This window comes from Lycium ferocissimum, chromosome 11, assembly GCF_029784015.1.
Source record: "Lycium ferocissimum isolate CSIRO_LF1 chromosome 11, AGI_CSIRO_Lferr_CH_V1, whole genome shotgun sequence".
Taxonomy (NCBI): domain Eukaryota; kingdom Viridiplantae; phylum Streptophyta; class Magnoliopsida; order Solanales; family Solanaceae; genus Lycium; species Lycium ferocissimum.
In genome coordinates, this window is record NC_081352.1 from 3473780 (window position 1) to 3545868 (window position 72089).

The following is a 72089-nucleotide window of genomic DNA, read 5'->3' on the forward strand; positions in this document are numbered from 1 at the left end:
ACAGTGTCCTGTGATAGGGCGTCGAGAAGTCGACAGTTGTGTAAAGCAACCATATAGGTCGATGTGTTTTTATGCTTTATTTTTTTTTAAAGATTTTATTGTGACTAGTTTTTCTTTGAATTAATGATAAGGGAGAAGTCCCTGATTTGACGAAAGAGTTTTCTTGAAAAGTTTTTTTACCTACGGAAATGTCATTTCGTAGATCAAAGGTTCATGAAAAGTTGTGACTCTTGGATGGAATATTAGTATGGCACTCAGCCGAGTAGGGTCTTGGGTGCCAGTCGTGACCCTCCGGTTTGGGTCGTGACAAAAGTGGTATCAGAGTAGTTCGTCCTAGGGGTTGTCTGCAAAGTCGTGTCCAGTAGAGTCTTGTTTATGGTGTGTTGCACGCCACATTTTTAAACAGGAGGCTACAGGGAATTTAGGATGGCTACCCTTCTTTCACATCTAAGATCGTGCGATGAGAGCCAAGTCATAGGAAATGAAATTCCTTGCACTAACTCTTGATTTCAACAGAGGAATGGTATTGACAAAGGAAGTGAATGATGACATTGGGATTGCAGGGACAATAGAAGTTGAGGGAATCAGCACAGAGGTAAGTATTGGTAAAAAGGATTATGAGTCAGATATGGTAAGGATGTCGCAAGAATGATTGAAATGTATAGCTAATGAATGGAAGAGGAAGTGACTAGGAAAGTACAAAAGGACGATCGATAAAGGTTCAGGTATATTCCGAGTCGTGACGCAAGAGGTAAGCTGGTTTGCATTTGTGATTGTTTTCTGGATTGCTTATACAACTTCTAGATGTGATGTTGCTTAGCCGATGAAGAAAGTAGAGATTGTATCAACCTTTGGAATATGTGGTGTATTTCTGGCTAATCCTTATATGAAGGCTTTTTCTCAATTTTCTTTTTCGGACGGGTGTTGTGAAGATTATTGACGATAGAGAAATTAGGTGTGATGTCAGTTTATGTGTAAGGAGAGAAGAGAGCAGGTGTATAAGTGAAGATAAAGTATTGCAAGGATCGATTCGGTTGCTAAAGTAAAGGATGTGAGGTTGATTATTTTCGACAAAGAGATAGGGTACAAGTACGAGTAAAGATTTTTAAGTAAAGTTATATTGCCGGGATTCACAGTTAGGACATAGAAAGATATGTTAGGAGGACCTACGATTTAGACATTCGGAAAAAAAAAAATATGAGACACGAGAATAGCAGGGAAAATTAGAGGCATATGAGCTTTACAATTGGAATTCTCTGGCTAGCTGGGGAAAAGAGAAGGGAGATGTATTAAAGCCACAGCTTCAGGACAAAATCCAATGGCAACGGGATATCTTGCAAGGAAAAGGGTGTTGAAACGCGATAAAAAGATAATTCACGAGTGACTACATCGAGTATTATGTATACCTTTATGATTGATCTTACGACATGTCAAAAGTATTGATTGTGTTGTATGTCAAAATTGATGTAGCAAGCACTATAGAGGGAATCAGGATTGGGTTTTCTCGAGAATTAAAGTCAGATAGCGGTAACTCGACTAACAATATAAAAAGGAGCATTAGGAAAAAAAAAGGTTATGATATCAAGAAGGAGGGAGAAACTTGGACAAGGAAAAACGTATACCCATTGAGGGTCAGATAATACATAATTGAGGAAGAGGTTAGGATGAAAACAGGAAAGCAGACGATAGGATCAAGTTTAAATAAATCAACAGGAGATAGAGTAAGGTTGTACGTGGCAAAGGGAGAATGTGGGGACTCCGGAACCAACCTATACGTCCTTATAACTAGAACTAAGAAGGTTGTAAGTAATGGGCACTCTGCCAAAATTCTCCAAAAAAAAAATTTTAAGGACAAGGACCAAAGAAGGGCAAGGACAAAAGATTTAAGAGATCACGAAGATTATACGTCTATGATGGTTACAGATTGATTAATGGGAAAGTATGGGACAATACGAGATGGAATGATAAGATGAAGATGACACTACAAGTGGGCATTGGGCATTAATTATTGGAATAAAAAGTACTATTCTGGCTGGACAGATAGTTGGGTACATCATTATTTCGAGTATCCCTACGGATTATTATAGGCAAGATTTGAGATTTAAAGTAGTATTTTTGGGTAATGACAAGTAGGGAACTTGAAGGAGTCGTAAGTGAAAGAACAAAAGCGATGACGAAAGGATTATTATGGGATGAAATTTCGATCGAGAATGGCAATGGAATACAACACCATAAGGTAAAGCCTTTAACGGGGGAAGCAAGTAAGCGAGTACGAGCACAAGAGCCGACGAAGGTATTGGAGGAATTATGACACCCGACAATGGGAAAAATCGAGAAGTAATAGGGAGTTATGAAGCAAGATGAGCTAAGGAATGCAAGGAGAAGCCATGAAAGTAGACGGAGACAAGATGGCAAGAAAAGGATTCAAGGATATTGCGATTGGTCGAAACAAGCTGGTGACAATGAACCTTTGTGAAAATTCGAGTCGCTAGTTATATCAACTGTAAGAGTATATGACATAAAACCATATAAACAATCGTTGTGATGAGATGGCTAACATAATAGTGCAAGGATGATGAGGAGGATACCATTGATAGTTAACAAATGGAAGTTTTAAAGGGATCGATAACCAAAGTACTTATAGATAACTGCGGCTAAGAAGTTTTACCGCTATAAGGAATCTTAAAAATTTAGGAATGGAAAGCAGTTGTATGTGTTAATTGATGGCTTGTCATCGAGAGTTCCAAAGGCTTCCAAAGGCTAAAACAGCATTTGCTTGGTCAGTAAAGTGAGGGACTTTTCCAATTCGGAGGGAGATACACGATCGGAAATTTTCTTGGGATCCGTTAGAACTTCAACTTGTTTTAGGTCACGCGATAAAGGCCACGCAGTAGGATGGATGCAATCATACCAGCACTAATGCACCTGATTCCATCAGAACTTCGAGGTTAAGCGTGCTTGGGCCGGAGTAGTACTAGGATGGGTGACCCCCCTGGGAAGTGTGCTAAGAAGTCCTATAGGTTTAGACATAAGAGGAGGATGAGGAACTAGAACAGCTTGAGGAAAATTAGAAGCGTGTGAACCTCACGGTTGGAAATTCTCAATGATTGCGAAAGATGAGGCGGATCGGCTTAATAGAGAGAGAAGACGTAACAGTTTCTGTAGAATTAGGATAATTGCGAATAGTATTTGGGGATACTTGGTAAGTAAGGTGTTGGTAATATATATATATATATATGTGGTTATGTTAGGCCGCTTAGATAAAGATAATCAATGAGGTTATATGTTAAAGGTATTAATCAAACACGGTATTGAAGTTAAAGTGGCAAGTGCGATAGGACAAATTGACATTATTTTCTCTGAAAGTTAGAGTTGGGTAAGCCTGATGCAATAACATTAGAGTATACAGAAAGAATGGAGTATGTAGTATAGAACGCAAGATGAAGGTAAAAGGAAAAAGTGATTCGATAAGTGGGCGGGAGCTTCCAAGATAACAATGAATAAGGATGTGAATTGGGAGAAAATAAGCAGGTTTGCAAGAGTGCAAAAGGATTTCTGGTTCTTGAGGGGCATTCGAAGGGAAGTGTGCAGTCACATTGACACGATTACCTCGAAAACGGAAAAGCTTCTAGAAATAGAATAGATTTGTACTTCTGAGAGGACATTCTACGAACTTCCTGGCTAATACTATAAAGTGGCAAGTGGGGAAGAGCACTTCGAAGAAAAAGAGACTCAAGAAAGGTTCCATAGCCAAGCAAGGGAGTTGTCCACTAGTAGGTGGTCAAAAGAGAAGTAAGAGGAGGTACTTGCAAGTCGGCGAGTAGCGTAGCCATGGCGAATCAAGACCACCTTGACGGGGAATAAAGTAGTTAAAGGATCGCTAAGGTCGGCGGATAATAACTGAATAAAACGCTTAACACTGGAAGTTACAATATATGAAAACATCCTTTAAAAGGGGGGGAAGAACAAATTCAGTTATAAGATAAACTAAAATATTCCGAAGGAAAAGGGAAATCTTAGCACTAGAAGAGATGAAAGTTTTAGCAAGAGGAATAAGTGTATGGAGTTCAATGATCTTCAAAGGAAAGGGAGATAGTGTGCCTATGAATAGCAACACAACAGTGCTACCTAAGATTAGAAAGTACCTCGCAAGTCGTGGAGAAAAAAAAAGTCAAGACATATCAAATGTGAGAGTATACGTTATAGAACCGGATAGACAATTGTCTTGACGCAATGACAAAAATGGTGTAAGGACAACGATAGGGGGAGTCAAAGAAGAACATCGGCTAATTTAAGTCTCAAATGATCCGATACAAGAGAATCAAGGACTTAAGTAAGAAAGCATACTCGTATCAAAAGGAAGTTATGATTAAGTAGGATTTTATCTTAGTCCCATGTTTATGAGTTTATATTGCAATTATGCTAAAGGCGAGGAGAGTTATAAATTGTAGGAAAAGTTCGGGTATGAATAGGATGATATTGTAAGGAATTAAAGAGTTCGACCAAGGAATTAAAAAAAGGAGAGATGGTGTGGTATGTATATAAGGTCGACGAGTACAAAAGGGATAATCTAAAATAGCACCAAGAAGCAAGCAAGGAAGAGTGCCATATACGAACAAGGGAATTTGTCTATTAGTAGAGAAATAAGGAGCGAGGCAAAGAGTACAACAATTAAGGTGCTCATGGGCGGCGAGGGCCGCGCAATCATGAGTTAAGACCATCATAATGCAATAGGTCCCGGGACGGTAAGTAGAACTATCGGTTGACCACGAGTACATACATAAGAACATGAGGATATGGAACTAATGAATGAGTTCGATAGAGAATTGGGAGGATATGAAGAAGACTAATGAGCCCATAGTATAAGAGCATGGAGATCGGGAACTAAAGGAGGACAACCATTTCAAGAAACTAATAAAAGCGCCATAAGCTCGCAAGCTATAACATTCGAGGACGAATGTTCCTAAGGGGGAAAGGATGTTACACCTCGCATTCTAAGAGCATGAGCATGCCATGTACTTCACCATATTAATGGAGTATCGGAGACATTCCATGAAGTTTTGGAAGGTACAAGCCATGCGAAGTTCGTAACAATGAAGTAAATGATGAATTACGATCTCGTAAGTCGTAACCGGGAAGGACAATCTTGAAACCAAAGGACATGACCATTATCAAGTATGATTAATGATAAATATCATGTATGGAGAGTTTTAGAAGATTTCGGGACCAAGCAAAGCGAAGAAAATAAGTTTGTCGAAAATTTTAAAAAAAGTTGACAGAATTCTGGACAGAATTGTCACGACCCGACTAGGGGCCATAACGGGTACCCGGGGCTAACCCCCGAGCACTACTCATTCTACTACTCATTATACACATCAAGCATTCATTCATTGATCTTATACTCAAATCGTAGGAAAACCTTTTTTTTCACTTGAAACATATTTACTTTATATACGTAAGCCCTTCGGCTATCAAAATAATATATATATACATACGATGAGAAACTGTGAGACCATACTACCCCCACATACGTATCTACGAGCCTCTACTAGAGTACTAGACATATGGACGGGACAGGATCCCGTCATGCCCAAAACATATATATACACAAAAGAATAAATCAATGGCACCTCCGGGATAATGGGGTGCTCTCAAAGTCTGCTAGTAGCTCCTACGAGTCTGGATCACCTCCCTGCCTACCTGTGGGCATGAACACAGCGCCCAAAGAAAACGGACGTCAGTACGAACATTGTACTGAGTATGTAAGGCATAAACAATAATAATAATACGTCAATGAAGTAGGGAAACATCAAATAAGGAGCAACCTGTAACTGACTGTCACTTATAAAAGAAATAATGCATGCTGGCTTACTTCATAATCATCATCATATTATGTATGCATATATGTATAAGCTGCCCGACCTTATAGGTACGATGTGCTAATCATTAGCCGCGTCCGGAGCCTCCCGTCCGGTAAAGGTACCATCTCATGCCGCCCGTTAGTGGTGCCGCCCATACCGTCTAGACTATGGTGTATACGCCGCCCGCCTTAGCGGTGTAAAGGCCATATAGGCGCGGTGTAATATCATCATCATGTACTCATCATAATGCATGCATAGAAACTCAAAGACAACTATACTTTATCGGGGTGACATAAAGTCATAAACCACCGATTACATTATAGAGCGTTCATAAGCATTCTGCCTCACCTTGAAGGAATTAGTATATAAGGTGAGTGTATACAGTAAGCAATATTAATGGATTGTAGTTAACATCATTAGCTTTGTAGAAACATCATATCATGAACTCTAGAATCTTTAGACTTAAGCTCATCATCATCATGTTCATAATGTCTCTTATCTCTAACTCATATGGCTATTCATGAATATAGACTCTTAGTTTTCCGGAATATAGGAAATTCATGGAGAAGGAGGAAAAATCATGCCATAAGATTCATGCCTTAGAAAGAAGGGACTATCCTCACATACCTTTTCCTTTAGCTATTCTATCGCTTGATCGTTCTCCTTCAATGCTCACGTCTTTACCTTCAAGGAAGTTCGTATTAACATTCGCTAAACGATTATAAGAACATGCTTACTAAAGTTAGAGAAAATTGGGCAGCATTTCCTTTGTTTATACAACTTTCCTCGTATCACATATCAACTCCCAAACATCCATAACAACATTCACAATATTATAGGCAACAATCATCATTCATCTACATTATCCACATTTCACAATTTCACTTCAATTCCTCCATAATCATGGTCATAGTTCACTATTACGTTCTCTCATGTATAATTCTTATCCCATGTTCTAAGTGTCATTCATAACATACTTACAGTTACAACATATCAATATTCATGACTCAATCCAAGCTTTTACTCAAAATGACACTATTCCCATATTCATGACCCATTTTTTATATCCTTCTACAATCCAAGTGTTTCAACTTCTCAATACCTTAAACAACATGAAAATACCATAAAACTTACCTTAGATAGTGTAGGAATAAGCCTTGAGTGGAAATACTTCTCTTGCACCTCAACCCTAGTTCACCTTCTCAAGCAAATCTTTCAACTGCGCCTTTAGCTCTTTCAATTCTGCCGGAGCCATTCGGTAAGGAGGAATAGAAATAGGCTTGGTATCCGGCAACACATCAATAGTGAAATCAATCTCTCTTTTTGGAGGAAGGCCTGGAAGTTCATCTGGAAATACATCCGAGAATTCATTCATTATCGAAACGGATTGGAAAGTTGGCGACTTTGCTTCGGTATCATGAACTCGGACTAAGTGACAAATATAACCCTTAGCTATCATCTTTCTTGACTTAAGGTAGGAAATAAACCTACCTCTTGGAGATGCTGTATTACCCTTCCATTCAAGCACGGGCTCTCCCGGAAATTAAAATCGAACTACTTTCATTCGGCAATCAACATTAGCATAACATGAGGCCAACCAATCCATACCCATAATCACATCGAAATCTAACATTTCCAGCTCAACTAAATCAGCTTTAGTCTGGTGGTCGCATATCACAATTACACAATCTTTGTACACTTGTCTAGCTATCACGGGATCACCAACCGGAGTAGATACCTAGAAAAGGTTTAATTGGCTCGGGTTTCACCCCAATACGATCGCAACATATGGAGTAATATAAGATAGGGTAGAACCCGGATCTATCAATGCATACACATCATGGGAAAATACGGATAGTGTAAATTAACCACATCGGGGAGGACTCAAGATAATCATCCGGCTAAAGCATACATACGGGGATGAGTTGCACTGAATTAGATGCTCCCATCGGCCTCTACCTATGGATTGCTAAAATGCGGAGAGTACTTGTTCGGGCGCAAGCAAGAAGAACCCGCATTAATCTGTGGGACCCCAACTCTTCCACTCACCGACGGGCAATCTCGCATCATGTGCCCAACCTGGCCATAGGCATAGCAAGCATCTGAACCTTGGCGACACTATCCGGAATTCAATCTACCGCACTGGCTGCATCGCGGTACTGGGGTTCTCCTCTGACTATGATCACCCCCAAACTGAGAACCCGAAGCTCTCGAACTCTGACCCTGTCCTGAATGAATGGAGCGATCAAATCTCCTACCCGTAAATCGTGGAGGTGCACTAGTCATAGGATTGTCACGAGTGTCTAGAATGTGATGAACCCCTTGATCCCCCTACTATAATTACTACCTACCCCCATAGATGCGGCCTCTTGCTTTGCCCTCTATCAATATCACGATCACCCCTTTGCGGATGCTGTTGTCCTTCTAAATTCTGGGCATGGGCTTGAATGCGGGAGATATCCATCCCATCTTGCAACGAAGCCGTCAAACAATCCTTAAATAAATGTGGCCCTAAGCCACTCACAAATCTGTGTACCCTATCCCCCATGTCGGCCACCATAGTCGGGGCATATCTAGCCAATGAATTAAATTGAAGGCTATACTCCCGGGCGCTCATATTTCCTTGCTTTAGATTTAAGAACCTATCCGCTCTAGCTCGGCGGACCTCGAGTGGCAAATAGTGACAGATAAAGGCATCTACGAATTCTTGCCAAACGGAAGGAGGCGCATTCTCTTTTCTCGATGATATCCAATTATTGTACCATAATACCGCCACATCTCGGAGTCTATAAGATGCCAACTCCACAGATTCAGTTTCGGAGGCATGAATAATCTTCAACGTCCTCAACATTTCATCAATAAAACTTTGCGGGTCTTCATCCAGCTTTGACCCGAAAAACTCCGGAGGATTCAAACTCATGAAATCACGGGCTGGTACTATGGCCCGATCACTTGGACCCGTGCCGCATTCCCGGGGGCGGCAACTAAGCGCATCAATAGATGGATAGCCTCGGTCACTTGTTGACCGAAGTAGCCGGTAGAGAGAACTGAGGCATAGGAGATATGCCGAAGCCCCTTCTTATTCTTCTATAATAGGCGGAGTAGAAGAGGCATTAGATGGAGCCTCATTATGTGATTCACCCTCTTCTACGTTCATTGATGGCTCTCTTTCTACCCGTCTTTTCATCGTAATCTTGCCCTTCTGGGCGGCTGTAGCTTTTCCCTTTGGCGGCATTTCTGAAATCAAAGCACACTATTAGGGAGGAGAAAATCTTATACACGGCTCTATTGCACGATCTCATAAGAAGAAAGATGGTCATTTTTCCTAAATGCCCTATAGCCTCCTATTTATTAATGTGGCGCGCAACACACCATAAACAAGACTCTACTAGACACGGCTCGTAGACACTTCCTAGGACTGAACTGCTCTGATACCACTTTTGTCACGACCCGACTAGGAGCCATGACGGGTACCCGAGGCTAACCACCGAGCACCACTCATTCTATTACTCATTATACACATCAAGCATTCATTCATTGATATTATACTCAAATCGTAGGAAAATCATTTTTTTTCACTTGAAACATATTTACTTTATATACGTAAGCCCTTCGGTTATTAAAATAATATATATATACATACGATGAGAAACTGTGAGACCATACTACCCCCACATACGTATCTACGAGCCTCTACTAGAGTACTAGACATATGGACGGGACAGGACCCCGTCATGCCCAAAACATATATATACACAAAAGAATAAATCAATGGCACCTCCGGGATAATGGGGTGCTCTCAAAGTCTTCTAGTAGCTCCTACGAGTCTGGATCACCTCCCTGCCTACCTGTGGGCATGAACACAGCGTCCAAAGAAAACGGACGTCAGTACGAACATTGTACTGAATATGTAAGGCATAAACAATAATAATACGTCAATGAAGTAGGGAAACATCAAATAAGGAGCAACCTGTAACTGACTGTCACTTATAAAAGAAATAATGCATGCTGGCTTACTTCATAATCATCATCATATCATGTATGCATATATGTATAAGTTGCCCGACCTTATAGGTACGGTGTGATAATCATTAGCCCGCGTCCGGGGTACCATCTCATGCCGCCCACTAGTGGTGTCTGCCCATGCCGTCTAGACATGGTGTATTTTCGCCCGCCTTAGTGGTGTATGTCACCATATAGGCGCGGTGTAATATCATCATCATGTACTCATCATAATGCATGCATAGAAACTCGAAGACAACTATATTTTATCGGGGCGACATAAGGTCGTAAACCCCCGATTCCATTATGGAGCGTTCATAAGCATTCTGCCTCACCTTGAAGGAATTGGTATATAAGGTGAGTGTATACAATAAACAACATCAATGGATCGTAGTTAACATCATTAGCTTTGTAGAAACATCATATCATGAACTCTAGAATCTTTAGACTTAAGCTCATCATCATCATGTTCATAATGTCTCTTATCTCTAACTCATATGGCTATTCATGAACATAGACTCTTAGTTTTCCGGAATATAGGAAATTCATGGAGAAGGAGGAAAGATCATGCCATAAGATTCATGCTTTAGAAAGAAGGGACTAGCCTCACATACCTTTTTCTTTAGCTATTCTATCGCTTGATCGTTCTCCTTCAATGCTCACGTTTTTACCTTCAAGGGAGTTCGTATTAACATTAGCTAAACGATTATAAGAACGTGCTTACTAAAGTTAGAGAAAATTGGGCAGCATTTCCTTTGTTTATACAACTTTCCTCATATCACATATCAACTCCCAAACATCCATAACAACATTCACAATATTATAGGCAACAATCATCATTCATCTACATTATCCACATTTCACAATTTCACTTCAATTCCTCCATAATCATGGTCATAGTTCACTATTACGTTCTCTCACGTATAATGCTTATCCCATGTTCTAAGTGTCATTTATAACATACTTACAATTACAACATATCAATATTCATGACTCAATCCAAGCTTTTACTCAAAATGACACTATTCTCATATTCATGACCCATTTTCTATATCCTTCTACAATACAAGTGTTTCAACTTCTCAATACCTTAAACAACATGAAAATACCATAAAACTTACCTTAGATAGTGTAGGAATAAGCCTTGAGTGGAAATACTTCTCTTGCACCTCAACCCTGGTTCACTTCCATTGGAATTCCTTGGCTTGGATGAACTTCAATGTGTTTTATACACTTGATTTTGTTGGTTTGATGAGGTTGATCATCAATTTCTCTTGGGTTCTTATGGATGAAGAGTGGAGAGGGTTCTAGAGGATTCTTGAGGTGTGAAGTGAAAATGAAATAAAATAAATGAAGTTGGGAGGTCCTTATATCAACTTAAAATTGGACCCGACTTGGACATACGGACCAACATACGGTCTGTATCTTTTATACTGACCGTATATCTGGACCATATGTTTGGTCCAGTGAAGGTCCTCATTCTGGGCAGAACATACGGCCAGTATGTTTTATACGGCCAGTATGTTGGACCGTATGTTGCCCAGTTTTTCGGAATTCGTTCTCGTTGACTCGTTTGATCTCCAATCCTTATGGAACCTTCTTAACACTTGTTTAACACCTCATTACCGATCTAAGGGACGTTATAACTCTTCTCCAAAACATCATTAAGCTCTCATTAATTCGATACTCGTAAATCCTGCCCGACACACAACATATACCTTGCTTTCCTTAACAACTTTCTTCTCTTACCTCAAATGCCTTTGAAATCTCGATTAGGATCATCAAATTCTATTTCTTACTTATCAAAACATCGTATAAGTCGTGCCCTTCGTTAGTCTATTCACTGTACGTTAACGGGAAATTTCTAAGGTGTAACAAGAATTTTGGGTCAACTTTGGAGGGGTATATCTCCGAGTATATGAGGAGTTTTAAGGTGTTTCAAAAGCCTAAAATGAATTTCATCGAGTCTAGTTTTCAACGCAACAAACCATTCATCAATCCGACATCGGAGCAGGGAGTTATGGGCATTTTAAAACGGACAGTCAGAGGAACCCGAACCTGGGCGGGAATCCGGAAAATCCACTTAAAAGCCCACTTATGTTTTGACCCATTCCAATCCGAATTTGGCACCTATAAAAGGGCCTCTACACTTCATTTTAGTCATTTTTTTTCAACTCCATAACCCTCTAGAACTCCCCTAACTAGGGCTGGGCATAAATATCGAAAATCGAAAAATCGAAATGAACTGAACCGAAACTTCAACAAACCGAATCGAACCGAACTAGTTTGGTTCGGTGTTTGGTGTCCACCTTTAAAAAACCGAAACCGAAATAGCCGAACCGAAGTTTGATAAAACTGAACCGAAAAATCGAACACACACCGAAATTTAATACATTACCCAAAAAATTAAAATAGTCCAGGCCCATTAAGTTTAAAGCCAAAAAAACCCAATTTTAACAAGCCCTCTTTTGCATTTGTATCCCTAATTTTCTACTTCAGTTGAGAAAATCAAATATGTTAAAGAAGGCAACTAGGATGTGTCTTTAGGATTAATGTATGTCCTTTATGTGTGTTCTTAATTATTCTTACGGTATGTATATAACACCTAGTAATCCTATATCATGGTTATAGTTTTCTATTCTTGTATATCCTGTTTGTTTGATTTTGATTTCAATTTATCAGTTTTATGTTTTATTGCTTTTGAGAATATGAATTAGTGTCAAGGGAATCGCTTCTAATATCATATCAAAAAAACCGAATTGAAAAAACCGAAATCGAACCGAACCGAACTTTAAAAAATCGAAACCGAACCGAACTAGTTTGGTTCGGTGTTCGGTGTCCACCTTCAAAAAACCGAACCCGAAATAGCCAAACCGAAGTTTGATAAAACCTAACCGAAAAACCGAACGCCCACCCCTACCCCTAACCTCTCCACACCTCTCTAGAATTTTCCACACTTCCCTCTTCACTACAAGATTATTCTTGAAGGCTTCCCACCATTCCAAAACATTCTATACTATCACAAAAGGGGATTAAACTCCAAAGCCCCAAGCTAAGTCATGGAAAAGGATTGTTCTTGTCTCCACTTAATGTTGTGATAAATTTGGTCTTGGAAGAAGTTGAGTGGGGTGAAGTTCTTCTAGTGTAAGGTATGTTCTCCATCCTATTTCTCATGATTAAGTTGATTTGAAGGTTTAACAAGTCCTATAAAAGAAGAGAATCATAGTATAGAAGTTGCAAATTATTAAAGTGAAGATGATGACTATGGAATGAATTTGGAAGGATATTTTGGATTAATTTGAGATTAAATTGAATATAATTCGTTGATTATGGTATTGTGGATATTGTTATGGTTAGTTGAGAAATTTGGAAAACATCGTGTGGGATGTTTTATAGAGCCTATTGGTGTTGATAATATTGTTGTGATATTGGTATTGTTGTTGGTTGTTGGATTGTGATTTAGGGCTAGGCATATAAACGGGGGGAGATCTTGTCGATTTTCGGCGATTCTAAGAGATGTAATTAAATTGAAGGCTTAAGATGAGCTTATGACATTGAGCCTAATAATAGTATGAATGGTTTATATGTAGATTTACGAGCTTGGAAGGATAAACGTTGAATGACTAAGGGGACCGAAAGGTATATTAAGGCTCGTCCCTTTTCTTTCAAAGGCATGATTCGTATGGTTTGATTCCATAAGTGTTTCCATAACCTCCTTGATTTCAAAAGCTAGAAGTTTATGACTCTTAAAGTTTCTTATGATGTTAAAAATGAGAAGGTTTTTATGAGAATTACGTTGAGGATGATTTTATGCTTAAGGCCTCAAGTTATGATTTCAACGATGACATGAAAATGTTAAGCTATTTCATGATTTTCTCGATTTATTTCATTGTTATTGATCTTACCTTATAAATTGTTCCTTCAAGGTGAGATAGAGCGATAGCTTCTATTTGAACTCTTATGCATGCCATGAGTATAATATATGTATATGGCTATTTTGTGACATTACAAAGTTCTATTATTTCATTTTGGATATGCACTGCACTCTTTTTCATTCTTCATGCATATATAAGGCACAGTTGATAGGGGGTGACGCTGTGACCTTTGTTGTGTATATATAAGGCACAGTTGACAGAGGGTGACGTTGTGACCTTTGTTGTGTATATATATATATGACGGGGGGTGGCGCGTGACCTTTGTTGTGTATATATATAAGGCACTTGTTGTGATGTGTATGACATTTGTTGTGTATATATAAGGCATAGTTGACAGAGGGTGACGCTGTGACCTTTGTTGTGTATATATATGTGACGGGGGGATACTGTGGTTTTGTTGTGATCTGTATATATATGGCACAATTGACAGGGGGTGACGCTGTGGCCTTTGTTGTGATGTGTGTATATATGGAACAGTTGACAGGGGGTGACGTTGTGGCCTTTGTTGGGATGTATATATAGATATATACAGTACAGTTGACAGGGGGTGTCGCTGTGGCCTAAGTGGTGATGTTTTAATTTATCTTTGCACATTCATTAAAATGTTTCAGTTGTCTTCCATGATTTTATGTACATATTGATTTAAAAAGGTTAAAGTTGCATGTATGATATCCGCCTTAAGAGGCAATCAAATATACGGGCCATCTTTGTCCCCTGTTATGTTCTATACTTCTTATTACGATGCTATTCATGCCTTTCATACTCAGTACACCATTCGTATCGACCCCTTTCGGGGGGGGTCGCATTTCATGCCACTTGTGTGTATACGGTATGAGTAAAAGACGTTGCAAGATAGGATGTTCCTGGTGCTATTAGCCGGATTGGTGAGCTCCATCTCAGTTCGGAGTATTGCCGAGTCAGAGTACTTATGTTATGGTATCTCGTGTATGTTAGAGACTTTTGCAGACAGTGTCCTGTGGATAGGGCGTCAAGGAGTCGACAGTTGTGTAAAGCAACCATATAGTTCGATGTGTTTTTATGCTTTATTTTTATAAAAGATTTTATTGTGACTAGGTTTTCTTTGAATTAACGATAAGGGAGAAGTCCCTGATTTGACGAAAGAGTTTTCTTGAAAAGTTTTTTTACCTGACAGAAACGTCATTTCGTAGATCAAAGGTTCACGAAAAGTTGTGACTCCTGGATGGAATAGTAGTATGGCACTCAGCCGAGTAGGGTCTTGGGTGCCAGTCGCGGCCCTCCGGTTTGGGTCGTGACAGTGCCGATTAGGTTCAGATGTTTGCTATGCCTGCGGTCAGCCAGGCCATATGATGTGTGACTGCCCATCGAGAGGTAGTAGTGGTACGGTTCAGCTCACAGGGTCAGCAGTTGGTTCCTCATCATCTATATGCCCTCCGGGGCAAGGCTCACAGACACCAATAGGTCGTAGTAGGGGTAGAGGAGAAGTGCCCAGTTCGAGTGGTCCTCAGCACCGTATTTATACACTAGCTGGGCGACAAGATTTAGAGTCCTCCCCCGATGTTGTCACAGGTCTATTTCGGTATCTTCTCATGATGTGTATGCATTGATTGATCCAGGTTCTACATTGTCATATATTACCCCTTATATTGTTGGTCGTATTGGGGTGAAACCTGAGCCAATTAAGCCTTTTGAAGTGTCCACACCCATCGGTGACCCAGTGATAGCTAGTCGGGTATATAGAAATTGTGTGGTTGTGATTTGTGACCGTCGTACTATGGCTGATCTAAATGAGCTGAAAATGGTAGATTTTGATGTCATTATGGGTATGGATTGGTTGGCTTCTTGTTATGCCAATGTTGATTGTAGAACAAAAATGGTTCGTTTCCGATTTCCGGTTTCCGGGGGAACCAGTTTTCGAATGGAAGGGAAATACAGCGTCTCCAAGAGGTAGGTTTATTTCCTATCTCAAGGCAAGGAAGATGATTGCTAAAGGTTACATTTATCATTTAGTTCGGGTTCAGGATATAGAGGCAAAGTCGCCAACTCTTAAATCTGTCCCCGTAGTGAATGAGTTTCCAGACGTGTTTCCGGATGAGCTTCCAGGCCTTCCACCAGAGCGAGAGATTGATTTTGCTATTGATGTGCTACCGGATACTAAGCCCATATCTATTCCCCCTTATAGAATGGCTCCTGCAGAGTTGAAAGAGCAATTGAAGGACTTGCTTGAGAAAGGCTTTATTAGGCCTAGTTCGTCGCCGTGGGGAGCACCTGTATTGTTTGTGAGAAAGAAAGATGGCTCCCCGCGAATGTGTATTGATTACAGGCAGCTGAATAAGGTGACGATAAAGAATAAATATCCGCCTCCAAGGATTGATAATTTATTTGATCAATTGCAGGGTGCTAAATGGTTCTCAAAAATAGATTTAAGATCCGGGTATCATCAGGTGAGAGTTAGGGAAAAGGATATTCCAAAGACGGCCTTCAGAACTAGATATGGTCATTTCGAGTTTCGGGTAATGTCTTTTGGACTAACTAATGCACCGGCGACATTCATGGATTTGATGAATAGTGTGTTCATGCCTTTTCTAGATTCATTTGTGATTGTGTTTATCGACGATATTATGGTATACTCTCGATCCGAGGCAGAACATGCAGATCACTTACGTGCTGTCCTTAGAGTTCTTAAGGCTCGGGAGCTTTCAAAGTTTTCGAAATGTGAGTCTGGTTGAATTCTGTGACTTTTCTGAGGCACATTATTTCAGCTGACTGTATTCGGGTGGATACCCAAAAGATTGAAGCTGTAAAGACTTGGCCAAGGCCTACAACACCTACGGAGGTTCGTAGTTTTCTGGGTTTGGCTGGTTATTACCGAAGATTTGTAGAAGGTTTTTCTTCCATCTCCGCACCACTAACAAAGCTGACTCAGAAAGCAGCTAAATTTCAATGGACGGATGTTTGTGAACGCAGTTTTCAAGAGTTGAAGAATAGATTGACTTCGGCCCCGGTTCTGACACTTCCAGAAGGATCGGAAGGCTATGTCGTCTATTGTGACGCATCAGGCGTTGGGTTACGTTGTGTGTTGATGCAGCATAGTAAGGTGATTGCTTATGCTTCAAGGCAGTTGCGAAAACATGAGAAAAACTACCCGACCCATGATCTAGAGTTGGCTGCAGTGATTCATGCATTTAAGATGTGGAGGCATTATTTGTATGGTGTTCATGTTGACATTTATACAGATCACAAGAGTCTTCAGTATATTTTCAAATAGAAAGAGTTGAATTTACGGCAAAGGCGATAGTTGGAGATGTTGAAAGATTATGATGTTAGCATCCTATATCACCCAGGGAAGGCGAACGTCGTAGCTGATGCCCTTAGTCGTAAATCTATGGGTAGCTTATGTAATGTTCAGCCAAAGAAGAGACAGTTAACTCGTGAGCTTCAATAGTTAGCTAGCCTAGGAGTTCGAGTAATGGACTTGGGCAATATGAGAGTTACTGTTCAGAATTCAGCTGTTTCGTCATTGGTGGTTGAAGTGAAAGAACGCTAGCATGAGGATCCCATATTAGTTCATTACAGAAATACACTCCCTCAAAAGAAAAAGTCATCCTTTGAGGTTTCTGCAGATGGAGTTCTCAGATGTCGAGGCAGATTGTGTGTTCCTGATGTTGCAGGATTACGTCACTAGATTTTGGAGGAAGCCCATTGTTCCCGTTATTCCGTTCATCCGGGAGCGACGAAAATGTATCATGATCTTAAATCCATATATTGGTGGGACGGAATGAAGAAAGGCATAGCAGAAATTCATAATGTCTTCCATGATGACTCCATTCCTAGAAGTGCTAAAGCTCATAGTTCTTGATACTCTCATGATATCATGGATCTCATTCTACGATAGTTGATCCTCTAAGGAAAGATATAGTGATAATGATAATGATGACGTTCCTTTTACTTATGTATTCTTATGTGTAAATATATATATGATTGTGACACCGAGCCTATATGGTCGGGTATGATATCTATTGCGCGCGCACTACTGCAGTTGGGTACGGACAACACCGAGCCTCGTTATGGCCGGGTATGGATAACACCGAACCTACATGGTCGGGTATGGTATCATTATATGTATATGTATATGTATGGAAAGCTTTCTTTAGAAAAAGGTTAAGTAAGCATGACGAACGCCTCAAGAGGTATAAATGGCCCTCCTATCCCATGTTATCCTTTATACTCTTATCATGTTATTACTCATGCTTTACATACTCAGTACATTATCCGTACTGACGTTATTTTATTTGTGGACGCCTTTGCGTTCGTGTGTAGACAGAGGGAGACGATTGGACTCGATCCCAGGCCTTCATCGAGATTGCATAGCGGTGCTCCTTTTGATCCCAGGCCGCATTAGTTGGTACTATTTTTTTGTGTACATATATGGGCATGGCGGGGTCCTGTCCCGTCTTTATGATGTTACATACTGTTCGTAGAGGCTCGTAGACAGATGTGTATAGCTAGATATCCCTCAGCCTTGTTGGCTCATATTTTGTTTATCATTTTGATATCCTTGCCGGCTTGTGTATATATGGGCACTGTTAGTGATGTTTATATAAAGGCGCCTACTTCCGATGAAAATTCATGTTATTTGGCACATGGTGAATATGAGTTAGCTATGTGGCTCACCTAGATGTGATTATGAGGATATGTTAAGAGGTGCTCAGTAGGTTAGCTCCGGGTGTCCGTCATGGCCCTCTGATTGGGTCATGACACCCACGTAGTACATTCCTATATTTTAAACCAACTTTTAAAGGCTAAAACATCAATTATAAATACTTTGCAAATTTTACAACATATAAGCGTAATACATAAATTGGTCTCTAAACTTGTCTAGGAATTCCACTTGGATACCCCAGTAGAATTGTTCCCGTTAGACACTCCAGCCTTCACAAATGTGAACTAATTTAACACCTGACGCTATGATGGCACAAAAAGTAATATTCACCTGATAATGAGCGCGTGAAACATTGTTGCGACATTTTTTCCCCTTTTTTTCAATTTTTTGTTTATTCTTCTTTCTCATTTACTTTTCTTTTCAAATAATGTTATTCCTCTTTCTTCTTCTTTCTACAAGTCTGGCACCGAACCACCATCCCATAATATTGTTGGAGATAATATTTTCTGGCGAGTGAGAATTTTTGCCTTGTTTTTATGTTTTTTGATCTGAAAAAATGAAACTTTTTGAAAGGCATTAAAAGAAAAAGAAAAAAAAGAGGGAGAAAGCAAAGTCGCCGGAGAATATTTTAGCATTCTTTCTCACCTCGAGGTACCATTTTCTTCAGTGGTGGAGCCACACTATGTCGAGGGTGTTCATCCGAACCCCCTCGGCGGAAAAAAAATACTGTTTTTACAAGGTTAAAATTATTTTTTATGTATATATAGTAGATGTTGAACCCCCTTAGGGCTTTTCGTTTGTTTATTTTTTTATATTTTGAGCTAAACGGCGAAATCACGCATTTCCGCCACTGGTTTTCTTGGCTAATTGGATCTCCCATTAGAACAACTTTGGACTTATCCGAGTTGCGTTTCTGGACCAGCACTCCACTGGGCCTCAGCTCCCACTCATTCTCATCGGCAACAGAACTATCATTCATCATCGGCGGCATTCCGGTGGTTTCTGTCTTCATTCGCATCATATTTTTGAGTTTCTAGGCTAAAGAACATATTTAGAAATTATTCAAATTGCTAGAGTTGAATTCAGGAGAAGCAGATTAATCCATTGACTTTAGATTGCCAGTGACATGCGAATAGGGAGAAATATGTGAGAAAAATGGGGGAGGACAATGGTTGGCCATCACTAAATAGAACCCATGTAATATATCTGCTATTTTGGATTATTTAAAAAAAAAAAAAAAAAACTACTCCGTTATTATGTTGATACTCCCTCCATTTTAAAGTATTTATCATAATTTCTAATTATATTTATCTCAAATTATTTGTCATTTTAGAAGTTCAAGTCAAATTAGGTACTTTTTTCCATTTTACCCTTAGTAGTAATTATTCTTGGAGATTACAAACATTTCAATCATAAAGATTACACATAAATAGAGTAAACTTTCAATAAATAAAGATTATATGTTAAGACATATATAAGAGTAAAATAATAATAAAAACTCTTCTAATTAATATTTTCTTAAAGGGCGCGTAAAAGAGAAACATTACCGATAATTTGAGACGGAGGAGTAACATTTTAAAAAAGATATGTAATATAACCCAACTTTGCTTTAAAATTCAAATTTCCCCTCAACTTTGAACAATAGACAATCTCCCATAGGGGTGGGCATGGTACGGTATATACCGAATACCATACCGAAATCGAATTTTTTAATACCGCGGTTTTGATATTAGGGTATTTGGTATGCATTTTAATATTATTTGGTATTTGGTACGGTATTCGGTATTTATAAAAAGAACACCGAGATACCGTATACCGTACCGAAGTTTACACTACATATACAATCCATACATATTATATTTAATACTATTAAATAGATAGACTATTTTTTGTACAAAAAAATACATCTCTTTCAAGTTAGATTTTGGATGTCACTACATGAAATTTTTGGTGTAAAATTGTACAGGACTAAGGAGTATGCTTAATTTTGGTTAATGTTGTTTAGACTTTGTAACTTGACCACTCTATCGTGATTCAAATGTCATTTTTGTGTAATTGAATAACGAAGAAAATTGCTTGTACTTTCTTTTGAATATGTCTACATGTGTAAGGTATTAGTTTAATATAATTGAGACGTTCCCTGAAAAGTCGATGTCATAATCCTTTATTATATGAGTATATATGTAAGTTGAAGTCAAACAAACTATGGTTACCGAATTACCGTACCGAAAAATACCGAAACCGAACTTAGAAATACCGAACCATACCGAATTATTTTGGTATCGTAATGGTATAGTATTTTTAGAAATCGAAAACCGAAGTTACCGAACTGACGTTTCAAATACCGTACCATACCGTGCCATGCCCACCCCTAATCTCCCCTATGCAATGTCTATTTCACTATTGTTATTATTGCATGCTATTTTCACTTATATAAATAGAATTTTTTTTTCTTATTTTGCTAATTCATTTTATTATAGAACATCATTAACTTGTATACTCGATTAGTGTTTCTTACTTTTTTCTTCGCTCAGAAGATAATATTTATTATTTATAGAATAATTGCTACATAGATTAAAAAAAATTATGATTTTAAAGAAGTAAAAAGACAAGATAAAAGTTGATAATGTAAGGATAACGTAGACATTTAAAATAATCAATTAGGATATAGGAGAGAGAATGTCTATTGTTCAAAGTTGAGTTAGGAGTTTGATTTTTTAAAATAAAGTTTGGGGCATAAATGATTTTCACCCAAAAATGAATGTAGAACGCGTCCAGGTTCATTACTTGGAATCCAAGAATAGAAGCCTTTTAGTAGGTGTTTGGACATGCGATTTCATCTCATGAAATGAAATCATGAGATGAAATCAGCATTTGGATATGCGATTTCATCTTTGATTTCATCTAAAAAGACATGATTTGGAATTTGAAATTATAATTTCAAAAAATATAAATGTAAAATTTGACCCATATGTTTATATTTTGTAAAAAAGACCCATAAATTGGTAGATATATTTACCATGTGGGAAGAGATTGTTTGTAGCATGTGAGAGGATTATATTAAAGAGTAGTTACATTACAATTCATGTTAAATTTTCCTTTTTATTGAACTAAAGTTTAATCAATTGATGTCGTATTTTTTAGAAAGGCTTTTTATTGAACTAAAGTTTGATCAATTGATGTTGTATTTTTTTAGAAAGGCCTTCTACTAGCGTATTAATTTTATTATGAACTATGATTTACTCGTTTGGTAAGATTGTCTAAGAATTAAATTATTTTTGATAGTTTTCACAATTTATAGGATTTTCATGTTTATAAAAAAAATTACAACTTAAAAAATCTAAATTACATGTCTAAACATTATTTCATTTCGTGATTTCATCTCATGATTCATGTCCAAACGCTCCTTAAAGTCGCCAGTTTTTTTTTTCCCCATTAAAAAACTAAAAAAAAAAAAAGTATGTATGGACACCTTGTCTTGGCGTCTTCCACATTGTAACAGGCAGCCATTTATGAATTAAAACCCTAATTTACTGCCCATGGCAGTTTTAGCCTAAGAAAGTTAGTTTCTTGTCTACTTTCTACCTTACAACCATGGCCTTCTTCTTCTTCTTCTTCTTCTTCTTCTTCTTCGTAGCAGTGCTACCAATCTCCCAAACTCCCATCAGTAAAGCAGATAATAAAAGAGCTTTTGAAATAAGTTTCTCTAATATTCTAAGGTGATATTTGGTTCTTTTTCCCGTCAATATCTCGCTCTTTATCTTCTTTTTTCTTTCACGTCTTTTTAATGTTTAGTGCTTTGTTTGTATTTATTTGATGAGGTGCAATGTCAAGAAATCGTCAGTTTCTTGCTTCATATTGTGTAAATATAGTGGTCTATTGTGGGTCAAATAGTGATTTCGTTATTGATTTTCAATTAGTTATTTGTAACAAGAATTGTTTTAATTTGGGGAAGATTGATGTCTGTGTGTTCTCTTTGATACACACACAAACGTGTGTATGTATGTATAGTACATGTATATTTGTGTATGTAAATATATGTAGAACAGGTAGACTCTATGCTGCAACAGCATAAAAGTGTTCAAGTATGTGAGCCCTGTGGTACCAATAGTACTTGTTCTTTTCCATTCAACAATTAATTTCTTTTCATCCTAGTGATTTATAATTTATGCAATACCGTTTGGCCGTGAGAATTATTCACTTTTTTCTGGAATTTAAATTTAGTGTTTGGCCATGAAATTTCAAATACAACTGGAACTTAGAAAACACTTAAAACCCTGTTTTAACTTTTTTTTTTTTTTTTTTTTTTTTTTTTCACTTTCAATACATTCAAACAGCCTAATATTCTTTGCAAAAACTATAACCAAACACAACTCCATCTTCATCTCCAATTTCGAAAAGTCCAAATAAAGTGAAAATTATTTTGTTTCTATAACTAAATTGTGGAGGTACATTCCAATTCTCCAAGAGATTTGCCCTACTAATTTTGCCGTGCTTAATTGGTTAAACTTACCCACAGTATAGGATCCAAGATTAATCAATTAAAAGTGTTACTTTATGGACAGTTAATTTAGTACAATGAGCTAATATAAACAATCAAAATATTACAGAATATACTTGTCAGTTATGGTAACATTCATTGTTCTTTCTGTAACTGTGGTGTCCATGCCAACACTCAATAGTATTTCTACTTATATCATGAATGTTGCTGTGAATTTAAATACTTTTTGCTAGTAATTGGAGTTTTCAATATTTTTATTTAACACAAGTAAAAACACATTATTTAACTATATACTGCTAATGAAAGTTCATGTGAAATAAGGACATGTGAGCATCTGTGGGTTGTAAGTTCTTTATGATAGCAACAAAGTCCTCTTCATCTCTGTGTTCGCGTTAAACGTTTCTTAAATTGTAGTGATCCCAATTGTGTCTGGATTGAATTACTGTTAAGTACAAATATACATATAATACACATATGATATACATGATAAGTGTATAGGATTTGTATATTTGGCTAGCGCCCGTATTTTTTTTTGCCAACATAAATTGATCTTTGTTCCTTTTTGTGAAGTAGCTCCTTTACACTATCTTTGGTTGAAAGGAAGGGGAATCATCTTTCTTTGTAGGAACAACCGGTCCCTAGACTGAATTAAAAGATACTAAATCCTGGTTCTTGCATACAGGATTGAGCAATATATTCTGAATGTTCAAGATGGCTCAGAAAGAATTAATGGAGCAGGATTTAAGGAAGCTGGATGTGACGAAACTACATGCACTTTCACCTGAAGTTATATCCAGGCAGCCTACAATCAATATTGGTAAACTTTCAAGATTTTATAACCCATTCCTTGTTTCCTTAATCATCAGTGGACTAAAATAGTTTGAACATTTGTTAGGCCTCATTGGCCATGTAGCACATGGCAAAACAACTCTTGTGAGGGCAATCTCTGGTATCCAGGTAGCTATACCTTACTCTTATGTCTTTAAACCTTTGAACACTTTTGGTTAGTTAGCAATTTTTCAACATTGTTTCAATTTTTTTTTTTTTTTTACATTTGATTATTGATCATCTTGCAGATACATTGTTCATGAAGGAGAAACGCATGGTTGAAAAATGACAACTGCGTTTTCTATGCCTTGTTGATTGATTTCAGTAAATTAACCAAATTATAATATTTACCAATATCTGTTCTTTGGTATAACTTCCTTTATGGAACTCTTAGGTTGTTTTATGCCATCTAATTTTCAGACTACTCGATTCAAATGTGAACTGGAGTGTAACATAACTGTGAAACTCAGATATGCAAATGCAAAAATTTACAAATGTGAGGATGAAAGTTGCCCGCGACCTTTATGCTACAAGTACGTGTGTTAAGGGTGAATTGTTTTTCCTCTTCTTTTTTGAAGAATATATCATTTATGCTTTACCTAATCTTGTAGGTCATATGGAAGTGGTAAAGAAGATAATCCTCCATGTGATATTCCTGGATTCAAGAACTGCAAGATGAAACTGCTTAGACACGTTTCTTTTGTAGATTGCCCGGTATGGCTACTTCCTTCGTGGAAACCTTAAAATAAGTCAACAATTTTGCACTTGGTGCCAAGGCAGCAGAATTTGTTCTTTGCATTTATATTTTTCTAGAAGTGTCTTATAAAATGGCGGAGGGGCTTGCTTGTGAATTGGCAACAAAATTAGAATTTGATTCTTCAATATGAAAATTCGTCATTAATTTTTGTGCTTTTGGGAGGAGCAAAAAGAGGCTACAGAGATTTGCTTATTAAGCTATATTTTAGCTCACTTAGGATTGCATTAAGCTACTCATTGATTTTGTTGTGGTCTAAGACATCAGGAGCTACCCAGAGCACAGTTGATCAACAGGCCTTATTTCCATAAAGCAAATGAAAATCAAAAGCTGTTGCTAATTATCTTCCTCTTTTTTCTTTTTCGAAAATTGAATTGCATTTTTATCCTTGGGAAACATCTGTTGATCAACTGTGCTCAATATTTACTTTGACAAAAATATTGTTGTCTTTAAATCTTTCTCAGACTGTTAACGTTTTAAGTTCCCACCATGGTAACACATCGTAATGATCCTTGCCTTGAAGTTGTCTTCTTTTTATTTTTATGTACATAAGGACAGTAGGAGGAGACTCAGAGCACTTCCCAGTTGTGATGGGGTTGCATCAAGGATCAGCTCTTAGTCCATTTTTATTTGCCTTGGCGATGGATGAATTGACGCGGCATATTCAAGGCGAGGTGCCTTGGTGTATGCTTTTCGCGGATGACATAGTCTTGATCGATGAGACTCGTAGCGGAGTCAACGCTAAGGCGGAGGTTTGGCGTCAAACTTTGGAGTCTAAAGGATTCAAGCCGAGTAGGACAAGACGAGTACTTGGGTGCAAGTTCGGTGAAGCACCTCAAAAAAGAGGCGTGGAAGTGAGGCTTGGTACCAGGTCATTCGGAAGACAAGTAGTTTAGTATCTTGGGTCTATTATACAAGACGGTGGGGAGATTGACGATGATGTCACACATCGTATTAGGGCGGGGTGGATGAAATGGAGGCTCGGCTTCCGGAGTGCTATGTGATAAGAAAGTGCCACCACAACTTAAGGGCAAGTTCACAAAGTGGTGGTTAGGCCGACCATGTTGCATGGGGCGGAGTGTTGGCCGATTAAGATCTCTCACGTTCAAAAGATGAAAGTTGCCGAGATGAGAATGTTGAGATGGATGTGTGGGCACGCCAAGAGTGACGAGGATTAGGAATGAGGCTATCCGGGACAAGGTGGGAGTGGCCTCGGTGGAAGACAAGATGCGGGAAACGAGCGAGATGGTTTGGACATGTGAAGAGGAGAGCACGAGATGCCCCGAGTGCGGAGGTGTGAGAGGTTAGCCATGGATAGTTTCAGAAAAGGTAGGGGTAGGCCGAAGAAGTATTGGGGAGAAGTGATTAGACAGGATATAGCGCAGTTACAGCTTACCGAGGACATGACCTTAGATAGGAGGGTATGGAGGACTCAGATTAGGGTAGAAGGCTAGTAGATAGTAACGTTTATCCTTTCATATTAGTAGTCACATTTGTGCTTTGGTTTCTGCTACTATTTGTTATCCTGTACTTTGATTATCTTATTTTATCTGTGATAGCTACTGCTACTTTGATTATCTTATTTTATCTGCTTCATCATGGCTTAGTCGCTTTAGTTATTTGCATTTCCATATCGCTTTGAATCTCTTGGCCTTATCTGACCTCGTGTTATGCTTTTATGCTTTTATGCTTTCTATTGAGCCGAGGGTCTTTCGGAAACAGCCGTCCTACCTTGGTAGGAGTCAGGTCTGCGTACACTCTACCCTCCCCAGACCTCACGTTGTGGGATTTCCTTTGGGTTGTTGTTGTTGTTGCTCAAGGAGTTACATGTGCCACTACTTGGATCCTAACAAAGCAGCTGTACTTTTTGCCACCTCAAAATTTAGGCTCTCATTAATCATTATTGTGAGTGTGAGTTGCATTACTACATTGTAAACAATATTTTGCCTTATTATGGCTTTGTGTAGGGGCATGGGATACTGATGACTAGAATGCTGAGCGGCGCAACAATTATGGATGGAGCTTTACTTCTCGTAGCAGCCAATGAAAGTTGTCCTCAGCCCCAAACTCTAGAGCATTTATCTGCTGTTGACATCTTGAAGCTTCAAAACCTAATCATTCTTCAGAACAAAGTTGACCTTATACAGGAGGATCAAGCTAGAAATCAGTATAAAGCAATCCGGGAATTTCTGAAGGTTAGTCTTTCCAAAGAGTTTGCCAACCTTGTACATTTATTAAACATTTTGCTAAAAATGAAGTTGCATCTTACGCCAATCAGGGAACAGTTGCAGAAGGTGCACCAGTTGTACCTATTTCTTCACAGCTTAATTACAACATTGATGCTGTTTGTGAATATATTGCGAAGATTCCCATCCCTAAGAGAGACTTTGTATCACCTCCCCATATGGTTGTGGTTCGATCTTTCGATGTGAATAAGCCTGGTTGCGGGATTGATGACATGAAAGGTGGTGTTGTAGGTGGAACTATAACTAAGGTATGCTTTTTATTGTGTGGTTTGATGCAAATTTTTCTCATAACTGTCATTATTGTCTGCCACACACTATAAAGGAGGACACATTTAGATGTGTCTGCTTTGAATCTGACGAATGGTTGTTTTTGGACAACTCCCATTTGGGATGCTATGGGTAACAAAGTATTACTGAGTTTGAGCTTAGCCTCTTAACTCCTTATTATGTCTAAACATTTATCATTGATCTCTGATGCTCAGGGTGTTCTAAAGGTAAATCAGATGGTTGAGCTTCGTCCAGGCATCCGTGGCAAAAATGCAGATGGAAAACCCATCTGTAAACCAATATATACCAGAATTATGTCGTTATTTGCGGAGCAAAATAAGTTACAGTTTGCTGTGCCAGGAGGCCTTATTGGGGTTGGCACATCAATGGATCCTGCCCTATCACGTAGCGATATGCTTGTTGGTCAAGTTCTTGGAGACTTTGGTACACTCCCTGAAGTTTATATTGAACTTAAGGTTCGCCTGCATTCTTTAGCCTTTTTAGCTTTTTTTGGTAATTTCTTTTATTGCTTATACTAAATCATGCCATTCCGTTTATAGCCCTCCCTGATACACTTTAGCATTTTACTTTTTGGCCAATCACTAGAATATTTAGTATTCTTATCCTCTTGCAACTTATTTCACATCATCTGTGTTTATCTGCAGATCAGGAAAATTAAACTGCTGCGTCGGCTTGTAGGGGTTGAGAAAAATGACTTAGGAGAGCAGGTGTCGAAATTGGTGAAGGGTGAGGTTCTAATGCTGAATATTTTGTCCATGGCAACTGGGGCTAAAGTCATTACAGTGAGAAAGAATTGCGTGACGTTGCAACTAATTGCACCTGTATGCACTGGCTTAGACGAGAAGGTGGTGATCAGCCGTCGCGTTGGTGCCCACTGGCGTCTCATCGGGTGGGGTGCGATTGAAGATGGAGTGGCACTAAATGTGCCAACTACACCTCCAGAGATATCCTCTTAGCAAGGAAATTATGGCATTGATAATAATATTGATTTACAGTGTGAACTTGTTCTTTCTTTTACCTGCTTCCTTTTAGCTTATGAATTGATGTTTGTTTCTTTTTAGCGTTTTGATCCTATGGAATTGTATTGTCGATTTATCGAACAATAGGTTTTTACTTTTTAGCATGGCATGTGCTGCTACAAGTATTTTGTTCGCTCTCCTCACCTAAATGAGGATGCTTTAAATTCTTATAGCCCTCACCTCTTCGTACTCTGCCAGCACCAACTTTTATTTATAGGTTCTCTTTTGGCTTGTTTGTATCTTGTAATGTAAAATATGCCTCTAATATATTGAAGGTAAAAAGGTCATGTTTGTCCCTCTATTTTCCAATATTAATGCGTCCTTTATACTATTCGATCGACTGTATATTCCTTACCATTGGCCAAAATCTAAATTGTCAAATTTGCTCCTCAAGACGTTATTAGGGATATGTGGAAACCACATATACAAAGACCCAACTCAGTTCATTTGCAAATCCAACCCCTTAAAATAACTTACAACCCGACCCGAATCCCCACCTTTAGAACAAATTAATCACATTCAGAAAAATATTTCCAAATACCACTTTACAATTAATACAGAACCTGCGGAATTGATTTAGCTAGTGGTTTCCCACATGGAGACCGGAGATTGATACTCCTCGCTAACAACTTTTTCAGTCTGAGCTCGTCGACCGGTGTTTGCCTAATGCGGTTTACATCTTCTACGGGTTATCTAGTTTACCCCAAAAAAAAAAAAAAAAGCAATACAAAAAAACGATTAGATGTTGATTTGACAACAGGCGAGTTTTACATCAGAAACTTTAGGAAAAAATATAACCTCGAGGCAATTAATTTAGTTCTCTTTGATAAGCAACTAGATCCGATAAAAAGTAGCTTTGTGTTACATGCGGGCAATTCTAGGCCAATTTCTCTAAATTATTGGTATGATCAAGCCAATGCCAATTTCATGAATGTGACAAAAGTTTATTGTATATTCGTCTAATGAAATCAAGAGCATTCATACTGATGCACATGACACACATTCTAAACTATCCCTTCATATACACAACACCTTATTCTACAATAAACACAGTGGTCAGGGCAGCGCTTGGCGGAGCAGGGTAAAATTCTGGAAAAGATGCAGATTGGGGCCGGGGGGGGGGGGGGGGTGAGGGGCACCCACCCCATTTAAATTCCTATAAGTACTCAGGTAAATTTTCACTGCAAGAAACACACGTTAGGTGGAGAGAGAGAGAGTAGACTATTACGCATTTCATCAGAAACCAAATTGTGATTCTATTCATATGAATCCAAGTCATCTAGTTCTTCGGCTTCAAGCTCTCTAACATTGCTAAACACTGCTGCTACATTGATTGATAAACGTTGAGTGTGTTCCTCAATATATCTCAATATCGTCTGCAATTTTTCTTGATAAGCTGCAGATATCTTTTTCTGTCGGTGCAGCAGTGTTCACAACTCTCGAATTTTAAGATCCTTCTCGTCCTGCAAACATTATTGTAGGGGAGCATGACTGAATCAGTGTCTTCGAGTAAAACATAATAGGGAACATAGCAAAACCCAACAAAGATAAAACATAACACATTCATGTTCGTTACTAAAGTTTGAGGCAAGTAAAATTGCTTTTGATATCCCTAGTATTCAGGAAAAAAGAGATGGACTAGATAACTAGGAAGTTCTCACATTTGATGTACTGTTATCAAATCCAGAGTACAACGAAAGCTAAATCATCAAAGCTTTTTTTTTTTTTAATCCAAAAAAAATCATCAACGCTCTTTTATATGCCTCACGTCATGCTTGCATTACTTAAAGAACACCCAATGCCCAAGCCATAAAGGATGAAAGGAATAATACCATTGAGTTGACATGCAGCTTTGAGATAATAAATTGGTGGTTCAGAAAATTTCTTAGGTATAGTAAATCCAATTGAACTATATTGATATATGCAATTCATGTAAAGTCAAACAGAAGAATGTAGCATCACCAATAATCTCTTTCATAGTTTTCTACAAGTCTCATTAGACTCCGTCCACCATATGGAGTTCAAGCGCAATAGAGCCATAGGGTTACACAATATTAAACAGTGTAGAGTTAGCTGCTCCAAGAGGTGAACACCACGACACAGTTCAGCATATAGAAGACTTCAGATTTTCAAATAAAATATACGAGAGTAAGTCGATAGTTACCAGAAAACTAGAAAAAGCAAAAACAGATTCTTAAGGGGACATGCTAGATTAATCTCAGTTCTATATATAGCATAGAAGAGCTGAAAGAGCAAGCAACAACGCCACATTAATAACCATAACACTCTTCTTTATCCAAATCTTCAATTTTCAGCTGCAATTTATATCCTATGCTGTAAATCAAACCAACTGTTACTTTCCAAATTGTAAAGTTCCCTAATTACTTACCAAGTCCTTGCTATTCAACCATCTAAAGTAAACCTGCTTCATCCCATTTCTAGACAATACAATTATTCTTTACATAGACGTTAGCAGATTAACTTAATTTTCGTGTTGCGCAAGTAATGCTGGAAGAAAATAGTAAAGTAATTATAGAGATTGTACAAAAGTTTATTTTGTAAGGACAGCCAGATTATACCAGGAGAAGCTATGACTACTAACATAGACTGATGGGCTTAGATGTAAAGCAAAAAAATTGAGTGAGATTGGACAAGTTGCACGAAACCTTGGTGGTGGCACTAATGGTACAAGCCAGTTTAATGTTTCAAGAAGAGCGATATCCGACAAGCAGGGAATAGGAGTTGGATGGGGACGCAGACATCCCATAGAAGGCAATCTCGAGTTGCACTAAGAATGTAGTGATTGAAGATTTAGAGGTGTCTAGAGGCCTAGGACAACAATGCTAGTGGTGGAATGAGGAGGTGCAAATGGCTATTAAAGTAAAAAGAGAATGCTATAGAATACCAAAAGCAGAAGACGGAGAACTCTTTAAAGGGTATGCGAGCCAGGAGAGAAGCAAACAATACTATCAGCTGCACTCGATTGGAAGCCCTAGATGGCTTGCACAAAAAGCTTGGGACGCTAGAGGGAAAGAATGAAATTTATCAACTAGCATGCATGAGAGAAGAGGAATAAGGACATATGCCAGGTGAAGTATATCAAAGACGATTCTCAACAAGTGTTGACAAGAAATAATGAGATCAAGCAGAGATGGAATGGCCATTTTGATCATGTTTCATCTCAAATCACGAGGACAACTTCATAGATCTCCATAAATCTTTGCACGATAGAAACTTTGGATAGACTCATTAAACTAAGTCAACTAGAATAAAGGATGTTACGAAAACTATGATAGAAAAGCATGTAGTCCAAATAATATCCTTATAGAGGTTTGCTTGCAAGTATATTGCAGAGGTAGGAGTAATTTGGCTTACCAAGCAACTCTATGCTATACTAAAGAAGTGGTAAAATGTGAGACGAGTGGAGAAGAGTATCTTGATTCAAATATCTAAGAGCAAAGGAGAGGTAGGAGTAATTTGGCTTACCAAGCAATTCTATGCTATACTAAAGAAGTGGTAAAATGTGAGACGAGTGGAGAAGCGTATCTTGATTCAAATATCTAAGAGCAAAGGAGATATTCAAAGTTTTGTGAAATATCATGGCATTTAACTTATGAGCCATGCAATGAAAGTTTGGGAAAAAGTGATAGTGTAAACACAGGCACATTACAAGAATGATAGAGAACTAATTTCGATTTAGGTCAGGTAAATCTATAACGGAGGCTATACTTTCGCTAAGAATACTGATAAAAGATTATCATGAGAGGAAGAAAGATCTACACATAATATTCATTGACCAAGAAAAGTTCTTTGGTTAGTGTGGAGAAGGAATTCATAGTGAGGATATGCATGACGGAGTCATCACAAATGTGAGAACATCAATAGGGGATAAGAATGAATTTTCTATAACCGTGAAAATACACCAGGGATCGGTATCGAGCTCGTACTCGTTTAACCTAGTTATGGATGAGCTAACCAACATATACTGAATGAGGTCCCATGGTGTATAGAACTTGCAGATGATATTGTGCTAATTGACGAAACTAGCGAGGGTATCAACCAAAATCTTGAACTAGGAAGAAGCACTCCAGAGATAAGTAGAAGTAAGACTGAAGATATGCACTGCAATTTTAGCCAACATAAGAAGAGTGAAGTGATTTGATTAGATGGGACTACGACGCGTAAATGTAAATAATTATATTTAACTAGATATTCCAGAGAGAATGATATGATATATGAAGATGCTATACATAGAATCGACATGTATGATGGATGAGATGGAGAAGTGCTGCAGAAGTGTTATGTGACAGGAGCACACCTATCAAAGTGAAAGGTAAGCTCTATAAAACGGTTATAAATATTATATGGAGTGAATGTTGGGTTTCTAAAGTCCAAAATATCCGAAAGATGAGTATTGTAGAGATACAAATGCTAAGATGAATATATAGTTATATAAATTGACAAGATTAACAATGACCACATTTGGAAGAGGGTGCAAGTAGCACAACTAGAAAGAAAATAAGAGAAGGTCGTTTTAGATAGTTTTGTTATACCATAGGTCGACCTCCAGATGCACCTGCTTGCAAATATGAAAACATGGTGAATAAAGGTATTAAAAGGAGACCAACAGACCTAAAACCACATAAAAGTGGTTTGTCTTATCTTTTGAAATCCATGAAGATCTAGCAAAAAGCAGGGGATAATGGAAGAAAAAGTTCTATATAGACGATACTAGGGGTGTCAAATGGGCGGGTTGGGCTGAAATTGGCCCAATAAAAATGGGCGAGGTAATAAATGGGTTGGCGACATTGCCCAAAAGTTATTTGGGCTGAATTGGGTTGAAATTTTGAAATAGACTAAAAATGGGCTCAGTCATGACCCGCCCAACTTGATTGAGCTTTTTTGTATTTTTTTGGAAAATATTTTCTAGAAATACATTTTTCGCAAAAAATATTTTCCTGAAAATTATTTTTACGGATTTTTCGTGGAAAATATTTTTTAAGAAAATAGTTTTCGTGGTACATATTTTTCGAGAAAAACATTTTTCGTGAAAAATATTTCCCTTCATATTGAACACACCACAAACTTATAAGATACATGATATAAGAAAAGTGTATATATTAAACAAATAAACTAAATCTCAAGCAATAAACTCAATTTAAGTAAATCTTAAAAATGGGCTAGGATTGGGCTAGTATTGGGTTAAGTTGGAGATCACTCTAAAATGATTTATGTTGGGTTGGGCTGAAATCAGCCCAATATAAAATTATCTTGAGCCCAACCCATAAAAGTTTGGGCGGGTTGGGCGGGTCATCACGTTTTGGGCCAAATTTGACACCCCCAGACGATACCACTAAGTTGGAATTACGTTTAGTCATGTTAGTACGAGTACTTTAGGTCCAGTGTTTGCTGAGATCCTTTTAATCTTGTCAGAGATTTACATGCAAGTAGAAAATGTACACAACCTCAACTGCTAGAATAATAACAACAATAAGAATAATACTATTAATAATGACAATAAAAACAACAATAATAATAATAACAATTCTTATTAACGATGATGTTCGTGCCAACTGGTTGTGGTACAAAACCCAGCTCCAGAGTTAAATTCCTTCCCTACCCTATGATTTTCCATTTATAGTCACAAAAATGGCAAGAGAAAAGTCAAGGACCCAAATTAGCAATATAAACAGTACCTCACATAATGCAATTCTGTGGGATCGTCTTGATGGTATTTTGCTTGGATTAAGCTCATGATTATGCTCTTTTACAAAGGCATATATTACCCACTTCCCTCCTTCCTTAGCAGCTATTCTCAGCATTGCATTGCATCCCTCTCTAGTTGCTGGTTGTGACGGAAGACCTCTGTTGTTCACATGCTTTTGGGATCGAAAACCTTCTTTTGAACAGACAAACTCCCGACCAATTATTGAATTATCTTTCAGGGAACGGCGAGTGCGGTTATTTCGTATAGTGAAACCCATGCGCCTTCCATATAGCTCATAAAATTCCCTGGCATCCTCAGCAGATTCAAATTCCATTCCAACATATGGTTCCAGAGGTTCCAAACTTAATGGGAAGTTAAGAAGAGATGGTTGATGGATATCATCATTAATGTTAATACTGCCTGACAACTCATCATCTGCTGTATCGTGGCCTTCAAAGGTCTCAGCAAGCCATTGCGGGTGGACTTTGATGAAAGGGAAAAGGGCCTGATTTACCCCTCTACTTTCAAAAAAGGTTCATATTTACACTTAAGATTTATCTTTATCAGCCATTTATCACATAAATTCTGATAGTTGAAATATTTGCCCCTATTTTTAACGGAGGGTAAATATGAACCTTTTCCAAAGTAGAGGGGTAAATCGGCCTAAAAAATAAAACAAAGTTTCCAAACAAAAAAGGTAGCATCTTTTCAACCCCTAAAATACTATCGAACGCCTACATATCCTGATGTATTGAGCCTACATTATTGTACGAGAAAAATATCGGGTTATATAAAATATTGACGTTTGAGTCTTGACACACCACTAATCATTGGTCAAAGTATGAAAAAAAAACTAAATTTTTTCAACCAAAACTTACTTCGGCATATTTTTCAACCCCAAAATGACGATCCGAACGTCTACGAATCTTGATGTATTGAGCCTACATTATTGTACGCAGAAAAAAATATCGGGTTCTATATAAAATATTGACGTTTTGGAGTCTTGACACACCCTTAATCATTGGTCGAAAGTATGGAAAATAACACTAAGTGTTGCAAAAAATAAAGTTGGCCAATTTTTGTTTTTATTAAATACTTTGACCAATGATTAGTGGTGTGTCAAGACTAAACGTCAATATTTTATATAGAACCTGATATTTTTTCTCGCTGCATAATAATGTAGGCTCAATACATCAAGGATTCGTGAGACATTCGGATCGTCATTTTAGGGGTTGAAAAAATGCAAGTAAGTTTTGGTTGAAAAAATTTAGCTTTTTTTTTTCATACTTTGACCAATGATTAGTGGTGTGTCAAGACTAAACGTCAATATTTTATATAGAACACGATATTTTTTGCGTACAATAATGTAGGCTCAATACATCAAGGATATGTAGACGTTCGGATAGTCATTTTAGGGGTTGAAAAGGTACCGAAGTAAGTTTTGTTTGGAAACTTTAGGGTGTTTTATTTTTAGGCCTGATTTACCCATCTACTTTGGAAAAGGTTCATATTTACCCTCCGTTAAAAATAGGGGCAAATATTTCAACTATTGAACGGTAGGGTATAAATACCGATAGTATAACGAGGGGTAAATATGAACCTTTTTTGAAAGTAGAGGGGTAAATCAGGCCCTTTTCCCTTGATGAAATTATATCCTTTGCCAGAGGACCCTGCCATGACCTGACAGAAGCTTAAATAATTAAAACACGTGGAGATTCAGATGCAAAGGGGACCAAAGAAGATGCGCCTTTACAACATCATAAGATGAATACGATAAAATGAGTAAGGGGTCGTTTGGTTCAAAAACAAATTACGCTAGGATAAGTTATGCTGTGATTAATTATGTTGGGATAAGTTATCTTTGGGATTAGTTATTCTAGAGTTATTTTTTATTATTGTTTGGTATGTTGGACTAAAAGTATTATACATTGGATAATTTTTTAAAAGAAGATGTTTCTTCTTATCCGGGATAACTTATTCCACCCTATGTATAGTATAAGTTATCAAGACTATTTTTACTCCTGGGATAACTTATCCCATGATTACTAACCAAACAAGGGATAAGGAATTGTTAAATTCTTATCCCAGGACTATTTATGTTTATCCTTCGTACCAAACGACCCCTAAGAGGTTAAAAATTTTCAGGAAAGGAAAAGAAAAGGAATCTAAAGGCCGCATAAATAGAAATTCAGTCTCAAAAAAGTAAAAAATAAAAAATAGAAATCCAATAAAGTTAGTATTCAGGGGATACCTCCAATTAAACAGGTAATATATGAGAGGTTGGAAAAGGTAATACATACACTAGTGGACAGGCAACATATGACTTTTATTAAAGAAAGACAGATCATGGATGCAATTCTTATAAATAATGAGTGTGTTGAGTCCAGACAGAGGAGTAAGAAATCTGGTATTCTATGCAAGCCAGACATTCAAAAAGCATATGACCATCTGAACTGGAGCTTTCTAATCAATATCTTTGGAGAGAATGGGGTTTGGAACTAGATGGATCAAATGGATAAAACATTGCATTAGCTGTTAAATTCTCGATTTTGGTCAACAGAACTCCTTGTGTTTTGTTTTCCTTTTCAAAGGGGATTGAGACACGGTGATGCTTTGTCCCCTTTCTTATTTATCCTAGCAATGGAGGGCATGAGTAATATGTTTTAGACAACTAAGGTGAATGGCTGGATAAGGGGATTCCAGGTTGGTGCAGGAAACTTAGAGATTACCCATTTGCAATATGCAGATGATACTGGGTTTTTTTGTGAAGCAGTATTCATCATCTTTGAAGCAATTTCAGGATTACACATTAATTGGGGTAAAAGTTTCATTTATCCAATTAATGAGGTTGCAGAGGTGGAGAGCTTGGCGTAAAAAAATAGGAGGTAAAGTAGGGGAGCTTCCAACTACATATTTGGGCATGCCCTTTGGGAGCCAATTGCAAGTCAAAAGGAATATGAAATGGAGTTCTAGAAAAGTGTGAGAAGAAGCTGACAAACTGGAAAAGCCAATATCTTTCCCTTGGGGGAAGATTGACCATGGTCAGATGCCTTAGCATCTTATATGATGTCCATATTTTCAATACCTGTCAATGTCATCAAGAGAATTGACACCCTTAGAAGAAACTTTTACGTGGCAGGGCAATGAAGACAAGAAGAAATTCCACTTAGTCAAGTGGGAAGAACTGACTGTGAGCAAGAAGACAGGGGGATTGGGTATTAGAGATTTGAAGTTGCAAAACCAAAGTTTGATGATGAAATGGCTATGGAAATTTGCTACAGAGGAAGACATGCTATGGAAGGATATCATTACTGCTAAATATGGTTTGGAGGACAAGTGGATAACAAACGTGGTTAATATTCCATATGGATACACGCGTGTAGAGGGCAATCGAAAGAATCATTTTGCCAATAATGCTTGCAAGGATTAGATGCAAAGTTGGTAATGGGGTAAAAGTATCCTTTTGGAATATATATGGTTGGGTGACACAATTCTGAAGGTGAAATTCACTGACTTGTTCATTCTTAGTCAAAAGAAACATGCTACTGTTGTTGAGATGTGGATTGGACAAGGGTGGGATCTGGACCTGAGAAGGTACTTGAATGATTGGGAAATGGAGATGGTAGCAGAATTACAATACAATGGCAACATTCATCAATTTAACAGGGGAAAGGGATACTCTAGAGTGGAAGAAGGATAGCAACGGAATTTTCACTGTAAACTCAGTATACAAAGACTTGAATGTCTCAAGTTTTCAGGAAGAGGGATGGCCATGGAAGATGATATGGAAGACAAAAGTACCTTATAAAGTGAACTGTTTTAATTGTTTGTTGGCAAAAAGAGGGCGATCTTTGACTCATGAGAACATGAACAAAGAGGTTTTCACTTATGTTCTAGATGGTTTTTGTGTGGGGATCATAATGAGACAATCGACATCTTTTCTTGCACCGCAAATGGACGGATCAGCTATGGAAGATGTTTATCAACCTCGAGAAAGATCATATGGGTGAAGCCTGGGAGCATAGAAGGAGTGTTAAAAGTCTTTGGAACGGGGATGGGAATGTAACAAGAAAAGCGGAGAGATGGAAGATTGCCCCATCATGTATCTAGTGGACTGTTTGGAAAGAGAGGAACCAGAAATTTTTGAGAACAAGCAGAACAATTTACAGAAGTTAAAGATGAATTGTCTAGCTCTTTTTTATTTTTGGTGTAAACAGGAAATTTTAGGTCAGACAGGAGATATTTTTGATGTGTTAGATCTCTTGTAAGAATAGAAAACAGTAGAGATCAATGCTATAAATGTAACCTTTTGGAGGGGGACTACATATTTTGATGTAATACACCTGTAGATATATAGATTAACTGTTACAGGTCTAAAAAAAATGCGAATATTAATATAAAAATAAAAGGACGGAAATAATACTGATCCAACAAGAAAGGAAAGTACTACTAATCCTACTATTATCCTTCTACCCTAACCCTCAACCTCCACACCTTCCCATCTAGGGTTATGTCCTTGGTAAGCTAAAGACTAGTCATATCCTGCCTGATCACTTCTCCCCAATACATCTTCGGCCTACCTCTACCTCTCTTCAAGCCCTCCATCGCCAGCCTCTCACACCTCTTCACCGGCGCATCTGTGCCTCTTCTCTGGACATGTCTGAACCATCTCAGTCTCACCTCCCGCATCTTGTTCCCCACAGAGACCTCTCCTACCTTGTACCGAATTTCTTCATTTCTGACTATATCTCTCCTAGTAAGCCCATACATCTATCTCAACGTCCTTATTTCTGCAACTTTCATCTTCTGAACATGAGAGTTCTTGACTGGCCAACACTCCGCCCCATACAGTATCATCGGTCTAACCACAACTCTGCAGAACTTACCTTTTAAGTCTCCGTGGCATCTTTTTGTCAAACTGGGCACCAGATGCGAGCCTCCATCTCAACCACCCTGTTCCAATACGATGTGTGACATCCGCGTCAATCTCCCCATTACCTTGGATTATAGCCCCAAGTACTTGAAACTCTCTCTCGTTGAGACGACTTGTGAGTCCAGCCTCACTTCCACATCAACGTCACTCGTGACCGCACTGAACCTGCACTTCATGCACTCTGTGTTAGTCCAACTCAACCTGAAACCTTTCGACTCTAGGGTCTGTCTCCAAACCTTAGGTTCACCCCGCACCGCATCTCATTAAAAAAGTACAATATCATCCGCAAATAACATGCACCATGGCACCTTTCCTTGAATGTGACTCGTCAAAACATCCAACACCAAGGAAAATAAAAATGGGCCTTAATAACTTTGAACCAATAGTAAGAATTTTCATGACAACACAAATAAATTTAAACAAGAAATCATGTGAAAAAAAATGGATGTGAGATGCCACAAAAAAAACTAGCATGTTGGTGGTTTGAACTTGGAACCTCTAGGTGAATCTTGAACCCCCTAAACCACTGAATCAACCCCTATTCTTGTGTTCAGGGTATTCAAAATATGTACATAAAAAATACAAAACTACTTTATATATACAATGTAAATTTTTGCCGAGGGTTTTTGGGTGAACACCATACCTGGGCCCTCGATCCGCCCCTGGTTGGAAGAACTTCATAACTCAACATATTATAATGAAGAAACTGAGATTGATATTTTGTTACTGTATTAAAGAGGAAACACTGCTGTTCAATGTCTATTAAGTAATCTGGCAGAGAAAAATAATTACTTATTGTGGGTTTTGAAAGAGAAAAAATTGCAGGAAAGTTACAAAGGAAGAATGAATCAATTGAAGAAGTCTGTAAATCGAATTTCTCAGTAAAAGAAAAAAAAAATCAAAGTTACTGCAGCAGGTTCTAAAGCATAATTCTAACACTTATTGACAAGATACAGTGGATTATGTAAAATAATGCACATAATAGCTTGAGTCACATACTTTGTGATGGAAAAACACATTAGCTCTGGAACTTAATAAACCATTTGTTTCATTCCCTATAGGCACCAGATTTGTAAAGATGAGTCTTGTCTTTTCTCTAAATTCCCACTAAATTTTGACCTTACTATTAGGCCTTATGAATGAAGCATGAAGTTAGAACATAAAAAAGGAAGTTCACTTATGACAAAGAGTTTATAGAACTGCAATTGGTCTTTGGGTTGAATATAATTTGGATTCTAATTACTGTTTTGCAATTGGAAAGTGATTTTGGAGAAATGTTGCACTAATTTAAACAACTTATTGAAATTGGAAGGCAGCACAACAAGGGAGGTGAAGTGTTAAATCTGCTTTGATAGATATTGCCAAAAAAGCACATTTTGACATTTTTTAACTTGTGGAGATGGAAGAGTAAGGACGACAATTGTTGGATGTACTGGTATGACTGCCTCATTTGTTTTGATGTCTCAATATGAAGATGTTGGCTCTATGTTGAATACTGACAAATTAAGAATGTTTTTTTAAACATCTTATTGTGCATAATGTATTTCTTGTTGTAAAAAATATGCTCAAGTATAAACTAAAGCTCCAAAACTATTGACACAAGAACTGACAAAGAAGTAGAAAGCTTTTATTTCTCTGTGTTTCCACTCTATCATTCATAAGACTATGACAATCTTTTTATACTGTACAAAAGCGTTCTTCAAACTACAAGAATTAATGGCTACATTTAATTGATATATGAATGGCCAAGAAAGGTTACAGAAAGGACATCCACATTCAGTTGATTTATAATATTCCCCCTTGGATGTCCATTGTTAGTGTGCCTTATTAAAACCTTACTTGAAAAAACCCAGTGGGAAAAAGCGTAGTGAAGGAAAAAGAGTACACACAACTTGTAATACACATTAAGAGCTGTCTCATTAAAAACCTTACCAGGAAAACCCAATTGGGACAAAACTTGGTTAAGGGAAAAAGGGTGCAACGCGTATTTGCTCCCCCTGATAAGAATATCATTTGATATCTCTGAGATGATGCATTTCAATCTTGTTCATCAGCTTCTTAAACTTGATATTGGTAATGCCTTAGTGAACATATCTACACGGTTATCACTCGACCAAGTCTGTTGAACATCTATCTCACCATTCTATTGAAGATCATGTGTGAGTTTTTTTTTTGCTTGTGGTGAAATATGCTTTGTTCTGTCTCCTTTGATGTATCCTTCATTCAATTGAGCTATGCAAGCAACATTTTCTTCATACAATATTGTTGGAATATTTGTTTGCAAAGAAAGATAATATAATTGCGAAATTTGTTGAGTCATTGATCTCAACCATACACACTCTCAACTGGCTTCGTGAATATTCATTATCTCAGCATGATTTGAAGATATAGCTGATAGAGTTTGTTTCGTTGAACACCATGACATAGCTGCCTGTTTGAGATTGGTAGATCAGACAAATAACTTGCATTTGCATAACTGATCATCTCTAACTTGGATTCCTTAAAATAAAAGAATCCCATATCAGTTTTCCCTGAAGATATCTGAATATATGCTTAACACCCCATTCCAATGTCTTCTTGTTGGGGAGGAGCTGAATCTTTCCAATAAACTCACTGCAAAACATATATCTAATCGGGTATTATTGGCAAGACACGTTAGTATCCCAATTCCACTGAGATATGGAGTTTCGTCACTAATGAGCTCTTTATCATTTTCTTAAGGTTGGAATAGATTTTTTTTTATATCTAGTGACATCACAACCATTGGGGTACTCAATGGAATCACTTTAACCCATATGAAGATTTGCTGAAGCTTTACTTTTGTAAAGCTTTATATGCATCAGAACAATTTAAATTCCTTACGAATTTCTTTCATTGTCTATATAGCCATATTTACAACAATTCATTATACGCATATCAAAATTTTCATGTATAGCCAGACTAATAAGAAACCTCATTGCATCCACCACAAGAGAACACACCTCCATCCAATAATGCCAGGATTTTTGTGAAATTTTTTTTATGCTGCAAGGCACAAGCCATACTTTATACCTTATGGTATTGTTTTTCATTTTAATTTTCACAAGAACCCATTATACCCTACTGGCATTATACCTTGAGGTCCTTGGACTATAGGTCCAAAACATCACTTTTCAAAGTGAAACAAAATATATTTGAATTCCGTATTTTTATTTGGCCTATCATTTATTTGGCCAATCATTTATCTGGCCATCCTCTTACAGATTTGAATTCAGGATCCTCATCACCATTTATAATGTTAAGCGCTACATTATATAAAAGATACCATCGACAGGCATTGATACCGGTTCCAATGCGATATAACTTATTGAGATCTCTTCATCTTTCATCATTTTCAGGTACCTGAACTTTTCTCAAGGTTTTATGAAGTGTTATGTCGTGGTGCTCTTTTAAAGCACTTGCCTCATTATTATGGTCATCTTGATCATTTGCTCATCTCCTTCTTCAAGGAGTTTACCTTTGGAACCAATTGGTCTATTGTCACGACCCCAATTACAGATCGTGCGGGCACCTACCTTATTTCCACTGGATAGGCAAACCCTTACCAACCAACCCCTTTGTAAAGCTGTTTTGACAAACAAATGCAACCAACACTAGTAAATAAAATAAACATTACAAAGACATTCTTTAATTAATTAGAACAATTCAGCTTTCCCAAGGATCTAGTCTAGACCGATACAAGAGCTTCTAAATTACAGAGAAATAACATGATACAAAGACACAACTTCCTGTTACACCCCGTACTTTTATACATTGAGTTTCGTCGTGAGTTAATCGATGTAGATTGAGAAAGCAAGATTTTTGTCAAGGTCATAAGAGATTCTACATGATCATCCTATGTATATGAGAGTTTATAATCATGCTTGGTAAGTGTTGGGAAGGTTGGACGCCAAATGAATCGGAAAGAATAAGTTTCGTCGAAAGTCGACAAGTTTGAGAATGTTATAACCCGTACTTTGGGGTCAAACTAGGAGTGCTTCATTTACTAAGCAGGTCATGTTTTAAGGTACTTGAATCATATAACATTCGTATCTTAAGTTTTGAAGTCAAGCAAGTTGCAAAATAAAAGTTGGCAAAAAGTATCGCAAGTTACGTTCATAAATTTTGCTAAAATTTGGGTCTAATGTCACAGAGCTTTTTTCCCAATATAATTGGAGATACGGAGTGATCCGCCTATAAATTTAAGGTCTACGAGTCTATTTTTCAACGCATTAAACCGTTCATCCATAGGACGTCGGAATAGAGAGATATTTGCGTTTTCGCGAGACTGCACAGTCAGCCAGTTTGGGGCCTACTTAGGCGGTGGCCGACCTACTTCATTTTAAAAACAATTTGGACGACCATATTTTCTCATATTTCAATCAAAATTCGTCCATACACTCCTCCTAACCCTCTCTAATAGTTCTCAAAGGCTTAAGGGCGAATTCAAAGCCAAACAACTCAAAACCTCTACCAAAGCGTTGAAGACTACAAGAAGTTGCTCTATGGTATTGTGGTGTGATTAAGGGTAGTTGTGAGCTAAACCAGCTGTGGATTTTGATTCATATCTACTGCTTGAGCTAAGTAAACTATGCTCTTGGTTGTGCTTAAGGTTAATTCTATTTTAGTTGTGTTATTTGGGTGCAAAACCACAAGATAAAACTTGATATGGTATAAGGGTGTTGTTGTCTCTTTGTGGACTATATTAAGACTATATACATGACTTGTTGTGGCTGCAAAATATGGAAAATAACATGATTATGATATGGTTGCTGTTGTTATGCATTTCTATATGTTTATTAAGTGAATTGATGAATGAAACATATGAAACTTAAGATTGAAAGTGAAGATTGAAGTGTTTGGCGTGTGGACTGTATTAAAGGTTGCTTTTATGATGCTTTAGGCTAAAAATGATATGGTAAGAATAAGTATGATTTTATGAGGTTGTATATTGATTTATGGAACCAGAATTGGATTCAAATTATGTTTCGTTATTTATAAAACGAGCTTGCCGCTCAATATGGTTGTTAAGGTAATCGGAGAAGCTTATATTGGATCGATGTTATTGTTGCTATTGTTGTTATTGTTGCTGGGCTGTTTGATGACCCTTAATGGTCTTTGGGATGTAGTATAAATAGGGGAGGTGCTGCTCGGTTTTTCATAGGTTATAAGATTAGCAAAGTATGATAGTTGCGACCTTTGTTTGTTGATGACGATACCATTTCACTTGTTGTAGACGCAAGGGGATTATGTTAAGCTTTGTTGTGGATTGAGAAGGAGATTATCCAGGTATGTTAAGGCTATCCTTTCTTTCATTTTGGCATGATTCTTATGAAATGGACGAATGAACGAACCTCTATATTACTCTACTCTTAGAATTATTAGGAGTACTCTAGTCTTTGATGTTCCTGTACCCCTTTTTTTGATTATTCCTTCTGTCCATGGGTCTTGAGATTATGTATACTGATGATGTTAGCTCAAAGATGTTTATCAAAGGTAGTACAACTTTATGTCACTCCGAGAGTTCTATTTATTCATCTTACTTATGCATTGCATTCATTTATACATATGCACATTGACCCATGACCAGAACGCGTTATATACGCGTATATTATATGTAGTGGGGCATGGGGAATGGGATAGGCGTTATATACGCATTACCACCTAAGCAGTTGGTACACAATGATGATGATGATGATGCCCACAGAGAGGCCGATATGATATATGGATCGGACTGCACGTTCCACAGCACTAACATTATGGATCGGGCTGTAGGTTCCACAACACTAACAGTTATGCTATGACCTATGTATATGATTTTTGAAAGAAAGCATGCATGTCATTCGCCCTCAGAGGCACTTTCAGTTATACAGACATTTCTAGATATATAGTCACACAGATACATTCAGATATATAGATTAACTCATATATCTCAGATGCTTTTCATGATTCTTACGTATATGCTGCTTTCATGCCTTACATACTCGGTGCATTATTCGTACTGACTCCCCTATTGCTTGGGGGGCTGCGTTTCATGCCCGCAGGTTCTGAGGTACAGGTTGGTGATCCATCTATTAGGATGTTAGCTCAGCAGATGAGGTTGATGCACTCCATTTGTTTCGAAGATGCCAGGAGTCAGCATGGTCATATGTGGATATATATATATATATATATATATATATATATGCACATGTGTATGGGTATGGTGGGGCCCTGTCCCAGCCACGTTGTAGTATGTTTTCCAGTAGAGGCTTGTAGACAGTTATGTACAGTCAGATGATATCCAGTATAGTTAGATGATGTACAGTCAGATGAGTCTTTCAGAACAGATTGATACATGCATGTTCCTCGTGAGTTTATTGAGAGTCTTATGATGGCCCTATCGGCCCACCTATGTTTATGTTGATGTTACATATTTATGTCAGGTGGTGCTTGACTAGTATGGTCAGGTGCCCATCATGGCCCTCCAGTTTGGGTCGTGACAAAAGTGGTATCAGAGTAGTTCGTCCTAGGTTTGTCTACAAGTCGTGTCTAGAAGATAGTTATTGACGGAGAAAGCATGTTAAACCTTTAGGTATGAAGTTAGGATGGATATTCTTAGGTTGGTATTGTTGATGACTTTGTGGGCTTGTCGCCTCGTTTATTATGATGTGCCTTGTTGCCATGTGTGTGGTGTTAGACTCGTTGCTTTTTTCTATGTTGCGATTGTGATAAGTTCGTCTCTCAAGTATCTTTCCATTTATCATGGATAAAGGAAGAATTGGATTCGGTATTGTTATTGTGATGTGTGCTCATGTCGTGAGCGAGTTTCCTGAGGCAGTCAATTAGAGTTTCCCAGGGTGAGCCATGTTCCGATCCGATACCCGAAAAACTCTTCTATCATGGTACTTGTCCCTTGTATCCGAGAGAGTATTGTTCAGACTTGATGTATTTTACTAGTTAGACTTATGCTCATACTTAGTAGCTCTTGTCTTTGTGACTTGACCAGATTCCTGGGGTAGTTGTTGTATTTTCGCACTTATACATTAAATGATATAGAGTCTTCTTAGATGCTTCTGTTTCTTTTGGTATGCTTAATTTGAAGGATTGGATAAGGGAAGGGTTCGCCTACCAGGTGGGACTTGGTTGGGTGCCCGCGTGTTCCGGGATTTTGGACAGTGACATAAATGTGCAAATGTAACAACCCATTTGGCTATTACTGACTTTCCTTCTTCTGTTCCCGAAATACCCCTTGTTCAGGTTCGCACTGATAGCTAATACACATGGGATTTATGGGTAAGGGTGGCTTATAGACGATTTTAGAAAGAACTCCTCTTACTTAGAAATTTTCTGTTGCATCTCGGAGATTTCAGATTTTGTTGCCTTGTGAGTAGACTAATGCGAGCTTAAGATGAACACGAGGTTCTTATGAGATTAAGGAGGGTATCTAATAGTTTTAAGTGCATACCATAAGATCTTGTATTTATATGAGTCGATGGAACTAATTTGTTGAAGGAAGCGAAATGCAAGTCATGTTTGGAAGAGTTTTCGCGATAGTTGAATTGATACGTATTTAGAAATGTCTTTAGGGGCTGCTATAGGGCCTATTGTATGGTTAATGAAGTATTATATAAGTGCCAGATCTTCAGCTCGAGTTTCCATTCTTCGTATAGTTGTCAGCTAATTCCAGACAGTATCCCTTTGATGTTATCAGCCTTATATGGCAACATTCTAATAGTTCTTGGTATATATTCAGACTTATGTGTTTATTAGTAGCTCTTGTGCTGACTTAGACCAGATGCCTTGGGTAGAATATGTATTCCACACTTATTCTCTTTTAATTGATATTGAGATTTATTATTACTTACATTGTACTTCTGCATTAACAGATTGCTTGTTGGGTAAGGAAAGGGTTTGCCTACCAAGTTGGGAAATGGTACGTGCCAGCACGACTCAGCGATTTTGGGTCGAGACAAGTTGGTATCAGAGCCCTAGGTTACCCGGTCTATAAGTACAAAAGCATGTCTAGTAGAGTCTTACGAATCGGTACGACGAGCTCCATACCTATCTGCGAGAGGATACAGACATTTAGGAAACTTTCTTTTCTTCCATTCCTTTTGTGCTACTTCATTCGAATATGTATCTAGCCAATTCCAATTGGTATCTAAATATCTTTATCTTAGTCTCTTGCGAATGGTGGAAACTCGATCTTAAATTCTTATGTGAGCAGTTTTGTTATGACATGGCTTGGTATGTTACGAGATGTGTCATCCTGATTCGGATGGTTGACCAAGTTCAGTTTCTAGCTATAGCTTGAGGTTTCAGTGGTGTGGGATCGTGGTTAGACTCGTTTATTTTGGGGGTTTCTTGAGAAATGGGAAAGATGGTACGAGGGGTCAAATGATCTCCATGTTTTCAGCATTGGGTTGCCTAAAAGTGGCAGGAGTGCATTTATGGCATAACAAGAGTGATTTGTTCGATGATATTATTGGTTTTGGGAAATTTTTCAATCTCGTCGAGGCATTGTGATGGTGTGCGTGGCACGGGTGTACCAATGGTAGGACAATAATTCATCAGTGGCAGGGTATTAGATGTCGATATGCGGGGACGAGTGTAAGTTCGGTAAGGATCATCGGATTCGGCAAAAGTGGAGTGACCGCGTGTAATAAGAAGAGAAGTTGAGAATAAGGAAATGGAGGACGACTTTTGTGGGAAACGTGTAGCGAAGTAAGATTTCTTAAGGTATTTTGGTATGAGTTCTTTTCATGATAATGGGATAGAGGCATAAGAAAGTGGATTTTGATAGATTAATCTCCGTTATTAGGAAGGGAACAATTGGTAACTGACGTGCTCGTTAAGATAAGGTTGCAATTTGTACGAGAGTGAATTCTGTATTCAGTCGAGAAAAGTTAAGTTGGGCTTCGAAGTGACTATATGGTAGTGGTTTGTGAGTTCTTCCAGGAAAGGGGTTATCAGTTCTAGATCGTAAAGCAAGGTTACTTATGATGAGTGGATACTTAAGATACTTGGCAGTGGTCATGGTACTTCAGCAGTGTTCGCCGGGTCTTCGTGTTAGAGGAATGGTTAAGATATCGTGGAATCAAGAGCTAGTTTATTTGAGAGTTATGTTGCGGTCATACTTGGTAGAATAGACATAAGGGCTCAATGATGAGGTTTGAATAAATTCGGGTTGTGGAGAACATTTCGACATTTGAGTTAAGGAATTTGAGCCAAGGCACCTTGGTAGAGATGCGTGGGAAGATTAGTAGGGCTGTGCATGTGATACGCTGGGTTTAGAAAGTTTACATATTAGAGTTGAGTGAATTAAAGGAACTTTATTATGTAGAATGTGTGGCGCGTTGCTATCTCTAGGAGTGACTCGGCTAGTTTACAAGACTTATGATTATATTGTATTCTATTGAGCGGGTTCGAGAAATGGTTAAATAGTGATGATGATTGTGATTTGATTAGAAGTTGAGGAATTGAAAAATCAAGAAAGGGTATAGTTGATTGAGAATAGATAAGAATAAGGTACATCTTCCAGATTACGTGGGTCAATATGGATTGTGGTGTTGTTTTCTTGTATATTTCAGATGGGTTATGATTGTTGAGTACGCTTAAAGAAGGAAGTCTACAGAAATGGACTAAGTGATATGACAGAGTTCCGTGAGGTTTCGTGATCAGCGACTAGTGAGAAGCAAATTTCAGGTAATTGACATGTTAAGGCTTATGGAAGTGGCTTGTGTGGTAAGCCATTGGGTAAATTCGTAACACTCTTCAGTGAATGAGTTAGTGTGGTTTAAGGGAAGGGGAATTGTGGAATTCCCTATTATGTGAGGGCTAGAGTCAGATTTTTCGAGATGAGACCGTATTCATGGTAGCGTATTATGTTGCAAGTATTATTGACTGGATAGCTTGGGCGAGCACTGTTGGGTATTAAGGACTTGAGAGTAGTTGCTTGAGGTTTAAAGCGGTGGTTGTAAGATTTGATACTTTCAGAATTATTATGGGCATATCAAGGTGTTGCAATGGGAGATTCGATGGGTAGAGGGGTATTATATGAGGCTACATGTTTTGCATCGGAAAGTTCGGGGTGTAACAGATGTGTATCGGGTGAAGGTTGAGAAACATGAAGATTGCGAACGGAAGGTATAGTTCTTCGGTACTAAGTTGGCAACTTGGATAGGACTCAGCTTTTGGAGTCGAGGGTGACAGACATGATTGATTAAACGTGAAGAAAAGATTAAAATTGACTGCCATAGATGTGTGGTAGGACTGTGATTGGTTTCAAAAATTTGGGGTCAGTTCGAGTGGCTATTGACGGTATTCAGGGGTTGTGCATTCATTCCGAGTCAGGATTGTTTGATTAGAACTTGATGGACTGTGCCTATATTTCCAGAAGGACTTATGGATTCCAGTAAATCACCTTCATTGACTCGATGAGTTTCAATACAAATTTGAGGCATGACAGGTGTATTGAGCTTTATCAGGGTTTACGAATGGACTTGATGATATTTTACCAAGAGCAGCTATTCAGACTGTTAATAATGGATTACATTGGTACTTGGTAATGATTCAAGGAAGTACCATGGTTGCGAGAGGTCTTTAGAGTGATTAGATTATTTCCTACGGACTGGGCCTGGTGAGGTACTCAGTGGTTGTAATGTCATGTTAGGTCGTTTTGAGTCGTTTTGAATATTTTACCCCTGTTGACCCTTTCTCTAGATTCATTTGAGTATGTTTGATTAGCGGGATTGGTCGGTACGATTTCCCGAGGTTGTAGGAATGCGTTTGGGTTGAGTAAATGAGATTTTTGAAAACGCTTAAGTGTTTGGTTGACTAAAGTCAATATCGGGGGTAAACACGTCTTTTTGAGAATTTTTTCGATTTTATTAGCTTCGAAATGTCGATTATAGGCTGGTGGTATATTCTGTTCGGTTCTTGAGGGTTTCGGGGGAGCTTTGGTCATTTGGTTGGAGAGTGGCTTTCTGGCAGTTCGGAGTTGACTTGATCAACGAGACCTCATTTGTCGTAGCGCATTTTTACATATGTCTGCATATTCGGTTTGTCTCGGGGAGGTTCCGAGAGAGACTCGGGATTTCTGGTTCAGTGAGTCAAAATGAGTTTTTACCTGTTTGGTGTACGCGTAGGTGCGTATGGGGTCTCGCCCCTGCGGATGCACCCCAGTTAGTGGAGGCCCGCAGCGAGGTCTGGTCGATTTTGTCCAGGCCTGCCACTGCGAATGACTTTCTGCAGGCGCTTGTGCGCAGTCGCGAGCCGAGCTCCTCCGCTGCGAGGCCTTAGCTATTTGTGAGTGCTTCGCTAGTGCGAAGCATTGTCCGCAGGTGTGGATGTGCAGATGCGAGATTAAGTGCGCAGGTGCATAAGACCACTGGGCAAAATATATATTTTGAGTGTCTTCTTCCTTAAGTCATTCCAATTCTAAAACCCCACAACTAAGGGCGATTGTGGAGCAAAAGTGAAGGGTTTCAAGAGGAAATCCGTGTGTAAGTTCTCTAATTCGTGTTTTATGATTATTTCGTTGATTAGGATCATTAACTGCCACGGCCCAATCGGAGGGCCGCGACGAGCACCCGGTGCTAGCCCACCCGAGCACCCCTTAACATGCTTATACATCATATCTAGGTGAGCCACCTAGTTAAATCATGCTTTTTCATTCATCATCATTCTAATCTCATTGTGCAATAACACATCTATATCATCAACAACATCTGCGCCCATGTACATGTACATCAGCCGACAAGGCTTATCAAAATAATATCCCAAAATATAGGCCGACAAGGCCGAACATATCTAACCATATACACATGTCTACGAGCCTCTAAGAAGGGTACATCATATATTAACATATGGGCGGGACAGGACCCCGCCGTGCCCATGAATATATACACAAAAGAATCTATACCAAAAGCTGCAACTCCGAATGAAATGGAGCTCCGCTATGTAGTCCCTGAGAAAATACAGCTATGGATCAAGTCTGTCTCCCTAGCCACCTGCGGGCATGACGCAGCGTCCACAAACAAAAGGACGTCAGTACGAAGAATGTACTGAGTATGTAAAGCATGATCAATATCAATGTGAAAGCATAATAGTCAACATATGAAATAACATAGGATGGGAGATAATAGCATCATCATGATAGCACTTACTTGCTTTCCATAGGGACGTTCCATTTCTATTGCGTATTCGCGTACATACATTCATATCCATATTCATTTACCTTTCGTACTCATGCTCATATCGTATACATTGCATATACATAGCCTTTACTTGGCATTTACACAACCTGAACATATTCGTACTCATATGGATGCCATATACATAGCTTATTCGTACTCATATTGATGTCATTTACATAGCTTTTATATAGCATACCCGACCACGAAGGTTCGGTGTTTCACATACCTGGCCCTACCAAGGCTCAGTGCCTGGCCCTACCAAGGCTCAGGGTTGTTCGTACCCAACTGTAGTGGTGCGCGCGCATCGTCATATAGATATACATATATACATATTCACTATAATCTACCCGGCCATATAAGCTCGGGGTTCACAATAGCCTCTCATGGGCACACATACACATAAGCTCATATTCATCTTTAGCCTTTTTACTATCGTCATTCATTATATTATACCCTGTAGAGGATTACTCATCGTATAAGGAATTTGGCACAATCGGATCATAGCTAGAATCATAAGCTTAGTAGCTTTAGAGATGGGATCATTAGAGAACATCGTAGGCTCATAGGAGGATAAACATTTGGCCCAAAGAACCATGCCTTATGAAAGAAGGGTTAGCCTTACATACCTCTTCGTTCAACTATTCTATCACTTGCACGCTCTTCTTCAATGCTCACGTTCTACCTTCATGGAAGTTATACTAACATTAGAGAATGGATAGCTTAGCATTCATGACTAATTCTAGAGAAAATCGGACAGCATCTCCTTTATCTATACGACCTCCTCCACATCATATATCAGCTCCCAAACATCAATAATAACATTCACAATATCATCACAATAGTCTTTATTCAACTACATTATCCTTACTTCACGATTCTCTTCAATTCATTCATAACCATGGACATATCTCGACAATACGTTTATTCTCATACCATGTCGATTTCCATACTCTCAATACCATTTATACATGATCATATTCATAATATATCAAGAATCATAACTCATTCCAAACATCTATTCAAAAGTGGCATTATTACACATTCATGACCCATTTCTTATATTCTTTTGCAATCCAAGTGTTTCAACTTCCAAATACTTTAAACGACATGGAATCATCATAAAACTTACCTTCGAAGGTGTAGGAATGGACCTCGGGTGCAAATACCTCACTTGAGCAAAACCCTAGTTTTTCCTTCACTTGGATTCTTGCTTTGGATGAACTTTAATGGGTTTCCTATACTTGATTCACTTGGTTTGATGAAGTTGAACACTAATTCTCTTGAAAACTTATGGGAGAAATGTGGAGAGATGTTTTAGAGAGAAGGGGAGTGAAAAGGAAATGAAATGAAATAAAACTTGATCCTCATTAAATACACAAATCGTCCCGACAGAACATACGGACCAACATACCGTCCGTATATTTTATCTTTTGGCCGTATGTCTGGACCGTATGTTTGGTCCAGTGAGGCATGCCATTCTGGGCCGAACCTACGGCTGGACATACGGTCCGTACATTTTATACGTCCAGTATGTCTGGCCGTATAATGTCCAGTGGTTCCGATCTTGTTCCCGTCGACTCGTTTGATCCTCAATCCTTATGAAACCTTCTTGTCACTTGTCTAACACCTCAATACCAATCTAAGGGACGTTATAACTCTTCCCCAACACATCATTAAGTTGTCATCAACTTGCTACTGATAAATCCTTTCCGATACTTATCGCATACATAGCCTTCTCTTGGCAACTTTCTCGTCTAACACCAAGTGTCTTTAAAATCTTATTTAGAATCATCAAATGCTATTTCTTACTTATTGAAACATCGCATACTTCGTACTCCTCATTAGCCTATTCACTGTGCATCAATGAAATTTTTTTCCGAGGTGTAACATTAACCCATGCTTAGAAAGTGGTATTTAAGAGGTTAAGTGAAGGGTTTTGAACCCAAATATGGGGAAATTGATAATTGAGCATGAATTCGTAGTTGTTTTTGGATGATTTTTGGTAAGTGAGTAATATTTAGAATGAAGAACATGATTCTAGGCCTAATTTTTTTGTTTTGCCCTTTTGGGTCTGAAAATCCTAATTTTGGGTTTCATTTCAGAATTAGATTTATATATAGCATTATCGGTATTAATTGACTCGTGTTCTAACGTATAACCCATATTTGATCAGTTTGGGATCGTTCAGAGGATTTGAAGAGGGAAGGAGGCCATATGGAGATCGTTGAGCTTCGGGCTTCTACTTTTCAGGCATTTGAGAGCTTGCACTCTTTTTAGAGCGTTGTGTTTAGTTAAAATGAATCTAATAACAGGAATTTGGGTTAATTAAGGAGGGTTCCGATACAAGTGAGGTGACGAGCACCTGTATCGATATGGTCATCATGTTATGGGCATTTTGTGCAATTTTAATTGTATAGTTGGTCTGAATGCCATGCTTTGGGCACTAGCTGATATAATAGTACTATCCTTTGGATCTGTGATTGGGGTCCAATGCCCGTACTTTATATCTCTTATTGTTATTGCCTGTCTTGTCTATTTGTATGTAGATCATCATATATCCTCGTTAAAGTAAAAAAGGAAGTAAAAAGGTGAAGCCTTTATGATATTGTAAACATGAGGATGGATTTCATGCTTATATGCTTGTTCTTGACTTGATGTATTCCATATTCACACGTATATGTATTCATGCATACGATTTGAGGATATGACTGTGAGTCTGATAGGATCTTATTCTGAACGAGTTAAGTAGCTTTAGCGCGTTCCGTTGACTAATAGGTACGGCCGGCTAAGTGACATGTAATTGAGATATGATATGTGGTAACCGTGATCCGAGGTTGCTACCGAAATGGTCTGTGAACCGATGATTTTCTGGAGCGGTGATATATGGGTCTCATGAGCCTCCCATGGATCACGATTCGTTAATATTCGAACGTGTGTATATAGGGAAGTTGAAACAAAGGCCTTGCATGGCATTTCATTGCAATACATACATTCTTCATTGTTTGATTTATGTTGATGACTGATATTGATTGCTGATTTTGAATGTTGTTTATTATTCACCTCTTATGATTATTGTCGTGTTCATCACCTATACATGCATTTCATTATATATTTTTCGTGACATCTTGATATAGTTCTGATGGAAAGATTGATGGAAATCCGAGGTCTTTGTCGGATTTGTGATTGTCTTGATGGAAAGATTAATGATAAAGACCGTGGAAATGTATAATAAGGAAGTGAACGAAAGAAATCAGCTCTGGCTATGTGCGGAGTGGCTAATAATTCATATCATGTCAAACCATTGATTCTTACGCTTAAGTGCAAATTTATGTTATGTGACGGATAGAAGAGTTATATGCTCATGGCTAACTGAGGCACTTGTGGATTAGAAGCTCTCACATAGGCTTATAACTTGAGGTTAAGATGATTTATTCTATTAATATTACTGTGGACTAATGGCGGTTAAGTGTAGTGATGTCAATTCGTATACTTGTCGTCATCTCCATTCTAGATCGAGTGGGTTGGCGATGCATCTTTGAGTACCCGTCGATTTTGTACTCACACTACACTTGCTGCACCTTTATGTGTGCAGGTTCGGTATCCGTGCTGACGTCTTTTGAGGATGCTCAATCGGCCGAGGCTGAGACTGTTTTGGAGAGTCAGGAGGAGGGGCACGCAGATTTGTAGCACCATATTCTCTTCCATTTTTATTTCTGTCTTTTCTATTTAGACAGTGTATTTTGTATTACCTTAGAGTTGTATCGAAATTTAGAAGTTCTTGTACTAGTGACACCAGGTTTTGGGAGTTATATTACTTATTCTCTTTTTAATGATTAAAAAGGCCTAAATTCGTATATATCGATTCCTATGCTTATTTCACAACTTGTAAATTAGGTCGTGACAAATTGGTATCAGAGCTTTAGGTTCACCAGTCTCACAAAGTACAAGAACAATGTCCAGTAGAGTCTTGCGGATCGAAAAAAACGTCTGCACTTATCATCAAGAGGCTATGGGACACTTAGGAAATTCCATTTTTTTCATTTCTTTTAGTGCGTATTTGATTCAGTTCAAGGTCTAGACTCTCATTGATGGTGAGGACTTGTGACAAAGTTCAGGTTTTCAACTTTGACGTGAAGACTTGACTAAACAGAGTTATGTTTTAGATTCTCCTATGTAGCGATATCCCTAGAAAATGGGAGCGATGGTGCAAACGACTTCAGGATCGTCATGTTTCAGCGGTTAGTTTCCTGGGAAGTCGAGGGAGTGCATTTACGGTATAGCAAGTGACGGGAAGAGAGTTGTTGATAGTGTGATGGAACGATTAGCGAGATGACCAAGTAACAAGTATCGTGTCTTTGAAAAATGCGTTCAAGAGGTTTCAGCATAATATAAGGATTTCTTGAGATACGACCTTTTGGTGGTAAAGTATGAGGAAGTAAGACTTCGTATTGGTTTGCGCGTGAGGATTTTCAGTTACTCAACTGGACAAAGGTGTAGTGACAGGAATTCGGATGGATCACTCTTAGTCATGGGACGAGCATAAGTGGTGGATGAGTTTAACTCTTTTGGGAATATTTGGTATAATCTTGTTAGTAAAGATCGTGGTTATAGGTTTACTTGTTATACTAGAGGTTTATTGGTAATGAGTCATTTTGATTTATGAGCTAGTAGATTGTATGGGATTATTTTGTTTGTTAAGTGAATGCTAAGGGACATGAATGTATCCGTAGGTTTGACTACATTGTGGAATTTTGGGGTGATCGGTTAATAAGCATGAATCTAACGATGGAAGTATGTGGAGAGTTAACTACTTGGAAGGAAATTGTGAATTTTGGGGATATGACTTTGACTCTTTAGGTTCTACTAGTAGCGGTGGATGTTAGCTAATTTCAGACGTGAGGTACATTTTAGAAAGATTAATCAAAAGTCAGTGTAACCAGTTAAAGCAAGGGCTGCAAATTCATCAAAGGGCTTCAGGCATCTATATTGGGTCGGTAACCCATGAGTAAAGATGATAAAGCTATTTCGACAGTACTCCACTTTATTGATTAGTCTAGATTGGTTGGTATTATTTGTTTGGAGGAAAGGTTCTTGGCGGATTATATGTGTGATTTGTGGGAAATAAAGGGACATTCGATTCTAAGGTTCGAATAAGGCAAGGGTAAAAATTTCAAACGTTTTAGATTGTGGCTTACCACTATCACCATGGTTGGTTTAGCTATCATGCAAGATTTCTGGTATTTTGATCTACCCTACGAGTGATTTGGGTGATTCTTGATCTGTTATGATAAGTGATATTAATGGAAGTTAGAAAAAGAATACTTAAGAGAAAGGTATCTTACTATCGACTTTTGAGGATTAAGGTCCATAAGACTCAATTTTGAAGCAACGAGGCCATTTGAGCCAAGATTAGGATGTGATATCTTTATGTTAGATCCTTCGGCTGAGATGTGGGAGCCATGAGTTTGATTAAGAAAGGCTATGGATGATTTGACTTAGTGTCTAGCAAGTGCCAACAAGGCTTCGTGAGTAAAAGATTGACAAGATGTGATTGGTGTCATACTAAGATTGGTAATTTCATGGTATCCTTGAGTGGACGAGCGAGCATTGATTGACAAGAAAGGATCTTTATGGTTGAAAGTTGGAGCCCTAGGACTTCGTTGAAAGGTTCGAGGTGATGATCTAGTTAATGAAAGTGCAAAGAGGAAAATTCTACGCAATTAGATTCTATGGAGTTTATCGTATTCGGGTGATTAATGTGATTGAAATCGATAAAGAATGTGAAGTCATCAGGTATTGTGTATCGGTAACGGTTGATAACTTGGACAAAGTTCAGTTTTGAGATTGAAACTGATAGCTCAAGGTTGAGTATTTGGGAACAACGGATTAGAATGAATCACCACGGATTTATGGAGAGTGTATCTTTCAGTTCATAAGGGTTTGGAAACAGTTCGGGCACTCATTGGTGATTTCAGGAAATGGTGCATGTACATCGGGCTAGATGCATCCATTTGATGCCAAGAGGTTTTTGGGTATGTTATTCTTCAATTCGTGGCTATTATGGTAACTCGTACTAGAATGGATGTGATGGATTCCGATTGGAATAGGGATAGGATGAGCTTCCAAGCATTATTGGGACTTATCAATAGATTTGATGATATTTTGTAGTTGGCAGTTATTCAAAACAATTATAAATGGTGTATGAGTATTCTTGGTTATGTTTCAAAAGAGGTACAAGAAATATGGAACCCTTGGAATGATAATATGGATTTTATGGAATTGGCACGACAAGATGACCATTGGAGTGGTGTGCATAGTATATTACTTGAAGGACTTAGAAGTTATAGATTGTGAGTGCTGACGCGTGTGTTTCATAAGAGTAAAGGATCTGAAATTTGTGCAATCGACCTTGGATAGGGTCAGCTTTTTGAAGGAATTGCTTAGAATCGACTTAGCATGAGCACGAGTTCCTTTCTGGTCGAGAAGGATCATGATTTAGATTTGTGGGATGTGATAACGTGTTTTTATAAGGATTGTGTTTCCAAAAACACTTGGGAAGTGTAGATGAAAGGCATTGAAATGCGGGTACCTTACGGGTACAGGTTTAGCTGTTACACCTTGGAAAATTTCATGTCGTTATGCGGTAAATAGACTAACGTTGGGTAAGATGAATAGGATGTACCTACAAGTAAGAAGGGGGTACTTAACGATTCTAATTAAGATTCCAAAGACATTTGAGGCAAGAGAAGAAAGTTCGTTGAGGAAGGCGAAGTATAAAACCTTTTTTTGGAAAGGGCTTTGCAAAGTACCGAGCTATAATGCTCGGGTTAAAAATGTCTTGAGCAAGAGTTATAATGCTCCTTAGATTGCTAATGAAGTGTTAAACAAGTGTTAAAAAGGTTCTATAAGGATTGGAGATCAAACGGAACGACGAGATCAAGTCGGGAGGAAGGTGAGTTATACAACCCATTATACGGTCCGTATAACTTTATACGGTCCATATAATGGTCCGTATAACAATTACAGTGAAGGGTGATCACTGGAACCATTATACGATCACTTATACGGACCGTATAAAATTATACGGACCGTATAAGTGTCCGTATAATTCATGACGGGCAGCCTTGTCTCTTTTTATAAATATAAGACCCCAAAGTTATTATTTTCATTTCTCATTTCCTCCACACTTCTTGAAACCTCTAGAACACTTCATACATCTTATGAACACAAATTCAAGAGAGATCAAAGATCAAATGCCAAAAAATTAGTGGAATCAAATGCAAGGATGCTAACTAGGGTTAAGGGAAGCTAAGAACCTCTTTGGTGTTGAAGTTGGGTTCTCTCCAAGTGAAGTATTTTCATCCAAAGCCCATTCCTACATAATCAAAGGTGAGTTTTGTATTTATTTTATGCTAATAGGAGTAGTGAATGGTTAAATGACTTGGATTGAGGAAGAAGGTAGAATATGGAGTTCAAATATGGAAATAGTGGTATTCTTGAATAGTGACTTGACTTGAATGATAGTTCTTGACATGTTATGGTATAATCTTGTTATGAATGATATTAAGAATGTTGAAGAAGCGTTATATGTAAATAAATACGATGTTGGGTGATGATTATGGTTATGGATGACTTTGAGAGGGAATTTTGAGAAGTGAATAATGCCTAGATTGGTGAAGCTTATTGATTATGATATTATGAATGTTGTTATTGATGTTTGGGAGTTGTTATATTATATGGAGAAAGTCGCAGAAACAAAGGAAGTGTTGCCCAATTTTCGTTAGACCTTAGTCGCCTTAGCTTAGCTTCAAGTATATTTCCGGTTATCTAATCTTAGTACGAATTCTCTTGAATGTAGAATCATGATCTTGGAGGAGGCATTTAGTCGGAAAAGTTAGAGAGGCGTAAAGGTATGTAAGGCTAGCCCTTCTTTCAAAGGCATGACTCTTATATTGTGATTTCTTTTCGATATCCCCATGATCTTCTTTCATCCTAAAAGATGAAGTCTAAAGGTTCTTAAGAGCTCCGTATGAGAGAGATGAGATATGTTCCATGATCGTGATAATGACAATGATACTATGATGAGCCCGATATTCTTATTTTATGATTTCATTGATGTTGCTTCTTGTTGTTAGTCTCACCTCATGTCACTAGTTCCCTCAAGGTGAGACATGACGACCATGACTATTCCATAACATAATCGGAGGTTACCGACCTTACGTCACTCCGATAGAGTTATAGCTTTTCTTGAGCTCTAATGCATGCATTATGTTATGTATATATATGATTACACCGCGTCTATATGTCCGGGCAGTCACCACTACGACAGGCGTAGTGGGCAGCTATGATGATGATGATTACACCATGTCTATATGGCATGGGCAGACACCACTAGTAGGCGGCGTGAGATGTTTTACCCTGAACGCAGGCTAATGATGATCATACCGTACCTATATGGTCAGGCAGCTTATATATATATATATATACATACATGATGAGATGTTATTTATTATGAAAGTTAGCATGCATGATTCCGCTCTAAGAGGCAAGCAGTTACAAGTTATCTCTTCATCTCATGTTTTCTTACTTCTTTATTATGTTGACATACATGCCTTACATACTCAGTACATTGTTCGTACTGATGTCTTTTTTTTTATGGATGCTGTGTTCATGCCCACAGGTAGACAGGGAGACGGTGCAGACGCTTAGGAGCTTTTTCAGCAGATTTGCAGGAGCACTCCACTACTCCGGAGTCGCCATTTCTTGGTATATTCTTTTGTGTACATATTGGGGCACGGCGGGGTCCTGTCCCGTCCTTAGGATTTCAGTACTCTAGTTAGAGGCTCGTAGATACTTATATGTGGGTTGTAGATGATATGGGACTTTTTCAGTGTATATTTTGTACATCATTTTTGTAGCCTCGTGGGCTTATGCATATATATATGTTTTGGGAGATATTTAGAGATGGTTTCGTGATAAGTCTTGTATTGAGGTTGATGTATGTCCAGGGTGAGTATGATGGATAGCATGATAAGTGGTGCTCGGTAGTCAGCTCCAGGTACCCGTCATGGCCCCTGGTTAGGTCGTGACAAAAGTGGTATCAGAGCAGTTCTGTCTTAGGGTGTGTCTACCAGCCGTATCCAGTAGAGTCTTGTTTATGGGTGTGAAGAGCGCCCACACTTATAAACAAGAGGTTGTGGGGCATTTAGGAATAATGACCTTTTTTCTTCTTCATATATCGTGCGATAGAGCTATGTTATAAGATTTTCTTTTTTCGTAATTGTGCGTTATGGTTTCACGACGTCGGTAAAAGAGAAAAAGCAATGGCCGCCTGAAGGACGATTTGCGATGCCGAGGAAGGCGGGTTGAACATGAGGCACCGGTAAATATAGAAGAGGGTGAGTCCCATAATGAGGCTCCATCTCATACCTCTCACACTCCACTTTGTTTCGGAGGAGCGTGAAGGGCTCGGCTCCGGCTCCAATGCCTCCGGTTCCTCCGGTGCTTCGGGTCGACGGATGATCGAGGCTATTCAATTGTTGACACGGTTAGTTCTTGCCTAGGCTCGGCGAGTGCGGAGTCCGGTGATAGAGCTACTAGTGCGAGCTTTGTGATTTTATGAGTTTGAATGCGAATTCTTCGAGGTCAAAGCCGGATGAGGACCCGCAAGGTTTTATAGACGAGATGTTGAGGACGCTGAGAATTATACATGCTTTCGATATTGAGTCAGTGGATTTAGCATCCTATAGATTACGGGATGTCACCGTTCTATGGTATAATAACTGGATATCTTCGAGGAAGGAAAATGCATCTCCCCCGATTTGACAGGAATTCATAGATGCTTTCCTTCGTCACTATTTGCCACCCGAGGTTCGAAGGGCCCGAGCTGATAAGTTTCTGAATCTAAAGCAAGAGAATATGAGTGCTCGGGAATATAGTGTTCGTTTCAATTCATTGGCCCGGTATGCTCTGACCACGGTGGCCGATATGAGAGACCGAGTACATCGATTCGTGAGTGGCTTAGGGCCACATTTGTTCAAGGATTGTTTGACAGCTTCACTCCAGGATGGGATGGACATTTCCCGTATTCAGGCCCACGCTCAAAATTTAGAAGAGCAGCAACAACCGCAAAGGGGTAAGCGCGATATTGATAGAGGGCAGAGCAAGAGAACCAGATCTGTCGGTGCTAGTAGTGAGTATAGAGGGGGTCAACGGCAATAGTTATCCAGATATTCCGGCCAGTCCGCAACTAGTGCACCTCCTCGATTTGCCGGCAGGAGATTTGACCGCCCCATTTATTCAGGACAGGGTCAAAGCTCAAGAGGTTCGGATTTCCAGTTTGGAGGTGATCTCAGTTAGAGGAGACCACCGTTACCATGATGCAACTAGTGTGGTAGGCTTCATTCGGTCCATGTCGCCGAGGCTCCGATGCTTGCTATGCCTGTGGTCAAGTTAGGCATATGATGCGTGATTGTCCATTGATGGGTGGTAGAGTTGGGGCCCAGCCTATAGGATCAGCAGCCGGCTCTTCTTCGTCAGTGCGCCCCGTGGGGACGGACTCCCGCGCGCGCGCGCGCGGTCACGCGCGCGCGCGCGCGCGCGGAGCATCTAGTTCGAGTGTCCCTCAGCAGCCCCGTATTTATGCTTTAGCTGGGCGACAGGATTTGGCGTCCTTCCCTGATGTGGTTATAGGTATACTATCCGTATTCTCTCATGATGTTTATGCGTTGATTGATCCAGGTTCTACGTTGTCTTATATCACTCCCTATATGGCTGGTCGTATTGGGGTGAAATCCGAGCCAATTAAACCTTTCAAGGTATCTACTCCGGTTGGTGATCCAGTAATAGCTAGACAAGTATATAGAAATTGTGCGATTGTGGTATGTGATCGCCAGACTATAGCTGATTTGATTGAGCTGGAAATGTTGGATTTTGATGTGATTATGGGCATGGATTGGTTGGCTTCTTGTTATGCTAATGTGGATTGCAGAACGAAAATAGTTCGGTTCCAATTCTCGGGAAAACCAATGCTTGAATGGAAAGGTAATACAGCGTCTCCTAGAGGTTGGTTTATTTCCTATCTCAAGGAGAGGAAGATGATTGCAAAAGGATACATTTATCACCTAGTCCGGGTTCATGATACTGAAGCACAGCTGCCGACTTTTCAACCCGTCCCGGTAGTAAATGAGTTTTCGAAAGTATTTCCAGATGAACTTCCAGGTCTTCCACCGGAACGGGAAATTGATTTTACTATTGATGTGCTGCCAGACACCGAACCCATATCTAATCCTCCTTATAACCAAAGTACTTATGGATAACTGTGACTAAGATGTTTTGGCCACTGCTAGGAATCTTAAATTTAGGAATGGAAGACAATCGTGTGTTTATCGATGGTTATATTGAGAATTCCGAAGGCTAAACCAGCATTTGCTCGGTCAGGAAAGTAAGGGATCTTTCCAATCCGAAGGGAGATGCATTACAGGAATTTTATTGGGATCCATTGAACTTCAACTTGTTCTAGGTCACGCGATAAAGGTCACGTAGCATCTTTTGGATGCGATCGTACCAGCACTAACGCACTGGATCCCATCAGGACTCCAAAATTAAGCGTGCTGGGGTGAGAGTAATACTAGGATGGGTGACCCCCTGGGAAGTGTACTAAGAATCCTACAATTTGGACATAAGAGAAGGATGAGGGACTAGAATAGCCGCAGGGAAACTAGAAGTATGTGAGACCCATGGTTGGAAATTCTAGAAGATCGCGAAGGATGAGGCGGACTAGGTCAAAGAAGAGAAAGAAGGTGTGTCACAACTCCAGAATTAGGACGAGTTCAAATAGTACTGGAGATACCTTGTAGGTAAGGCGTTAGTAAAGATGTATATATATGATATTTTCTGTGGAGTTACGTAAATCAGTATATGCGCCCCGGTAGTCGATATTGCGATATGTTAAGGATACTGACTGAACAGGGTGTTGAAGTTCAAGTGGCAAGTGCTGCAGGACAAGCTGACATTATTTTCTTTAAAGGTTAGAGACGGATAATCTTGATGCAACAACATCAGGGAAAGGAAGAAACCGAGTATACAAAAGTAAAAGAGATTAGGATGCCCTAGGAAAGGAGAAATGTAAGTAACGAAGGCAAGTAAAGCTTCCAGGAGAGCTTAGGACGTCGGTCGAGGCAAAAAATTATTTGGATGAAATTTGAAAGTACGCATATGAAAGGAATAGAGTATGGTAGCACGGAACAAAAGGTGAATGTGCAGGATTAGAAGAACAGATTTTGATGAATGGGATGGAACAGAGGTAACCACGAATAGGAACGGGAAGTGACAAAGAATAAGTAGGTCTTACCACAATGTTAAGGGATTCCCAGCTCTTGAAAGGCAACCGAAAAGATAAATGTACGGTCAAGCAGACACGATCACCTTGGAAATGGAAAACCCTTTAAAGGATGATTTGGATATAGAACGAATCTACAATTCTGAAAGGACATTCCATGAACTTCAAGGTCAAGGCTATAACATGGTGAGTGAGGGAGAGCATTTAGGTAACTCAAAATCCTTAACGACGAAAGTAAGAAGAGTACTCTAACGGTTTGGCTGAGGGAAACCGATCAATTATTAAGGATGAGAGAGAGGATGATGAGTTGACAAAGCTAACTAGGAGATCAGTGACATGGGATAAGAACTTCTGTAAAGAGTGTAGAGATTCGATCATAGAGGAAATAGAATGATACACAGGGAGCATTTATGGAAGACAAACCGGCCGTAGCGTCAGAAAGAAAGATGAAGGCGATGAACGAAGAATAGAGAGAGTGTAAATCGTAAGAATTTCGTGATAAGAATAAGAAGTAGCAGAACACTGGAAGAATTGCGACGCACAGCTGTGATGAAGACAAGTAGTTAAGAAAAATTACAGATAAGTGAGCCAAGCGAATGAAAGGACTAGTAATGGAAATGGAAAGGTATGGGATATTGACTCTTAATGGTACAGTACAGACGTAAAGTGGAATAGGGAACCCAGGGCAAGAAGAATTTTAGAGATGTTATAAAAACAGTCGGGGAGAAAGACGAGGGGTAAAGGAGTAAAGCATAATCGAACACTTCATAAAGGGCATAATGAATCCCGATGTCCCGATTAACTCGTCGGTCTAGAAAATTATTAGTCATAAAAGGCAGAGGTGTGAAAAGATGGTAAATAAGGCATCGGAAATGAATCTGACCTGTATAAGTATTCCGAGTGAATACAAGGTCGCAATTAGCAAGAAGATAGATAAGTCAAACCACGATGAAGGAACTGCGGCCTTAAGAAGATCGTGAAAGGCGGCAGATGGAAATGTTAAGGAAACATTTGGGGTCAAATTCCATTTTTGGAAAGTATTCTATTTTTGGAAAGTGAAATTATTATGTGAAAAAAAAAAAAAAAAAAAAAAAAACAAGGACCATGTGGCCGGCCACATGGATGTGGGCCAAGGCCACATGGATGTGGGCCAAGGCCACATGGATGGCTAATACTTGTAAATAAAATATGACTAATAAGTCATCTTCCTCACTTTCATTCTAGAGAAATCAAGAAAAATTTGGAAAGAAAAGAAAGCCATATTCGGCCATCTCTCCCAAAAATTCAAGACCAAAAATTGATCCAAAAAAAATTTGTTTCTTCAAGCAAACCTACTAATTGGAGGGTGCTTAGTAACGTGGAGTTGTTGTTTCAAGCGATAGACTACTCGTTTTCATCCTTGGCCAACTTTAGACAAGTGGAGAAGTTGTGAAGGAAGGTAAGTTTAATCTTTGTTTTATGTGTTATGAATGGTTTATATGTGTTGTTGTATGCTAAAATGGAAGAAATTCATGAAATTTTGCATGTTGAAGTTGAGGCCGTGATGTGGTGTTTGGCCGTGTGTGTGTGTGTGTGTAAAGTAATGAATTAATTCTAGTTAGCATGTTTTGTGTTGTTGTAGTGTGAAGAAAAGAATGAAAATCATCTTTGGTGTGTGATAATGTGTGGCCGTATATATGGTCCCCGTGTATATATGTGATGTGTATGTCAAGAATGAATTAATTTTATTTATTGTTGTTGTTGTTGTTGTGTGTAGATTCTATGTTGATAATGAAGTTTAATGATTCAAGTTGAAGTTGTAATGGTTGTGGGCTGATTTGGAAGTTAATGTAATTCTTATGTAATTTTTATATTTATGATAATGACATTGTTAAAGTGTAGATTGTTGGTGTAGTTCATGAGTTCTAGAAGAAAGAAATGTGTTAGAGTTGTTATGTTGAGTTGGGGAGAGATTTCGGGTAAGGTGGAAGTGGGTTGGATTGTTTGGAAAATTGTGTGAATTGTTTAAAGCGTTCTTGAATATTGTTTGAATGGTTTTGGATTAGTAATCGAATGTATAAACGTTGATATTGGTTTGAATGTAAGTAGTTGAAGTGAGTATATTGGAATATTATGAATGTTGTTGAATTATGTAAAAGAGCTATTAATGTTAGAATGCAATGTGAATTGATTATTGATGTTGTAGTTTGGTTGTTGGTGTTGTTGTTGTTGAATTTGGCCGAGTTGAAATCTCGGGGTTGGTGTATTTACAGGGGAAATGCTGCCCAAATTTCTGTAGAATTTGGTGGTTGTTGGAATCGGGTTCCTAAGTGCCTTGAGCTAACGTTTGATATTTAATGACGTATTGTAGATCTTGGGAAGTCCACGACGTGATATTGGAGTAGCTTGGAGAGCGAACGAGGTATGTAAAGCTCACCCTTTCTTTCTTTGGCATGTCTTAGACGTAAGGTGAATATCATACGAGCCTCGGGGAACTCCACTCTTAAGATCCGAGCTTATATGCGTTTCTTCTTCGCTTCTTAAAGTTAATTCTCCTAATGTAGACAATCCAAAGTTCTTATGTTTGATATGAATGAGTTTTAAATGTTTTATAAAGAATTGTGTCCTTAAAGGGTTTCGTAACTACGAACTCCCGTAACTTTCGTAGACGAGCTCGGATCGCCCCGAAACCTTCATAGGTGATTCCATAAGGCATAATATTCCCCAACTTTCATAGGCGGGCTCGGGCGGGGTTGATGCTCGTCCGTGGGCCCTCGAGACTTTCTTTGTACAGTTTTAACGTTTTTGTAAAGAACTTAGCATGTTTGTTATCTTAACCCCCGAATATGATTACTTACGTATTTACCGAGTCTAAAATGAGGATTGATACGCTTATGATTCCGATATGTAGTTATGATTTTCAAAGTTCGGTTTGATATATTCCCGAGTGACATTCGGAAGAAAATTTGATTGGACTATGATCCTAATTTGTAAATAATGGTTCGTTACGGTTAAATTATTAAGTCTTTGTAAATGTTTATGTTGCATATGGTTTATAAATGTTTTACATTGCATATGATTCCTACGATTCTGCTCGTGCACATTATTGTTAATTCCTTCGCCGAGTCCCGGGCCGGTATGTATCGTGCGCATTTATTATATTCCGAAGTATGATGAGTTTTCCGAAGTATGATGAGTTTTGATATATGATATGATCCGAAGTATGATGAGTTCTGAAATATGATATGATTCTGACTTATGATATGATACGGAGGATGTGTTCGGAGATATGCAAAACTTCCGAAGTATGATGAGTTGTGGCGCCCAAGGCAGGAGGGGCGACCACGTTCCGTCCGCCGGGTCCCATTGTGGACCGCATATGATATATGTGTTTGACATGTCTGATTTATGTTCAGAGAGTAAGCATTCTGACATTCTGATTATTATATATTTTCTGTACTTCGCATATGATTTTCGATAATTGACACGCATATGATGACTTTATTTACCGAGTCCCTCACTAGAGGGCCGGGTACGGTATATATGTACGATGACATGTTGGCATGATTATGATATGTTTTGCTTACCGGCATATGTATATACATGATAAGTGTTTCAAAGGCAAGTTATGGTTTTCCGGTTCCTATACTTGTTTCTGTAATCCTCATTTCGGTTATGATTTTGTTTAATGTATTTCCCGCTTTACATACTCAGTACATATTCCGTACTGACCCCCTTTCTTCGGGGGGCCGCGTTTTCATGCCGCGCGGTACGTGGTACTCGTTTGGGTGAGCCGTCGGCTTAGGACTCTGTTCGGCTATTTTGGAGTGCTCCTTTGTCCGGAGCCCACATTTATATATATATATCTATATATATGTTATATATATATTTGCGTATGCTTATTCGGGGTACGGCGGGGCCCCGTCCCGTCATATGATTCTCGTTATTACTCTTAGAGGGCACGTAGACATGTACGTGGGTTGTGGGTAGCACTTTTCGTTATGTTTGTGTTCGTACATTCCCGGATTATATGTATATATATATATATATATATATATATATATATATATATATGTATGTCACCGTATATATTTATATATATATATATATATATATATATAAGTTCCTAATAAGTTGCTATGAGCGGGTTATGATTAGTAAAGGGTACGAGTGCCCAGCTCGGGCACTAGTCACGACCTACGGGGTTGGGTCGTGACAAAAGTGGTATCAGAGCGGTTAGTCCTCGGAATGTCTACAGGCCGTGTCTAGTAGAGTCCTGTTTATCGGTGTGTTGTGCACCACATCTATAAACGGAGGCTACGAGACATTTAGGATATTATCCTTTCCTTCGATCTTAGATCGTGCGATAGAGCCGTATTATCGGGATGACTCCTCCCTAACGAGCGTTATGTTTTCGGCCGATGCCTCCGAGAAAGGCGACGTGCGCCCAGAAGGGCAAGTCTACAGCAGGGGGAGACCAGTCGGGCCCAGAGAGTTACTAGGGCCCGTGCTCAGTTCGAGCCGGAGATTGTGCCCCGTCGGCCAGTTCCGCCACCCCATCACCATCGAGAGGGCATAGAGAGCGGCGAGTGCTGGACAGGAGGCGGCCCCACCGCCCGCCCCTGAGGTTCGAGTGCCCGAGCCTCCAGCTCCTCAGCCAGGGGCGGAGGACAGGGCTATGAGGGACGCCGTTCAGTTGCTTACCAGATTGGTAGCAGGGCAGGTTCAGAGGCACGGAGGAGGGGATGACCGTGCGGACAGACGTGACAGTGAGAGGGCTCGCTATTTCTTGACCTGTAATCCGCCAGAGTTCTTCGGGTCAAAGCCCGAGGAGGACCCTCAGGAGTTCATCAGACAGATGCGGCGTACGCTGCGGCTTGTCAGGGCCTCCGAGACTGAGTCGGTAGAGTTGGCGTCGTATCGGTTGCACGACATAGCAGCTAATTGGTATGAGTCATGGGAGCTGTCCAGAGGTGAGGGTGCTCCACCAGCCGTATGGGATGAGTTCGTGGAGGCCTTTCTTGGCCATTTTCTACCCCCAGAGACTAGACGAGCCAGGGTTCACAGATTTTTACATTTGAGGCAGGGCGGTAGGAGTGTTCGGGAGTACAGCCTGGAGTTTGATTCTTTGGCTAGATACGCGCCTCATATTGTGGCTGACATGATATGGGCGACCGAGTGCACCGGATTTGTGATGGGGGCTGGATCGGTTATCGATTGACAGCTGTATGGCGATGGCTTCCCAGCCCGGCATGGATATTGCACGGGTACAGGCATATGCCCAGGGCATGGAGGACCGACACAGAGGGCGTCAGCCCGATAGAGACTACGACAGGGGCCAGCCCAAGAGGGCTAGATCAGCTGGGTATTCGGGGCAGTCTCGAGGCAGGCAGCCTCAGCAGCAGTATGGTAGATATTCTTCTCGGCCAGCCCAGAGTACACCCCCACGGTTCGCGGATAGGAGGCCGGCTAGTACAGGGTATTCGGGAGCTGGTCAGAGCTCCAGAGCTTCAGGGTCGCAGATGGACAGAGGTTCCGGCCAGTCGAGGCCACCTATACCTCGGTGTTCTCACTGCGGGGGATATCATCCGGGAGAGTGTTACCGTGCCACCGGTGCTTGTTTTGCTTGTGGCCGTCAGGGCCATGTTATAAGAGATTGTCCGTACAGAGGTGGTCCGGGTGGTGCAGCTCAGCTTACGGAGTCAGTTGCCGGTCCATCTCTCCCTTCTGTAGCGATGCGCCCCACGGGGCAGGGTATGCCGGCACCAGCGGGCCGCGGCAGAGGTCGTGGCAGAGCCTCCAGTTCTAGCGGTCCTTCGAACCGCATATATGCTCTGACTAGCCGACAGGACCAGGAGGCGACACCAGATGTGGATACAGGTATATGAGCCTTTATTATAATATTTTCATGTATGTGCAATTACTGTGTGAATGTTATTAAACAGCGATAGGTAGAAATTTAGAAGCCGATAACTGAGTATGTATAAATAACGGCGGTCAAGGTGTGTCCGTCGCTATTGGGAACCCGGGAGACTAAGACGAAGAATGGTTATACCCATAGGTGACAGTGAATATGTAGAATCGAGAGAGGGGCAAAATAGTAATTGTGTTACGAGGGCGTCCGAAAACCTGTCAAGACTTTACTTTACTCCAAATTACGTGACGAAGGTCATGCGGTGAAGAGAACGCGATTATACTAGCGTTAGAGCATCGTATTTCATCGACGTTCCGAGGTTAAGCGTGCTAGGGTGAGGGAAATTTCAGGATGGGTGACCCCCTGGGAAGTTTCTGAAAGTCTTACAACTTCAGCCAAAAGAAGCAAATGGGAAGCTAGAGTAGTCTAAAGGGACTTAGAATATACTGAGTAGACGAAAATTTTAAGAGGTCGCGTAGGCCGGAGCGGACTAGACCGGGGAAAGAAAGAAGAGGCGTCACAATTCTGGAATTAGGGTGGATTTGAGTAGTGTTTAGGAATCTTTTGAGAGTGGGATGCTGGCAAGTATGTATATGTACAGGTGAGCGTGTGATACCCCGTGTGTGGCTATACTAGTGGATGTACGTATTCCGGCGACCAATGTAACGGTATTTGGAAGGCGTTAATCGGACAAGATAACGAAGTTCGATTGAAAAGAAAAATAACTGGCACAAATGTCTCAAGCAAGCTGATGCTGTTTTCACGACAAGTTAAGCTTGGGAAGTGTTAATACAATAATACATGGAAAAAGGAAGAAAATGAAAAGATCAACGGCACGGGAATCAAAATGTCGGAACAAAAGTGCTGCTTGACTGAGATTAGAAAATGCGGATATAGGGCAAAGTATAATCAAGTAATGATAAGTACACCCCAAAAGGGGGGAAGTGGGTGCGAGAAATACAAGTGTTGAATAGAGACAATCGACACTACAAAATATTGGATACGGATACTCGGGCCACAGGTAAAGTTCCTTGCCGAGACGAGTTCATAAGATACAAAGCCAGCAAGAAGGGGGTGGAAACTAGGATAGAAATTGAGATAGTGCTGAAAAATGAGTTGTAGAGGTCTTGGAGGATGTGATGTTAGAAAGCGGGAACAAAGCGAGAATACGACAATAGAACGATAACGAGTAACTTACGGAGGCGCTGCGAAAGGTAACGCTACTGTGCTGGATTAGAGACCAAGATGTGAACAATAGGGTGGTTCGCTAATAACACGGCGACCTATGAGTAGTAAGAAAGAAATATAGAAAAACCTCCGGTAGTAGGAAGTGAGAACGTTAGGGGAGTGAGTAAAGGAAGGGATAATAGAAGAGTTTGAATTAAAGACAAAGAAGTAACCCGAGGAAATGCGTTTGAAGTGCTACAAGTTGGGTATAAGATGGTTTAAGCGAGATGATCAGAGTAGTTGGCTACCAAAAGAGGGCGAACTTATGTGCTCCACGAAAGGCGTAACAAGATTCGACAAGGAGGAGGAGTCTAACTCGAGGTATGTCCTGGATCCGTTTACATTGTTATAAGATAAGGATGTTGCGCACTAAAGACGTGGCCTTCTTAAAGTGTTGTGACGGAGTAGTAACGAAAAGAAGATGACTTGAGAGGCTGAAGAGGAGATAAAGGAGAAATACCATCGGTACATAAGATTGTATACTATGGCAATAAAGGAAACCCCCGAGATCCTTATCCGACTTTATAAGACTAGTTGAACATTCGAGGACGAATGTTCTAAAGGGGGGAAGGATGTTATATCCCGTATTTTGAACAACGGGACAACATGAGTGAACTACGATAAGTTAGGGACAAGACTATCCCGAGAGATGAAGTAGAGACTTTTGTATGTTTTAAAGGCTTAAGTTGTGTATGATTTTATTGGCATGGAAATGTTAAGGAAACATATGGGGTCAATTCCATTTTTGGAAAGTATTCTAATTTTGGAAAGTAGAATTATTATGAAAAACAAAAAAAAAAAAAAAAAAAACAAGGACCATGTGGCCGGCCACATGGATGTGGGCCAAGGCCACATGGATGGCTAATACTTGTAAATAAAAGATGACTTAAGTCATCTTCATCATCTTCATCACTTAGAAATTTTCAAGAAAATTTGGAGAGAAAAAGAAAGGCCATATACGGCCATCTCTCCCAAAAATTCAAGACCAATTTAAGCCATCAAAAAATTTGTTTCTTCAAGCAAACCTACTAATTGGAGGGTGCTTAGTAACGTGGAGTTGTTGTTTCAAGCGATAGACTACTCGTTTTCATCCTTGGAACAACTTTAGGCAAGTGGAGAAGTTGAAGAAGGAAGGTAAGTTTAATCTTGTGTTTTATGTGTTATGAATGGTTTATATGTGTTGTAGTATGCTAAAATGATGAAATTCATGATAAAATGATGTTGAAGTTGAGGCCGTGTATGTGTGTTTGGCCGTGTGTGTGTGTGTGTGTGTATAAAGTAATGAATTAATTGTAGTTAGCATGTTTTGTGTTGTTGTAGTGTGTAGAAATGGAATGAAAATCATGGAATTTGGTGTGTTGGTGTGTGGCCGTATATATATGGTGTTGAAACCGTGTATATATGTAATGTGTATGTCAAGAATGAATTAATTTTATTTAGTGTTTTGGTTGTTGTTGTGTGTGGATTCTATGTTGAAAATGGAAGTTTAATGATTCAAGTTGAAGTTGTAATGGTTGTGGGCTGATTTGGAAGTTAATGTAATTCTTATGTAATTTTATATTTATGATAATGACATTGTTAATGTGTAGATTGTTGGTGTAGTTCATGAGTTCTAGAAGAAAGAAATGTGTTAGAGTTGTTATGTTGAGTTGGGGAGAGATTTCGGGTAAGAGTTGGGAGTGGTTTGGGTTGTTTGAAAAATTGTGTGAATTGTTT

The 72089-nt window shown here is 39.0% G+C and overlaps 2 protein-coding genes and 1 pseudogene across 2 annotated transcripts; 2 read left to right on the forward strand and 1 right to left on the reverse strand.

Moving 5' to 3' along the window:
* The first annotated feature begins 21909 nt into the window (after positions 1-21909).
* On the forward strand, positions 21910-28244 carry LOC132036548 (eukaryotic translation initiation factor 2 subunit gamma-like). Its single transcript, XM_059426904.1, has 9 exons — positions 21910-22159; positions 23624-23758; positions 23837-23898; positions 24190-24302; positions 24381-24483; positions 26491-26718; positions 26802-27017; positions 27252-27512; positions 27702-28244. Exons 2-9 carry the CDS (start codon positions 23644-23646, stop codon positions 28011-28013), a joined length of 1410 nt encoding a protein of 469 aa, XP_059282887.1. The 5' UTR covers positions 21910-22159; positions 23624-23643; the 3' UTR covers positions 28014-28244.
* A 1088-nt stretch (positions 28245-29332) lies between these two features.
* Positions 29333-34669, reverse strand: LOC132037264 (protein FAR1-RELATED SEQUENCE 5-like). The gene is made up of 3 exons (XM_059427759.1): positions 34662-34669; positions 33773-34301; positions 29333-29488 (listed from the first exon to the last, which is right to left on the reverse strand). Exons 1-3 carry the CDS (start codon positions 34667-34669, stop codon positions 29333-29335), a joined length of 693 nt encoding a protein of 230 aa, XP_059283742.1.
* A 27796-nt stretch (positions 34670-62465) lies between these two features.
* Positions 62466-62582, forward strand: LOC132038694 (5S ribosomal RNA; annotated as a pseudogene).
* Positions 62583-72089: the final 9507 nt, after the last annotated feature.

Excerpts from the sequence above, each read along its gene's own strand:
- LOC132036548 (XM_059426904.1), top strand. The coding sequence starts at position 23,644 with ATGTTCAAGATGGCTCAGAAAGAATTAATGGAGCAGGATTTAAGGAAG. Across the intron at positions 23,899-24,189 it reads GGGCAATCTCTGGTATCCAG|ACTACTCGATTCAAATGTGA; the intron begins GTAGCTATACCT and ends TCTAATTTTCAG. Across the intron at positions 27,513-27,701 it reads AAGTTTATATTGAACTTAAG|ATCAGGAAAATTAAACTGCT; the intron begins GTTCGCCTGCAT and ends GTTTATCTGCAG.
- LOC132037264 (XM_059427759.1), bottom strand. Across the intron at positions 29,489-33,772 it reads ACAGAATTGCATTATGTGAG|AAAAAGATATCTGCAGCTTA; the intron begins GTACTGTTTATA and ends CTGCACCGACAG.